Source organism: Podarcis tiliguerta (assembly GCF_965153285.1).
Source record: "Podarcis tiliguerta genome assembly, chromosome: 5".
NCBI lineage: Eukaryota > Metazoa > Chordata > Lepidosauria > Squamata > Lacertidae > Podarcis > Podarcis tiliguerta.
The window spans coordinates 46557446-46629534 of record NC_139538.1 but is presented as its reverse complement, the minus strand read 5'-3'; the positions used below and the strand labels follow the sequence as shown (position 1 = coordinate 46629534).

General features: G+C 43.4%; 1 protein-coding gene across 1 annotated transcript; it reads left to right on the top strand.

The window, feature by feature from the left end:
- Nucleotides 1-16407: 16407 nt before the first annotated feature.
- Nucleotides 16408-52228, top strand: XPNPEP1 (X-prolyl aminopeptidase 1). Its single transcript, XM_083441671.1, has 21 exons — nt 16408-16531; nt 19522-19621; nt 25247-25367; nt 28162-28225; nt 29921-30025; nt 32571-32663; nt 33473-33616; nt 33897-33992; nt 35518-35599; nt 36297-36507; nt 37868-37957; nt 38616-38666; nt 39528-39586; nt 41152-41229; nt 42710-42781; nt 45595-45655; nt 46343-46412; nt 47539-47712; nt 49056-49132; nt 50100-50198; nt 50904-52228. The coding sequence occupies exons 3-21, from the start codon at nt 25251-25253 to the stop codon at nt 51030-51032; spliced, it is 1872 nt and encodes a 623-aa protein (XP_083297797.1). The 5' UTR covers nt 16408-16531; nt 19522-19621; nt 25247-25250; the 3' UTR covers nt 51033-52228.
- Nucleotides 52229-72089: the final 19861 nt, after the last annotated feature.

Sequence of the window (72089 nt, the reverse complement as noted above, 5' to 3'; positions counted from 1 at the left end):
TCAATAGGAGTATAGCATCTAGATCAAGGGAAGTAATAGTGCCACTGTATTCTGCTCTGGTCAGACCTCACATGGAGTACTGTGTCCAGTTCTGGGCACCACAGTTCAAGAAGGACACTGACAAACTGGAACGTGTCCAGAGGAGGGCAACCAAAATGGTCAAAGGCCTGGAAATGATGCCTTATGAGGATCGGCTAAGGGAGCTGGGCATGTTTAGCCTGGAGAAGAGGAGGTTAAGGGGGGATATGATAGCCATGTTCAAATATATAAAAGGATGTCACATAGAGGAGGGAGAAAGGTTGTTTTCTGCTGCTCCAGAGAAGCGGACACGGAGCAATGGATCCAAACTACAAGAAAGAAGATTCCACCTAAACATTAGGAAGAACTTCCTGACAGTAAGAGCTGTTCGACAGTGGAATTTGCTGCCAAGGAGTGTGGTGGAGTCTCCTTCTTTGGAGGTCTTTAAGCAGAGGCTTGACAACCATATGTCAGGAGTGCTCTGATGGTGTTTCCTGCTTGGCAGGGGGTTGGACTCGATGGCCCTTGTGGTCTCTTCCAGCTCTATGATTCTATGATTCTAGTATCATATAGTTATGGATCCTTTATCCTCTACTTTGAAAACAATCTTGAATGAGTTGACATACAGAATGGCTTTTGAACTTTGACAGTTCCTCATAAACCCACAGTGGTGTGATAAGACCATGACAAGCACATACCTAGCAAGAGATCAGGGATCTTCTTCGATAATAAACCATCTTAAGCTCCATTTTGCTCTTACTCTGAATCATTTACATTTTCCACGTTCTTTCCCTTTCCCACTCCTTTGTGTGAACAGTTGCAAAAACAAAACAAAATCCACAGTAGGTCAACCCAATGGGAGTGTGTGGGGGCATCTTAACCTCAAAACATACAATTTTGATTCACAAGACCTGATTTTGCTTTGTATTTTGAACAGACGAAAATCCGCCTGTGTGCTACAATCTTATCCCAGAGGTTTTGTTTTGAGGGCTGGGGTTCAGAGCTCTAAGTATCCTGATATGGAGACATAGAACAGAAGCAGGTTCTGCAACTCCTTTCAACAGAATATACATACATACGTACATGCACTCCACTGTGGCAAGGTTCAATTTGCAGCTGGCAAAAGTCCACAATCAGTTTCCAAAGACGTGCTGATAAGCAACCGCACAGAGCAAGGGATTGCTTGTTTTTATTCACACAGTGTGCATTTTAAAAAGAGCTTGCAGGGCGGAATGGAGGGGTGGCACAATGGGACAAGGAGAAGGGTGTGTGTGATTCAGGTGATCAAATTCCATCACTTGCTCAGTGGGAGCATCTGCTTTCTATGTGGAGGGTTCTTGCATCTCCAGGAAAGGCTGGGAAACCTGGAAAAGCCTCTGACCGTCAGTAGAGTCAATGCTGAGCTGATGGACCAATGGCCTCACTCACTGCAAGGCAGCTCCCCATGGTCCATACTTCTGAACAAGTCACACTGCTTTTTCTTTTTTTTTAAGGTGGCTCAGTGCTATGTTTTGTGTGTCATGCACAAAAAGGAACTGAAGGCTAGTAAAATTGCCTGGCCTCTTTGAATGCAGCTCGAGCATGGTCACCTAGCAGTCTGGATAGAGGGCTCGAGTGTTTCCTTGAAAAACAATATAAAGCAACCAGATGCTGCCCCTCATGGGAAATAATGCTTCTGAGGCTTATCTGGAATGAGAAGAAAAGGAGTTGATCTAACTCCTTTTATTTTTTTAACAGAAGCCTATTAAAAAAGAGGACTGGAGATACTGAATATATCATTATTTCATTAGACATCCAAGTTTATGGATGGATGAAGGCAGATACAACTTGGAAGAATATAAGGTTTCTCTTTAATATAGGCTGTGCAGAGGAAAGAAAAGTAGGAAGAAATCTTGAAATTATTAATGGCATAGCAAACAGTTCCCTCCCCCACACCGCCCATTAACTTATTGTTTGGTTTCATGCATTGCATAGTAAAATCTCTTCCTTTGCAGTTTGGAACAAATGGAAAGAAACAGGAAGGTTATCTTGAAACCCTTCCCTTTTAACTTCGTATCTGTAATGGTACTCTGTAGTGAAAAGGGTTAGGGTATTGGGCTCAGTTAACTTATAGGAACATGGCAAGTTTATAATATATGAAAACCTAATCTAGGGCATGCCTATTGTTTCTTAATAAAAGGTTGTTTTAAAATAGGAAGAAAATATTTGGGTGTGCAAAATCTTCAAGCTTGATCGTATTGTAAGGTTGCTAGGCAACCAGGAAAAAAAATAACACCACAAAATACAAGTGCTGCCTGGGATTTTCACCCCCCCCTTTTTTTCTGTAGAAACGAGGAACAAGCCCTCCCCCATCTCTCTTTACCCTGGCCATTAAAAAAAAAGATACATATCTCAAGTGAACAATTTTTGTTCTAGGCTGTTTCCCCAGACCCACCCCAAACTGCTCAGCCCCACCTCGTGGACCTATAGAGAGAGCAGCAGCAAAGTATCTCCACTTCTCAGTGTCAAATTGGCACCCCTTCCTTATGCATCTATAGCAGGAATGGTGAACCTGTGAGTTTCTGGGTGCTGTAGAACTCCAACTGCCATCAGCCCAAGTCAGAATGGGCATAAGTCAGGACTGAGGAGTGATAGTCCAGGAACACCTGGAGGCCACAGTGTCCCCACTGCTGATCTACAGAAATCAAATAAGGTGAACAGCTCACTCTCTGATATTGAACATGCACTATCTAAAAGGAAATGATTTTATATATTTAATATTTAGGGTGTGTGTGTTATTAGATCAGTTGGGAAGAAGCACATGAACAGCCAATAGTTTGAAAAGTAAATGAGGGATAAAAATATTTCATCCTTTAATAGTCCAGTAGTTGTGGGGTGAAAACCCAAAATAAGGTTCCAAGGCATACAGATAAATCATAGGCCAAAAATAAGACCATTATTGTACCCACATCCTGACAGTCACAGGCATCTGGCTGGCCACTGTGAGAGCAGAATACCTTACCAGATAGGCCTTTGGTCTAACCCAGCAGGGCTCTTATGTTCTTGAATATGTCTCATTCACATGAATGTGCTTCCAAACAGAATTGTGTTTTGTGAAGCTGGGAAAATTACCCTTCACAATGGTTCACTCTAGCAGCAAGCAATGGGATTTGCTGGTGTTGGGTTGTTGTGAAACAGGTAAGTTAAGACTCTGGAAATTCATGACACGATCACATTTCAGAAGGAGTGTTATTGTTCAGTGCATAAACAGAGCTGGGTAGGGTACTTAAGGGGCCTGCCATCCACCCCCCAAAGCTTCACAAATGTTAATTTGCTGTGATGAATAAGCTCCAAACCTAACCAGTTAACACACCACTGAAAAAACTGTCTCCTCCCTGCAAATTGCCACATAAGTGTGCTCTCACATTTCACTTTCTGCAGTAGAAAATATTTTTTCCATGAAAAATAAGTTCACAGGCACTGGGCAGCTGACAGTCTTTCAGTCTAATTCTCCTCAAAGGGAAGTTGTGAGGATAATGTGAGGTAATGTACTCATGCTGCTTTGAGCTCCTTAGGTGGAAATACGGTAAATAAAGCTACAATCTTGCAAAGCAGTGGCTGCAAATGGGGAGAACTGCATATGCAGCTGAAGTGATGGTGGTGGTCTGGAGTTTTGGCAGATCAGAATAGATTTATTGCTAGCTCTGTTAAACTAGTGGAAAATCCTGCTTATCCCTAATTTATTTATACCATGTCTTTTACAATGGAATTCCAGCTGGTATACAAAGGGTTGTTTTCAGGCTAGAACAACCTTATGAGGTATATTAGGGTGAGAAACCATGATCTGCCAAAGGATAGCATGGTCCCATAGAATTCAATATGCTACAGACCATACACTGTGACCGGTACAGTGTAACCAAGTGTCATTTCATCCTCTTTTGTAATTGACAATCCTTGTTGCTTTAGTGGTCCTTGCAAGGAAGTGATATTTTGCTGGGACATAATTTAGAAAGGGCAAACAGGCTAGAGGCCTCAGGGGATGGAAGCTTAAGGTGGCATTCAACTACCATGTCTCAGAAGTGCAAGCATTTCCAGCTGCACAATGGGACTCCCCCCTCCCATTGCATGCACCCCAAACCTTCCCCATATCTGCTCCAGGTAGAATAGATTGAGGGGGTACACAGATGGGAGAATTTCTTTAGTGCGACATTGGATTCCACCCTTAGTGCAGTAGAGGCTGAATATGCACCATACTATTTCACTGAACAGGCAAGAACATCTAGAAAAAGACAAGTCCTGAAGCTGTTCCCAAAGGGCTTTCTAAAATCCCAGCTAGAACTCATAGGTCTGGCCTCAGCTGAGATACAATTCCACCTCAGTCTCACATTTGTTATATTACTGATTCACCTTACAGGTAGGATAACGAGACAATGTGTATGATGTTATTTGACACTCTAAAAGGACTCTTTAAATGCTAAGTATGTGAGCAAATAAAAAACCCTGGCAAACAGAAGGGGAAGAAATGGAGGCAGTGAGAGATTTTACTTTCTTGGGCTCCATGATCACTGCAGATGGTGACAGCAGTCACAAAATTAAAAGACGCCTGCTTCTTGGGAGAAAAGCAATGACAAACCTAGACAGCATCTTAAAAAGCAGAGACATCACCTTGCCAACAAAGGTCTGTATACCGTAGTTAAAGCCATTTCCCCCCAGTAGTGATGTATGGAAGTGAGAGCAGGACCATAAAGAAGGCTGATCACCAAAGAATTGATGCCTTTGAATTATGGTGCTGGAGGAGACTCTTGAGAGTCCCATGGACTGCAAGAAGATCAAACCTATCCATTCTTAAGGAAATCAGCCCTGAGTGCTCACTGGAAGGACAGATCCTGAAGCTGAGGCTCCAAGACTTTGGCCAACTCATGAGAAGAGAAGACTCCCTGGAAAAGACCCTGATGCTGGGAAAGATGGAGGGCACAAGGAGAAGGGGACGACAGAGGACGAGATGGTTGGACAGTGTTTTCGAAGCTACGAACATGTGTTTGACCAAACTGTGGGAGGCAGTGGAAGACAGGAATGCCTGGCGTGCTCTGGTCCATGGGGTCACGAAGCGTCGGACACGACTAAACGACAACAACAATTGTGAGCAATGACCCATGTTCACTTCCGTAATTCTCCCTGCAAGTTGTAGGCATTGTAATGAATGGTAAAAGGAGGCAGCAGTTTTAGAATGGAAAGAGGATGTAAATACTAGCCTGGAGGACAGTGGAAATATGTGGGATATAATGGGATATGATGGCAGACACATTGGGTTAGCTGTGAGAGAGGTCTGAAGACACATGACTGCAACCCATCTGCTGAAGTCTGGCCTTGGGCAGTTTCTGGATGGCAGACATGCAGGCAACCGAATGGAAGCTGTTCCGAGTTCTTTGTAAGAAGAGCTGTGCTCAGGTGTAATAAATAATTAAGACAGCATGACAAGGATCTGTGTGGAACACCAATTCTTTTTACCCTCTGGCCCAGCGCAGCCCTTAGTCTGGATTCTGTATATCTCTAGTGATATCACTGGTTGCATGTTTTCAGATCTCTCTTTGAAGTAATAAAAGGGCTATAAAAAAAGAAAAGGGAGTAGTGTCAAAGTCCATCTGGACAGATATATACAATAGACATATATAGCCTTGCTACATGATAAATCTTTAGTGATTTCTCTCCCTAGCACTTAAAAAAAATATTTGTGAATTCTCTCTCTCTCTTTCTCTCTGTTGACTTTGGAGGGTGGTGTTTGGAAACAGCCTGCATCAGATACAGAGATAGGGTTGGGATATATTCATATATATTTTTAAAAACATACGTTTGGAAATGTGGGAAATGAGATTTGGAATAGTGACGAAGGTGCAACATTTAGGAGTCATGATAAGGGGGTGTTTATTTCCTGCTATGGATAGGATAACAAAAGGGTAACATCCTCTGTCATATGACAGGCATTATTACCTTCTGATGTCATATCCTGTTTTTTTAAATAATATGATCCAAATGAAATGGAAAAAGTGCAGCTCCAGATTCCAAACCCATGTTGCAAAGGTGAGGAATCATGTCTTTCAATTACTGAACTAAAAAAATAAAAAATAAAAATGAGCCATCAGGCATAGTCAAGATCAAAATGCTCTAAGTAGCAATTTCCTGGTCTAAATATTTAAATATAATAGGTTTGATAAATTACATTATTAAATATTTTACATTATGCACAGAGGATGGCTTTTAGATTATTGAGGCTCCTACTAAACACCCCAAAATTAATATCAAATTATCCTTGGCTTCATTGCAAATCTCATCCCACACTCTGGTATTTAAAACATTAACCATACATTATTCAACTATAACCAAGAATAAGGTCACCAGGAAGAAAATTAATCTCAGCAAGCTTTCGAATAGTTCTCATTTACAGCTATACTAATCATTCATGGCAATTCTAAATTTTGCTTATTCTAAATAGGACTGTAGATTGAATGGGCTCTTCTGCTCATTTATTTATGTTCGTGCATCTACTGCTCCCAGTAGGTGCATTCCTTTAGTTAAAGCAGAAAAATAAGGAGGACAATCCAAAATCCAATTTAAATGGTGTGTGTACACCGTGTTATGTGATTGATTATGTGGAGCAGGTATAAATAAAAAATTGTTATTATTATTATTATTATTATTAGAGAAGGAAAGGAAGAAGGCAAATGGACAAAAGAGAATACTGAAACATTTGAGCTCTGTGGATCAAACCTGACAGATCCTAAGCTATTTACTTACAATACAGTGTTCTGGACTCCTCAAAAGCAAAGCAGCAAGCATAGTCAGTTGCAGGCTTCCTGATGGTCAGTGATGGATGATGGACCCCAATGGTAGGATGGTAGGAAGGAGACGACAGAACCTGATGTGAGAGTCTGGGACAAAGGCTTGTGTGCCATTGTTTTCTTTGAAGGACTCTCCCACCCACATTGGGTTGAGTGATACCTGGGTCCTTCTGACCCACCTTCTGAGTTCCTCTCATGTTTGGCAGGTAAAAGAGAACTGACTCCTTTCAGGGAGTGGAAGGTGAGTGGTAGACACCCTCCAGGATCAGAGGAAGATGGTGATGTTGATGTTAATTAATGCCTGGATTTTCCCTGAGTTTCTTGTGGGGGTTTGATGGGAATTATGTACTGACCTCACGTGAGAAAACTAGAGGACAGGTCTGGGCCTCTCTCAGGCTTCAGGGAGGGCAAGAATCACCTTGCTCAAGAAAATGGAGGCTCAAGAGACTGGACTTTGGTCAGAATATGAAACAGCAAAAAGGTTAGTTGTTCCAAGTTAATACCCAAGCTACACATACCTATGTTGGCTGGACCATTAGCTTATGTTTACTCAGTTACTAATACAGAGATAGAAGCAGATGGAGGGTGAAAAGTTGCCTTATCTGGAGCAGGGCAGGTGTATGGAAACTGGCAGGACTGCTGATGAAACCTAAACACACAAGGGGGAATTCTTGTATGCAAATGACTGGGGATTAGATTATGTGAAGACAGGAAAATTTGAGAAGTGAGAAAGGTACAGAAAGGAGCAATGAATGAGATGCCAATAATTACGAGTCCTGAGGAAGGGAGACTAAGGAGGTTCTTGAGTTTCACTGTGACCTGCAGGTGTGATGTTATGGCTGTATATGGGTTCCTGGCAGCAGTTTAGTTGATTAGATGGCTGGCTCTTCCAACACAAAGAGTTGGTTAGTGCTGCCTCTGTTTTCTGGGAAATACCCACAGGGTCAGGCCCTTAATAAGGCATCCATTCAGCCAAATTCCAAGGAACACCCTGCTGTGCTTTCTCATACAGTTCAAAGATCGAAAGAGCTTTCCTCATAAAAGGGGTAACCAACATGGTGCCCTCCAGATGTTTTGGACTACAACTCCCATGATTCCCGAGTATCAGCTGCACTGGCTGGGGCTGATGGTTCCACAGCATGTGGAGGGCACCACATTAACTACCTCCGCCTTGTAGGACACCATATTGGCTTGTGCTCCCTGCAAGATCCTGACTAATATGAGGAAAACAAGAAATGTGACTGAAAAGGATAGGGAGAGAAGACAAGGGAAAGGAAGCTGGAGAAGTCTTGCTCCTACAGGAACCCACAGGGCTGGAGTAGGCTTGAAGAAGAGAGAAGTGGGGACAAACTCAGCTCCTATTGCAGATATAGGTCAACTAGAACCAAATTGTGCATATTTTTTTAAAAAATGTTTCCAGTAAAAACCATTGCCTGATATGCTGGTTCGAATGAACAGGGGACACACAGGTCACAAGAGGGAGCAATATCAATTTACTGCTTTCAACTGCTCTGACCAGAGGAGAACTATCCAAACAGCTTTATTTCTAAGTATTTGATGCACTAGGGACATTCCAGTTTTCTTCTAAGCAACAAACAGTGCAGACATTTAAAAGAAACGTCAATTTTAGGGTGTGTATGCCATAAAGGCTGGCTACAATCCAGTAATCATTTATAAGCTTCAATAAAATCTAACATCTGATTTGACCAGCTGTCCTGAACATTTCCCTAAACCATGGAGATCCAGAATTCCTTTCACTGAATCAAGGTCATGAGCAACATGTCAGAAGAATAAGAAGAGGGGTAATAATGATGAGCCACAAAGGAAGAAGAAGAAGAAGAAGAAGAAGAAGAAGAAGAAGAGGAGGAGGAGGAAGAAGGGAGGGTCAGCTACATTTATTTTAAGTGACAGTCTTAATGCAATGTTGATATAAAAGGCGGAACTCCACATTAACTTGCATATGCAAGTAACAAAAGCCAGATGGCTGCAATTCCAGGAAAAAGCAGATTTAGGAGGGGGATTTAGGCTGCAATCCTATACCCACTGGAGAGGTGTGTGTTTTTGGGCTGCAGCACTACACACATGGAACTCAGTGGGAATTTTTAGTAGGCAGAAATAGGATTGTATTGTTAAGAGAGGAGAAATAGTAAAAGAATGTGATGCTTTGCCTCCCTTGCCTCCCTCTTATCAACTCCCTTCATCTCCAAATGCATTCGTGACATCTTTGTTTTTTGTGCTGTGTATTTCTTTGGTGTGAATTTTTTTTACGAAGCATTGATTGTGGTTTTGTGCTGAATTTTCTTTTTTTCTTTTCAGCTGCCTGTCTTGAGCAATGTTTTATTGGAAAGGCAGGGTGTGTGTGTATTCTTAACAACTAAGTACTATACGTAAGAAGTACATTGTAGTTAAGCCCTGCTGTAACTGTAGGGCCTTGGGCTGCAATACTCACCTCACTTACCTACTGAATTCACGTCACAACAGCCATGGTTAGGCTTGTGCTGGAAATCTGTAGTGTATCCTAATAAATCTGACAACAGTGGTCTGCAAGGTGTTTTATGTATGGTGGGTCACAGGGAAAAGCTAAAACTAGCCAGAAAGAGGTGGTGTTTGACACGTACCTCTTCCTTGCCATCCAACACTGAAAGAGCAGAAGAGGACCTCCCCATACATTCTCAGCTTCCTGATTTGACCACCATGAAAACTGATCTGGAGGATCCATTGAGGAGAAACTTGAACTCCCTTCTCTATCCCCTAGAATTTGAGAACCGGAGGTTTAACAGGAACTGTTGCGTCCTCCTTGCCTGGCCACTGCCACCTGTTGTGCTCTTGGACCTGATTCGCGAGAGGAAGACTTCCATGCATGGGAAACCACTCCTGTTTATCGAGGGGAAAACAGAATTTCCACAGGCATCATAGAGGGGCTGCTGCTATTCTAGACAGCCAGGATATGCATGGACAGAACTATATAACTGCATTAATAAGAACAGTAACTTGAACTTGAGCTTTAGCTTGCTTTTCCTTCCTTCCTCCTCTTCCTTTTCCACAAGTCTTTTATCTGTTTTAGATTATGGACTTGAGGGAACTGCCTTAGAACTGATATCCATAAGCTACCCAAAGAGCCTTTTTGGCTAAAGGGCGACATCTAAATGCCTTAAATAAATAACAGCCAATAGGCAATTATGGAAATCTCACTTCCTGCAAGTGTCTTACCATGCCAATTGCCCTTTACTGCTGTGTGGGAGAGGGATTAAAACTAAGGTCCTTCCCTTCACAAATAGCAATGGGAGCCACGGCTCCTTTTATTACCGAAGGAAGGAGAGAAAACAGAATGTTTCCTCCAGGAACAGAAAGCTGTCCTATCCACCTCTCCCATCTGCTACAAAGAACTCAGACCCACAGCTCCCACTTGTGCAAATCCAGCTTGTGACCTTCCAAGTGTAACTGTAGACTTGCGTAAATAGCATTTCTGTTTAGATGAGCAGTTAGATTTCTGAATCCAAATGTTTGAGATGTCCGTGAGACCATTAGATACATTGCGGTCTGCATTATTTATAGTAATGTATAAGATATTTCCATATTTGTTTGGGTTCCCTGCCCCCCATCCGGAGAACATGAACTCATAACATGGTTCACTGGCTGTTCCAAGGAAATGGGCTTGAATAGTGTTATTTGCTGCACAGAAGTGCTGTACATTGAGAAAATGAATCATGTTGAAAGTTGCTTACAGGTGTTGTAAGTAGCCTTTTGTATCCATATCTATTTCACTTTGTTTTTATTGTGAATTCTGTTAAACAAAGTTGTAGAACAGGGATAGTTGGTGTTGGGACACCAGCTCTCATCAGCCCCAATCTAGCCAATGGTCAGGGATTATGGGAGTTACAGTCCAATGGTGACTAGAGGACCACAGGTTCCCCATCCTGCATCTAGAGACTGGATGAGAAGTAGTGCCAAGACCAAAGTTAAGAATGCAAGGTTGTAGCCAACTCTGACTCAGAGTACACCCATTGAAATTAATGGCTTTGGCTCACTTAGATTTATTTATTTCAATGGATCATCTCTGAGTAAATGTTGGTTGATTACAACAAAGTGTAAGAAGTACTAATCTAATGTCTTCAGTAAGACTCCTTCCTCAGTTGTTTCTTGTGGTTTTGTGCATTTTAACTATGTCATTTAAGATGATTTCATTTGTTTCCACTAGATAAAAATTCTGCATCTCTCCGGGTGTTTCTAGGCTGTCACTATTTCGCAGGAGGTAGTCATGCATGTAGGGGAAATTTAGGTTTGTGCCCTTAAAGTGGATTAGTTGTACCAGGGCAAAAGAATACTTTAATCCACAATTTTTTAAGGCAATGAAACAAAACATCCAACTCATTGCAGTTACGAAAGTGATGAGGAAATGCACTGAAAACTGTGGGGCAAATGAATGAGCAACATGAAGATGTATAAGCAACTCAGGGTCAATGTTGTATAATCACCTTTCAAACAAACCAGAATGAATGTTCAAATAAGGCTGGAGATAATCTTACCTCTGCATATGTTTTGGGTAAACAAGTCAAGATGAATGGTCAGTAAACAGGTTATTTGGAGTAGCCCTTAAACTGGATTTGGGATTTCTTCCTTACTGTGGAACTACCACAGTTTCCAGATCTGGTGTTTCATAAGCAAAAAGCTGTATTGCTCATGGAACGGGGATCATATTCCTCACTCCCAACTGTTTGTGAGCAAGTATTACTTACTTCCTGCTTAAGCGTAGTGAAGTTTTACCTTCTTCTTGCCTGGGAGTTTGAGTGATCAGAAAGCATGATGTCCTGACACTATCATGCAATGTGCTGGTTTGTCTTTTCTTTCCAATTCTGCCTGTAGAGGACCAAAATCTGGTTATTCATTTTAGACTTACTGGGTCCATTTTGACTTCACTATGTCCTGTTTCCTGACTGGACTAGATTTAGCAGTCCAGAGAACAGGGGCAGGGATGTCTGATTTCTGGGGTGGCCACATGTTCTACTTTACAAAGGAATATTCTCTCTTTGAAGGTGTTTTCTACTTGAAGGGCTGTCTGGTCCAAGTCCAATAAAGAACTACAAAAGAGCAGGGGCTTTGAAGTTGCCCATCAACAGCTAGCATCTGAAGAGCAGGTTGAACAGGTACACAGATCACCTGCCTTACTGTGTTGAGATGAATTGCATTTCCATTTAAATTACAGTAATTATTTCCATATTTGCATATATACATACAAATTAGAATAAGCAACTTTATATAAAACTGCATATATAATGTCCTGGTCTTGTGGTGATGCATTTTATTGAAACTGAGCCCCTGTCTTTAACCTTTGTTAAGCAGCTCCAATATTAACACTATCCATCAAATCCACTGAAATTATTAACAATGAAATTGTTACTAACTAATAAGGTAACAAATATTCTCATATTTTGCAGCCCCAAACAATTCCTTCACAGTATTTGTGAAAAGCACAGTTCATAAATGTATGTAACTTCATTAATAATATTTAGCTGTGACTTCAGGTTAAGTCAATTTTTAAAACAAAAACACAAAAACCAAATGAACCACCCCCTAGGCATCAATAGATCAAACTTTACAATCATAGTACCATAAAATTCTCTTGCACTTGCTGCTCACTTGATGGATGAAGGGAAATTCCTCCCAGATTTAGCCTGTTAGCAATAAAACCAAGCAGATGATCTGCTGTGCCTTCCCTTGGCAGTTATAAACTGGGGGCTGCTGCAAGCCACATGATTATATTACTCTACAAGCCATGCTGCAAGTCCTGTGGGTAACCCCAGACTGCAGCAAACACGCTCTAACCTGGAAGCAATTATCAAAAAATCCTGCACCACAAATCCTTTTACCTTCAGTCATAGCAGTTCCCTTTGCAATCCTATAGCAGTGGTCATCTGTAACAAACTCCCTTTTTTAAAGGGGGCTAAGCAAAAAGCCACCTGTGAAAATGTGCTCGAGGCTAAATAAACTGGCAAGCTCTTATACTTGAGGGAACAATCAGAGGAAATATATCAAATTTTGCAGTAATTACGCCTGTCATTTTGAGGCTATATGGATTTGGATGGGAGGAGAGGACTGAAACTGAAAACTGGTATCTGCTGAGATGCAATGAAAACAGTGTATCCAATGTAGCACTAAGTTGAAGTCACTTAGCAGGACGTATTCTGCTGCCAATTTTTTTTACTCCAGCAGAATGTTGTTAAGCAAGATAATGCACAAGCAGGTTCCTGGTAGCTTTGTTATAGATGAGATGGCGCAACCTGCTGCACACAGTTCTGCCTGCGCAACTGTTGCATTGGATATCTCTGTAGAGTAAAATTTAAACTTCCCAGTCTGCTAGTGCACTAGGGGGCAAGGAATGCTGGATACATACCTATGGCTTCTATACTTTTATTAGAAAAATAAAATGACAATATTTGAATGAACAACAACATGTAAACATTAGATCAGGCAGCATTATAGGTCCTTGTGGGGCATCAATACTAGGAGCAAGATCATGTCCCTGGAAGTCTTGCAAGTTGTTGCAGGAGAGGGCCTGTAAATTACAAAATGAGAGGGATGTTTCAGGCTACTTTATCCTACCCACTGCCTTTGGGTCTTATAAGAAGCTGTTGCAGGAGAGAGACATAATAGGAGGGGTGTTTCTGGGTTCAGGTTGAAACTGTCAAGCTCCCTTGTTATTTGTTGCTACTTCCATCCTGTTAATATAATCTTTTTATAGTTATGGTGCTGAAAATTGATTTTTTCATGTTTTTTCATATTTGCTATTATGTTGCTATTTTGTCCTGTTTTGGAATTGTTTTTGCAATAGTTGCTTTAGACATGTATCTTTGTTTTCTTTGTTGTTGCTTTGAGCAGGAATCATTTTGTGGAAAGGCAACATACAAATAAAATTGATGCTGGTGGAGAGGAAGAATCTGCAAACCTTTGATTCTCATCAAAGGCAAACCAGGTCTAAGTTGCTTACTTGATTTTGAACTAGCAGCATGGCCTGCTTCCTGCTTTGCACTGGCCCACAAATATGTCCATTTGCTGCAAATTATGAGGAGCCGACACATGGGGAAACACACAGAGGAGCTGTGATTGGTTTTGGCTTCCTTAGGCCTATTTGGATATTTATAAACCAGGCAATGCCAATCATGGGGGTGGGGGGAGTAGAGTAGTGTTCAGTGGCCCCTCTGCACTGTGTGTGTGTGGGAATCCCACCTCTACAAATTCAAAGAAGCAATCAGGTCTATTTTTCATTTGCTTCAGACCAACACAGCCACAACTGTAGCTTACAAAAATGATGGGTAACAAAACATCACTATGTGCAGGCTGCAACATTAATCCTACACGTTTGCTCAGAAACAAGTTTCATCCAGTTCTTTAAGGGTTTAGTCTTATCTTCTTCTTGTTTGGCAATCACTCGTAGCTGAGTAAGATTGTCTTCCATGAGCACAGTCTTAACAGTGAATCCGTAAGTGACTGTGGAGGCCAGTTCTGGATTCACACATCCTTCCACAGTGGGGACATAGGTTTCCGGGTGGGAGTTGATCACAGTGAGGGTTTGCCAAACGTGTCTTCCTCTTAGCTCGTTTCTCCTTTTCGCCCTGAGTCTGTGCTTCTTCAAAGTTCATGACACCTTTGGTAAAGACTGTTCTCCAGTTGGAGCACTTGCAGGCCAGTGTTTCCCAGTTATCAGTACTTATGTTACATTTTTTTAAGATTTGCCTTGAGAGCATCTGTCAACCTCTTTTGTTGTCCACCGGTATTTCGCTTTCCATTCTTGAGTTGGAAATAGAGTAGTTGCTTTGGAAAATGATAATCAGGCATCTGAACAACATGACCAGTCCAACGAAGTTGATGTTGGAAGAATCATTGCTTTGACACTGGTGATCTTTGTTTCTTCCAGTACACTGGCATTAGTTTGCCTGTCTTCCCAAGTGATGTGTATTTTCCCCCGGATAAACACCGTTGATGAAATCTTTCAAGGAGTTGGAGATGGCATTTATAAGTGGTCCATGTTTCACAAGCATACAGTAAAGTTGGTAGTATGATAGCTTGATAAACAAGCATTTTGGTTTCCCTGCAAATGTCCTGGTTCTCAAACACGCTGCATTTCAGTCAGGAGAAAGCTGCACTCGCAGAGTTCAAGCAATGCTGGATTTCGGCATCAGTGTCTTATATATATAAGTGTAGGACGGCAGCCTTAGGTTATAAAGTAATGATAAGTTTTTTTTAAAAAAAAAGTTTGTGGATTGATAGGACACTGATTTGAACTGCTTGGTGAGGGATAAATGCAATCTTTATAAGGGACAGAAATTCAAATGAACTGATTGCATTGCTTTGCATTGCAATAAACAGTCCAATTCTGAGCAGCCCATTTCTTTCTCTTCCCATTTGCCTGGTACATATAAGCTTTAGTGAATATAAGCCACTGCTTCAGAAATGCCCTGGGCCTTATCTTTTGTTCTAGCGCGGCAGGCAGAAATTACAACTTTACAGATAATCATGGGTAAACTTCACCACTCAAATATCTGCCTATTACATGTGTGGCCTTGCCAAGGGGGAAAGGGTTTCTACCATAACAAAAGCACAGTTCATTTTTGCATGGAAATAAATGAGCCCAACATCTCTCTCGCCCCCTTCCTTTTTAAATATATAAAACTTGAATATAATTCTCCAATTCATTTTGAAGTTGTATACCTCATATCCCAGTCTATTGTTGTTTCAACTTTTCAAAAGTCTTAAATTATTATTTTTCTTATTTTATTGTCAGGGTAGCTCACCTGGCACCTTCATTACTTATCATTAGGCGCAAGCTGAAAACATTCTTCCCCCAAACCTTGGGCTAATGAAACAATCAATGGCCTCTAAAACTGTATGTGTTTGTGGGGGCAGTGATTGTCTGCTAGATACTTTTGTGTATTTTTGTGCTTTTACAGTGCAAATCTCCCTGCATTCCTCAGATGAGGAGCGGTGTATTATATCATGGGCGTAGCCAAGGGGGGAGCAGCTGCCCCCCAAAATCAATAAAAATACATAGCAAACGGAGGTTCTGCGCCCCCCCTAACAAAAGGCCTAATAAAAATCCTGGCTACGGCCATGTATTACATATAGTAATAAACAGTGCTTTTTTCTGGGGGTACGCATACCCCTAAACATTTTGTGAATCTTTGTACTTTTGTCCATTTACTGTACTGTATTTGTTTCCCCCGACTTGAAATATAAAACGGTGATTTTCTTGAGTCAAAATGAGAGTGTCCCTAAATTAAAAAAGCGCTGGTAATAAATAACTAAAATTATCCATTTATAACAAAATTGTATTTATCTTTTTTTTTTTAAGCAGCTTTGAGGGGTGTTAAATATCAAGCGGTGTGTTAGATCTTATGAAATGGCTAAAATAATTTCCCCGGGCGACTTTTCTTTCCTTCTGCCTCGCACACCAGCTAATAACTGAACAAGCTCAGAATGCCAGAGCCGAGGGAAGTCCACTTCCTGCTTGCCTTCCCTCCTGCGGGCGGCGAGCATGAATGGGAGCCGCCGCCGCCGCGACGTCACTGGCGCGGAAGCGGAGGTTGCTCCGCCCCTTCCCTTTCCCCGGCCTCGGTGGCTCACGGGGCTTGGAGACGTCAGATTTGCATGGCAGCCTCCCGGAAGCGCTGAAGTGAGGGAGGCAAAACAGTAGAGGCGGCCAGGTGAGCGATCCGAAGGGCCAGGATGGCCGCTGGGTACAAACGGGGTGGCGCGCCCGGGAGGAGGGCAGGGGAAAAGAAGGGACGCGGAAACGGCAGCTTGATGCATTGCAGGGGACCTCTGGGAAACAGAGGACCCGGCTTTCCAGCAATCTGAAATAAACTAATAAAATAAAGCATTTCAGGCTGTGAAGAAAATGGCTAGGCTTTAATTTCCCCCTGATCTCTGCGCAAAGCCCAAACGAAGAGTCTTGTGGCATCTTAAAAGAGCAGCACGTTTTCGCTTCTTTGGAGCACAGCTCATTTCGTCAGATGCAGACCAGACTTATTAAGTGTGTGCATGCATATGTATGAGTGTGGCGTGGTGTGCATCTGTCGGATCCAGTGTATTTTCATTGAGAAGGAAATCCCCATAGTATTCCATAGTAAATATGCAATAGGACCCCAGCCTTCAACGGATATACGCTGCATGGGACTTCCTGGGGAACCCCCCCCCCCATGTTGCTGTGTGTGCTTTCACTTATTAGGAATTATTTTTTAAAGCAGCTGATTGAGCCAGAAGGAAAATATGAGCTCTCACTCTTAAAAGCAATTGTTTTATTAATGAAAGTGAAACTGAATTTGAGTATGACTGATGGGCCAGATGAGAAGCTTTCTTTTCTTTTACAATAATGAGCAACAAGAAAGAAAAAAAAAGAAGCTCTTCTGTCAGGGTTATAATGCAAGATTTCAGGTGTGTATGCATCTGAGAAGCAAACAGAATTTTAGACATACTGACCACATACTGTATTCTAGCATTGGTTTAGTATTCCTTAACAAGTCTTCTAACAAGAAAAAACAACACTTGGCTTGTATGAAGTCAGCACTTCTAAACTAAGGGTGCCAGGTACTTCACAGAGTTCCCCGAAGTAGTGAAGATGCAAAAGGCAGGTTGTTCAGTGAAAAGCTATATGCCTCAAGCTAAAATCCTGTGAACACCTGCCTGTTGAAACATATTGAACTTAGTGGGATTTATTAATGAAGAAACATGTATGGTTGGACTGTAATTTGCTTATGTAGGCCAGAACGTATCTTAATGGCAGAATTCCCTAATGTACAGTCCTGGGGACCCATTTCCCGAATGCCCATGTAGCAGCCATAGTAACAGTTTCATAAATAAGCTATTTTATATACTCTGCATATTTTGTGGAGAACTTATTTTCCCAGGGGCTACTTAAAGACCCTCAGTGCACCCTGAAGGAAGGTGGAAGAGGAGAAGCTATGAACAGAGAGTTCATTTCACCATCTCCTGAAGATGTCACCAGAAAAAAAACCCTGCTTTTTGTGGTGTGTGTGTCTTTTGAACCTGATTTCTGTTACAATGGTACCTGAGGTTACATCCGCTTCAGGTTACAGACTCCGCTAACCCAGAAATAGTGCTTCAGGTTAAGATCTTTGCTTCAAGATGAGAACAGAAATCATGCTCCGGCAGTGCGGTGGCAGCAGGAGGCCCCATTAGCTAAAATGGTGCTTCAGGTTAAAAACAGTTTCAGGTTAAGTACGGACCTCCGGAATGAATTAAGTACTTAACCTGAGGTACCACTGTATTACTCATTTATAGGCCTCCCTTCCACCCCATTTAGTATGTTACATTTCATTGCGGGTATACAAAGGCAGTAGATAGGTAGATAAATAAATAAAATACAGATAGTGGGTAGGGCTATTTTTAGCTACTATTTATTCTATTCGATTGGTTAGAATAGTAGAATTGTAGAATTGTAGAGTTGGAAGATCATCTAGTCCGACCCCACCCACAAGGCAGGAAACCCCTAACAATTAAGAATATAAATAATCAAACCAAAATCTTGATTATTTTGGTTTGATTAGTTATATTCTTGTTGAAAACAGCTTTGATGGTTTTTAATAAAAAAGCAGGGTACACAAATTAAACAGGCGCACTGCTATTTTAGCTTAGTTAGCCTTAGTTAGTTAGTACTCCTGCCTGCCCCCAACAGCTCACATGTGTGCACACAACTACATTGTACTTTGTCCTCCTTGCAAGTGTTGCCATCCCCCGTTATGTTTTCTAATCTGTAGCCGTTCCAGAATTAAAGTCTAAACTGATTACATATGGCCTGGACCTTGCTGACATTTATCACAATTTGGATCCTTCCACCAACCTATCAGTCTGAAAGCACGTCAAAGTGCAAGTAGATAAATAGGTACCGCTCTGGTGGGAAGGTAAACGGCGTTTTCGTGCGCTGCTCTGGTTCGCCAGAAGCGGCTTAGTCATGCTGGCCACATGACCCAGAAGATGTACGCCGGCTCCCTCGGCCAGTAAAGCGAGATGAGCGCTGCAACCCCAGAGTCGGCCATGACTGGACCTAATGGTCACGGGTCCCTTTACCTTTTTATCAAGCAGTTCAGAGCAACATAAATGGAACCATCTTGTGTATCTTCATAGCAGCCCTGTGAGGAAGGGGCGTCCCTCTTGGGAGTTCTACCTCCCTCAGAAGTTTGGGTGTGTGTGTGTGTGATGGCCTGGGAGGGGGCATCCTCTGTGGCAGCCCCTAAATTGTGGAATTCCTTTCCCACAGAGGTGTGCCTGGCTTCTTCGCTATACAACTTTCATTTCTTTACCCTGGCCTTTGACCCCTGACTTGTGGGATTAAAGGGCCCACCCTAATCCTCTGGTTGTAATCTGTTTTGAGTTTCAAATTGTAAATTGTGGTAACCCCCCCTGGAGCCTGCTGGAGTTTAATGATGAAGATTATGATAAAAATCATCAAGTTTCACACGACCTTGAGCCAGCTGACTGGTTTGAGCCCAGATCTAAATGCAGCCCTCTCCCCTCCACTATGGCACAATGCTTTCTGTTCTGGTGTTGTGACCTGCAACTAGAACAATCCTATCGCTGCAAGGATCGCTGCTTGAGATTAACCACTGTGGGAAGGGAAGGGTTATTGTGGCAAAAAGTCTCTGTACCTTTGAAGTTTTGCCCTTTGCTTTGTCAGGCACTGCTGAGTCAATGAAGAGCAAGGAAGGAGCTGAATAGTGTTTGTGCTGTCCAAAGCTGGGGAACCCAGGATTCCAAGGAAGGACTAACCAGGCCAGGTATTTTTTTTGGGGGGGGGCATGTATAGACTGTGGTTCTGTCCTTTAAACTGAGGCGGTATTTTACACTGATGAGAAAATGTTTAATTCCAGCTTTGTTTGTCTTTGAATACCACAGGGGCAGATGATAGCAGGGAAAGAATTAAAACTTACTCCTTGCCTATAATTTAGTGTTGTCAAAGTGATGGAGGTAAATGGCACCATTGGGAATCTAGTGAAATTGGATAAATGACCACCCAAGGAAAATGGAAGGGAGGAGAAAAAGAGCAGCCCCCCCCTTTTGTTTTGCTAGAGTAGGACTGTGCCAAAGATCTTATGGACACACAGTTTGAAGGTCTGGTCTTCTCAAGTCAGGAATGAGGCACACAACACAGATAAAATGAGAATGAACAAGTTTCTTTTTTAAAACCAAACCAAAATGTACTTAGCTCTCCATGGAAAAAGTAAAATTGTTACTGCTTGGTTCTCTAGCGGTTTCTTTATTTAGAAAAAAAGAGAGCAAAACAGCTTAATATTGTGAGATACATTCCCTTGAGTTCTGAAGGACTTGTTTCCTTAAGACTGATTTCTTTGAGAGGGAAGCTAATATAGGGAAACATAAGTGAAGACTTGTGGAGCTGGGCAGATCTAAAGTGAGAGAGTGATTTGCAGGCTGTGAGGAACCCTGTGAGGAATCTTAACTGTTTTAGAAATATAAACCTTCTAGTCCTCATTGCTGTGGTTTTTGTTTGATTGTTTTTTTTAACTGTGGTATTAAGGGGGTTTTTTTGGCAGTAGAATTTTGTCTTGGCAATAAGGATATAAGGAGCTGGTTTAGGACAGTATGAATAATACAGTATTGGCTAGACAGGCCACCAGAGGCTTTTCAGGAAGTTCTGAGACAGTGACCTGTCTCATAAAGATATTTTACAGACAAGTGGGCTAGAGACTCAGGAATAAACTAAATGTGTGACATGACACACACTGTTAAAAGCAGCTGGGGCGGGGGTGGGAAGAGGAAAGCATTGGATTGGGAAAACAGTGCTGGCGAGGCAGGGGATTTTCCTGATCAGAACTGCCTCATCAAAAGCTATTTGCCCTGTGGGAGACAACGTACACACTCTCCTGGCAATATTTTCATTACAGTGTTGGAGCGACAGTTTGCTCTTTCTTAATTATTATTAGCTTTTGCACCACAGCTTTTCAAGGGACAGAAGTTTAGATTGGAAAAGATATATGTGTCTTTGGGGGGAGGGTTAACCCCTTCCCCTAGCCCTGCTTTCTGTCCGTTTCAACCCCCCCCCATGCATCAACCGTATTTTTCGCACCATAACACTCACCTTTTTCCTCCTAGAAAGTAAGAGGAAATGTCTATGCGTGTTATGGAGCGAATGCCTACGGATGGCGGGGGGATCTGCTGCAGTTGTGAGCAGAGGATCCATGGTTCTCCTTCCTTCCCTCCTCCGTGGCTCGCTTTGAAACAGCAAAGCGGGAGAAGAGCCGCTGAGTGGGGAGGAGAGAGGGACAGAGAGCCTGCTTCCTTAAAGGAGCAAAGCGGGAGAGGAGAGGAGCCGCTTACAAGAGTCCGGAGCTGTTTTTTCAGCGAGCTGGGGAGGAGGGAGAGAATCAGAGCCTTTAAAGGAGCAAAGCGGGAGAGGAGAGGAGCCTTCTCCTCTTATACCCCTCTTCTGCATTATTAACAGCATCCTTCTCCACCCACCCCATGCGTGTTCCTTGTTCCTTGAGTGCTTTTCCTTCCCTCCCCACTTAAAATGTGGTTACAAAGCACGGATCCACATGGATCCTCAGGATTTTTGCACTGGGTCACCCCAAATTCACCATCAGATCACATAGCATGTCCATGGCTACAGCTTGCACCAAAAAAATCACGCACCCACTGTTGCCTGGGGCCGCAGTGGTGCACAAACGTGGTTACAAAGCATGGATTCACATGTATCCTCAGGACTTTTGCATTGGGCTACCCCAAACTCACCATCAGATCACATGTCTGTGGCCACAGCATGAACCACAAAAACCATACATCCACTGTTTCATTTAGAATATTTTTTTTTCTTGTTTTCCTCCTCTAAAAACTATGTGCATGTTATGGTCAGGTCCGTGTTATGGTGCGAAAAATACGGAACTTTTACCTTTGGGAAAAACACAGGAGATCTGATTACAGGTCTCCCAATGTCACATGCAGTTTGGCTCTCAAAAGCGAACCACACTGGAGAAATGCTTGTGACATTTTTGAAGCTTTGCAACTGTGAATGCATTAGCACAGGAACTGGGTCCAGCCTCATGGTACTTACACTTGATTTTTAATGGGATACCTTTCCTCCCCAAAGCAGATGTGCTTTAAAAAATACCCACAAAAGTGGGCTAATGAGAGCAAATTTGTTACTTGTGTGCACTCCTGAACTATTTTTTTTTAAAAAGCTACTGTCATGCATTACAGTTGTTTCAGTTGTCAAGTTGTTTCAGACCTTGCTGTGTCAAGATCACAGTTTTGGAGTATGTCATTGCCTTTTGATCCCAAATCCTCATTTCTGGTTGGACAATTGAAGTTAAATGCCTTGGTCTGATTTTTGCTTCACAATTTCACTTCAGTCACATTTATTGGCCACGTGCCGTACTCTTGCTGAGGGTTAGTTAGCATGCAGCAAGCATACCCCATTTTTAATACTGGGCTTTGGCTGCTGAAGGCCCTTTCTATTTTAGTGGCTAATCAATGGCCATGGAAGATGGTGGCCTGGTGACATGCAGGCAAGGCCATCTGTTATTGAATTTCTATCGACAGAGGAGGCCGGTCCATTAGGGCAAATGAGACACTGCCTCATCCAACAGTGTCCTCAGCAGTCCCACTTGCTTGCCTTCCTTATTACAAGCAGTCCTCAAAAAGCATATTGTCCTCACCACAAAAAGAATATTGTGCAGTTGGAAAGAGTTAAGGAAAGGCATCCAAAATGATCAAGCGACTCTCCTGTGGGGAAAGGATGCGGCCTTTGTGACTACAGTGTGGTGTAGTGGTTAAGAGTGGTAGACTCGTAATCTGGTGAACTGGGTTCGCGTCTCCGCTCCTCCACATGCAGCTGCTGGGTGACCTTGCGCCAGTCACACTTCTTGAAGTCTCTCAGCCCCTCTCACCTCACAGAGTGTTTGTTGTGGGGGAGGAAGGGAAAGGAGAATGTTAGCCGCTTTGAGACTCCTTAGGGTAGTGATAAAGTAGGATATCAAATCCAAACTCTTCTTTTTCTACTACTTAGTTTAGAGAAAAGGCAGAGAGGAGGAGACATGATAGATGTTCATACATTTATACACGGCGCAGAGGAAGTGGATAGAGAAAAGTTTCCCTCCCTCTCTCACAACGCTAGAACTTGCTGACATCCAATGAGGCCGAATGTTGGAAGGTTCAGGACAGATAAAAGAAAGCACTTTGCACAGTGCATAGTTAACCTTTGCAACTCACTCTCCCCTCAGAGGCAGTGATGGCTTCCAACTCAGATAGCTTTAAAAGAGGACTGGACAGATTCATGGAGGATAGGGCTACCAATGGCTGCTAGGCCATGATGGCTATGCTCTGGTTGGAAACTGTAGGAGGGCAGAGTGCTCTTGTGCTCAGATCCTGCCTGTTGGCATCTGGGCGGCTACTGTGAGTATAGGAGGCTGGACTAGATGGACCATTGGCCTGATCCAGCAGGCTGTTCTTATGCCAGCCCCTCCCCCTCAATTGGCCTTTGTAGAACTCAGCAGGGGAAAATTGGGGGGCAAAACTAGAATTAGTTGGCTCTACTCGCCAACTGATGGCCTCTCTGTTTTCTGTCCTACGGATCCCGATGGGCACCAGCCATTGTCGTCAATCAGCAATGGCTTCATGTCCTCATGCCAAGGCAAGCTGCAAGTTCCAATAGAATCCTCATGGAGGGATTCAGTAAATTGGTGATATGGTAGTGGGCTACAGTGTGGTTGATCTTATTCCAAAAGAGCTCCAGTTTCTTTAAGTGGTGTAAAGAAAAACAAATTTCCACTGGCACAGTTCCCCCCCGCCCCCATCACAATGTTGGAATAAAAAACAAACCTGCACTCACTGAAAATTGTTCCGCAGAACAGCTCTTCCAAAGATAGAATCTTGGTCCCTTTTGGAAAATGGTAACCCACCCTGACCAGATGGTATGTTCCTAATTAGAAGTATGGTCTTGTAGCTTCTGTGTTGTGCTGAATGAATATTAGTGACTCAGTAGCTGCTGATTCAGGGCCAATTCCAGTGTGAAGTTGCTTATTGTATATGCCAGTTTCCCCTTTCCCCCGTTTCAGATGTTAATTGACATATCTGAATGAGCATCCACTGTTCTTTGTGAGTGCCAAATTAAGAATGTAGATGTGAGCCCAGGTTAATCTGCAGATGGACCTGCATGATTTTGTATAGCAAATATTCCACCAGCACTGGAATAGTCCAAAATAACCCCAGTCTTCTGGGTAATGGAGTCATTTGGGAATGCACAAATGGTGCCAAAAAGGGTTGTAATCCTGAATTGTAATCTGGGATAGAGATGATCAACGTGTGCTGCTTTCTGGGATAACCGACCCAAGACTGTTTTGGCATTAAGTGGCATATAAATAAATGATAATGATAACTAGAAAGAAAGGGTTTTACACCTGCCAGATCATCTATGATGAGAGACAGGGTATGAATTTTATAAAAATTAATAAAAATATAGACATATCTTCCAGTAAGACGGCAGCTCTGGGTGATCTGTGATCTGTGACACATGAATTGCCCAAAAAATATTTTTATGCTCGTCTTATCTAAATACACTTCCCCAACAAGCCATGTTTCCTATTTCTCTATTTATTTTGTTTATATCTTGCCTTTCCTCCACTGAACCACAGGGCAGTGCACATGTTTCCTCCCTTCCCATTTTATCATCGCAACAATCCTGTAAAGGAGGTTCAGTTGAGAGATAGTGGCTGATCAAAGGTTCATGGCTAGTCTGGGATTTGAACTGCCAGTTCCCCACATCGTAGCCCAAGATACTAACCACTACACCACACTTACTTTGATTTTGGGAAGGAGACATGGAAAGTTGCAAGGGTAGGGATGCCAGATCCAAACTTGGAAAAATGAAACGTTTTCTTACCCTTGGGAAACGTGTTGCTGAGAAAGGAGGGATTGTGGAACCTACTGACTGTCCTTGGCAGTAAATTATAATACGATGGCACATAGGAAGCAGTGAGAAGCTCTAGGAACATTCCCCACAACTGAGAGCAGCAGCAGCTTGTGAATTGCTTCCTTCCTGTTCGATGTCCTTGCCCTTCTCACATGCCTCAGAGCATCTGTTGTGCTTCGTTTCCTAAAGTTTCCCATACACAGTACTTCCTCCAATCTGCCACTCATGAGGCATCCACTGCCAAGAGATTCATCATTACAAATGCAAGGTCCTGGAAGTTGGCCGAGTGTGGTTGGGGTCAAACTGTACTACAGTAAAGTTGCCTGTGGGAGAAGAAGGGGGGGGGAGGAGAAAGAGAGTTCACTTGCAGGTTCTGGTTGGAAACCATGGAGTTTCTTTTACATATTTGAAATATTTAGGTATGAAATCCACAGGACTCTCAGACTTTTTTTAAAAAAATATATATAATTCCAAATAGGAATATGGCTCCCAAGAAGACTACAGAGCTGCTTCATCTGCTTCGACAAGCAATGAGAAACTCCAAATATGTTCCAGAACCGATCCAAGCCTACATTGTACCCTCCGGAGATGCACACCAGGTATGGGATTCAGCAGAATTGTCTTCTGTCGGTAGAATTCTTCCCTCCCCCGTGCTCCAAGAGCTTTAGCCAAGAGCTAAAGATTAAGTTTCTTTAGCCCAGCGTGTTTAATATGTAGAGGTATCCCTATTCTATGCCACCATATCCTAAACCTATATCAAGGTGATGCACACTGTGAAAAGGTCCAGTGTTCTATTCTCACAGTGGGAATGTTTAGGGGAGCCCACAAATAGGCCGGGAACACAGTAAGATTCCTGTCCCCCAGCAGCTAGCACTATCCATTTATTAATCACCTTCTGAACAGCCGTCTCAAGGCAATTTACATATGAGATTATTAAACACAAAGTCAGCAAATACATTTAAAACAAGACTGAAACCCTAGGAAAGCAGACACTCCTGGTTAAGACCCATTTCTTTGACTGGGAACAAAAAATATCTTCTGTTGTTTCCGGAAGGTGCAGGTAGTGGGGCAAAAGGGGGGCAGCCACGTGGAAAGCCCTGCTCCGGGATTAATGGCTACTCCATTGTCCACGTTTTATGCTGTATGCAGAGAACAGTGCCTCCAGCTGCCAGTGCGCAGTGTTCTTCATCTAATAAAGCAAGCAAACCAAACACGCACACAGCTATTCTGCTCTCAAGTTGCCGCAGGCAAGGGGGTTTTATTTTTATTTTTTTGCAGCTGCTACAGGTGCTTCTTTTCCTGCCTGAGCCTGCTTCTCTGTAGCTCTGGTTACACTTGTGAGACTTTTAATATGTTCCTGTGGATCTTGGAATATGACCTGCAAGATTCTTTATTTCTTTGTGTCGCTTTAGGGAATGCAGTAATGCAAAGACCTCGCATTATGCTTTTCCTGCTGGGCAAGTTTATCAGGTTTGTTCTTTTCTGTTCAGAGAGCTGAATGGACAGGAAAAAACCCACCCCTCCGTATTTTGTATCCACTTGATTTGCTGCATACCATGACTTCAGCAAAACCATGTCCCCCCATTTACATGGTTTAAAGCCTTGATTCTCAGGACACAAGTACATGCATGCTGAAGTAGACAGAGTGACCAAGGAGTCCTGGGTTCAAAACCCCACTTGGTCACAAAACTCACTCGAAAGTTCTACATTGGCTCCCAGTACGTTTACGAGCACAATTCAAAGTGTTGGTGCTGACCTTTAAAGCCCTAAACGGCCTTGGTCCAGTATACCTGAAGGAGCGTCTCCACCCCCATCATTTTACCTGGACACTGAGATCCAGCTCTGAAGGCCTTCTGGCGGTTCCCTCACTGCGAGAAGCCAAGTTACAGGGAACCAGGCACAGGGCCTTCTTGGTAGTGGCACCGGCCCTGTGGAACGCCCTCCCACCAGATGTCAAAGAGAAGAACAGCTATCAGACTTTTAGAAGACATTTGAAGGCAGCCCTGTTTAGGGAAACTTTTAATGTTTAACAAACCACTGTATTTTAATACTTTGTTGGAAGCTGCCCAGAGTGGCTGGGGAAACCCAGCCAGATGGGTGGGGTATAAATAATAAATTATTATTATTATTATTATTATTATATTCATTGCGAGATCTCACAATCTATTAGTCTACCCTACCTCGCAGAGTTGTTGGGAGGATAAAAGGGTGGGACTGGCAATGCACGGCTCCCTAAAACTTCTTAAAGGAAAGGTGGGATAAAAACGTAATAATGAATTAAGGGGTGGGGGGAGAAGAAGAATGAACTGCCTGACTGATTTTCTACCAGTGTTCCTCAGCAAGGCTTCAAGTGGGGGTGGTGGGGGTGGTAGGGCTACCTACCATTTCACAGCATCAAAGTTATCTTACGCAAAGTAAGCATATATACTTAATTTCATAAATTATTTGTGGGGCTGGATGGAACCTGACGGTGGTTAGCCGTACTAGCCTCGGTTGAAGGGTACCTGGCTAGGTTGAAGCATGAGTAGCGTTGATAAAAATATCACTGTAAATCATGATTCAGGCCAACAAGAAAATGGAAGATAGGAAGAGTATGAAGGATGCATTCCTTAGGTTGCCTCAGTTTGCAAACCGCTGTTTGCATGGAGCCGGTATTGTGACTGCACTTGGTCTGTGAACATCAGAGCTGAAAAGCTACCTTTCTCATAGTTTTAGAAAAAGTAGATTCTGCCTTAGCAAATTAAGTTCTGAATTGCATGGGGTACATGCCGGCAGTGGAGACTTCTAGGCTTCTTTGCTTTGAGCTTATAATCAAGGCCAGAGCAGCTTGTTGTCAGTGGTTGAAATTCTTAACGAGGAGATTTTAGGCAGACACCCATTTTTGAGCACTTCTCATAAAATCCAGTTAGAGGATGCCAGTAAAATAAAGCAAAGGTTACAGATTTGAGGCATATCGTCTATTACAGCTTCCAGGATCAGAAGAAATTGGGGGCGTTTCTTCCGCTTGTGTTGCCACATCAAAGGCCTGACTTGTTTGGCTGGACAGTGGTGTGGTCAAGAGTGAAATAAACATGAGCGCTGGGAGAAATGTCGGAGGAAAAAGTACTGCAGATCTGAAGTAAACAAATGAAGAATAAACATGGAGGTTTAAATGTCTCAGCGGAATAATTACATGAAGGCAGCCTTCTCCAGCCTGGTGCCCACCAAATGTCTGGGATTCTCACCAGCTGTGCAGAGGAAGAGCTTGTTCATATTTTTCAGTATTTCATTGCATCTGGAAGAGCACCTGATAGCTAATTCATGGAGCTTGTTCTGCTGCTCTTGGTGCCTCTCTCTGCTGTTGTGCATCATTAGGCTCACTTTCCCCTTTTTCTTTTCACTATTCATTTCTAGAGTGAGTACAGTGCGCCTTGTGATTGCCGAAGACAGTTCATCTGCGGGTTTGATGGCTCAGCAGGTATGTTCCCAGAACTGTGCTTGACCCCGTCACATTTGACAGTTCTTCAGCTTTGAATGCCAAGCTCCTCCTCTGAGGTTCACGGGCCAGAACATGAATCTCTCCAACTTCTTCTAAAGCTAAAGTGCTGTATGGTTGTTGCTGTTATTTTACATCCAGTCTGGATATGGCTGTTTAATAATCTCCGTGTAATTTGCAAAATGTCTTGATACATCCACCCACCCGCCGCTTAAGACAGTCTCTAAGTGGTTTACAAAATGCATTCAAGATGTATAGATAACCCAACATTGAAACTGCAAAACTACAATATAATACAATGCAATAAAACAATAGCATTCCTAAAAACGTCAACATAGCAGCTCATTTTGAAACACCATTAGAGACAGCTCCATTCTCTCTTCTTCCTTCCTCTTGCCAAAGCACATCCTGACTCACGATATACAACACACATAAACAACACTTGCGGGGTGAATCGGGAGCAGTGAGAGGTGTGGCATAGAGATATGGGGGTGTGGTCTGAGGAGGGTTCCCAGAGCAAGACAGGGACACAGGCTTTATGTTCTCTACCCCTGGTGTTTAGGATTGCAGCCTTGATCATAGTGGCATTTGTCATATAAATTAAAAATGAAATGGGGAAGGTGATGTCAGCGTCTGTTTCCTGATGCTTTTATATACTAGAGAGGAGTAGGGACTGGTCCAAACCTGGCTGCTGTTGTGTGTAACTTTTTGAAGTTAGTCTCTACCATGCAGCAGAAACCGTTCTCTCCACCACATTTAAGGCAGACTTGGTATATATTCCATATTACCTACTCTTGGCAGATAAGTCTATAGCAGTGTGGCTGCTGAACTTTGGTATGTGCGTAGGGGTGGGGTGGAGAGAGTTGGCTCAGCTCACTTCTGGAAAAACTGTTGTGCTTTGCAGTTTGCGTGCTGGGCTGAAAGAAAAACACGAAGGAAAAGTTTGACTTGTCCCTTCCCCTTTCAGCATCGACACCAGCTGGAATGGTGACGTAATACCCGTGTAGTAATGAGCTTTTGCCGACCCCCAGATAACCCTTCAATAAAGTGAAAAATCCTGTTAACTGTTTCATACAGTGATCGCAGCTTGCCTTTCTTTTTCCCTCTGCGAAGCCAGTGGAAACAGATTTGCTTGTAGTTTGGCAGATTGGGGGATTAAGCGGTAAACAGTGTTGGTTAGCCAAGTTCAATCTTCTTAAAAAACATTTTTTCCCTGCATCTGAAATCGCTGGGCATTGAAATTCGGCTAATGGGCGGGAAAAGCCTTGTTTATCTTTCATAGGGACAGTGTGTTCTGTTTAGCAGCATGTCCTGTGGTAACACGCATTAAACTGCAGCTATGAGACCTAGGTTTCATTGCAAGCATTGCAAGCATTGTCAAGCCAGCCATTCTGTGGGGTTTTGTTTACCCCTTACTGTAAAACAGCCAAGTCCAGGTGTCAGCAGCCTAACTATGGTTTATGTCCCAGGAAGTGAGTGTTTTAGCTCAGGCCTTCTCAAGGTAAACTCTACTGTTCTGGCCTGAATTTCAGATGCTTCGGAACAAACTTAATTCAAGTTCGATCGTTTTATTTCCCTGCATTTATTCAACTGGCACCACTGGCCATGTGTGTGTGTGTGTGTGTGTGTGTGTGTGTGCAATATATGACCACCTCTCCCTTCTTCACTCTTTCACAGGAACCGCCATAATAACAGCGCAAGATGCTGCCATGTGGACCGACGGACGCTACTTTCTCCAAGCTGCTGAGCAAATGGATACCAACTGGACACTCATGATGATGGGTGTGTGAGAGCCCAAACTAGTGCTTTGCTTTAGGTCTCCTCCACGGTTCCTTTAGTTGTGCTTCTTAACCCATTAACGCTCCCTTGTTCCTGTTGTTACATGGAGAAAAGAACATTTTCTTGAACATGTTACAGGAGCAGGGCCTCTTGCTTTCCCTTCCTAGTATATCTGCCCAAAGTCAGCGGTTATTTGCAGGCAGAAAGCAAGCAAATCCTAGTTGTTAGGCTGTACCCTTCACCAAGTATGAGTGTTCTCTGGAAAATACAATGGCATTTCTTGTGTGAAGGGTATAAAAGCGAGTTGCAGCTTCCTGTACCAACCCTATGATAAGCATATAATGGAGTTTGCTTGAATGCAGCCTGAGTGATTGACAGCTGCTGAGCAAAGGCGATAAAGGTGATGTGACCTTGCCCCATAGTGACCTCTTCATTTTGTGTTAGGTCTGATTACTTCCAGGCTCACTTGAAGGTGCAGCTGAGGGCCTGTGAATTGTGCACCCAGCTTTCCAAATGCCACAGTAAAGAGCCATACTGTGCTTGCAGAAGTCTGCATTTAATATCTGGACATGTAACTCAAAATTAAGAAAACTTTTGTAATTTTTTTTTGCATAATTCTAGCTATGGAAATTGTACTGAATTGCTGTTATTTATATGGGCATGTAGGGGGAAGATTGAGGAACAGAAACCATGTGTGTGTGAGAGGCTTGACATTAAAATATTGCAACGTTCAGGGTACCCTGAACCACAGAGATGGTTTCAGCTTCCCAAATGGAGGCACTAAGACAAGGCATCAGAATTTCTGACTAGTCCAGCATTCCTCATTCTCTTCCTTGTGCTGACCCCCCCCGTCACCATTGGGCTTCCTGAACACACCAGTTCCTCCTTCCTCGCTGAACTTGCTGCCAGTACTTGCAACTTGTTGTTCCTCGGCCCATCCCTTGGTTGCTTAGCAACTGCAGTGCTTTCTGACCTTAGTGAGAATAAAGGCTGCTGAGGGAAGGGAGATGGGAGAAGGAAAGAGCTCGCATGGGCACCACTTCTCTTTTCAGTGGTACTCAAATCAGTGGAGGCAGGCAGGGAAAGGAAGGGTGCTCTGTTAGGCTACCTCCCAGGTGCTTTGCTCTTGGGGCTAGCAGTAGCTATAGCTGAAAGGAACCATGCTTCAGTGTGAGGAGTGCATGGTTTGCTTGCAGAAGGCTTCAGGTTCAAGGGTATCGGTTGGCAGAAATGGAAAAGTTCTGACATCTCCTAGTTGGAGTAGGCAAGACTGGTCCATCTAGCCCAGGGTTCTGACTCCCTTGTTCTCTGAAGCTGATTGCTCATATCATTTCCCAAGGCAAATAGTAGGGAACAAACTGAGTTATTAAATAACTGAGTTATTAAAGGGGCAAGCTGAGGCTCCAATACTTTGGCCACCTCATGAGAAGAGAAGACTCACTGGAAAAGACCCTGATGTTGGGAAAGATGGAAGGCACAAGGAGAAGGGGACGACAGAGGACGAGATGGTTAGACAGTGTTCTCGAAGCTACAAACATGAATCTGACCAAACTGCGGGTGGCAGTGGAAGACAGGAGTGCCTGGCGTGCTCTGGTCCATGGGGTCACGAAGAGTCGGACACGACTGAACGACTAAACAACAACAACAACATTCTGGGCCACACTGCACTGTATCACAGTGCTCCAAGCCCCAAGTCACTAATTTTGCTGGGTATCTGCAGTGTTTTTAGGTGTATGGAAAGGAATCCATAAATGGGGTTTCTTTTGGGAGTAGAGGGCTTCTGTGATAAAGGTTGGTGAGGGGTCATGGTTTTGGAGTATCTGTTCCTAGGGATTTACACATGGTTTGTTCCCCCCAAATACTATTGGGTATTCCGGGCATGGGGAAGTGGACCTGACCTGTGTACTGGGTCCTTATCTCCCTTGCAGGGCAAGTTTGACAGGGGAGAGGGCACTTAGCCACCTGTCGGTAACCTGTGTTGCAATTATGTGCGCAGCACTTTGAAGTCCTGGCAATTAGTCGACCGCTGCAACTTCAAAGAGTCTTGCACAGCTCTGTGCAATCACAGCTCATCAGCCGATTGGCAAGGCTTTCAAAAAGCCACGGGTGGGGCTCTATTGCCGTGTTTCCCAACTGGGTGCCATATGGCTCCCTGGGGGGTCCAGGATATTCCAAGGGGGCCACAGGTGAAAATCACGTAAATGTGGAGCCGCAGAATGAGGTTATGGGGCCACAGAGGGTAGTGAGAAGTGAAGAAAAGAAATTGTTTTTTAGCCTTTAGCTGCCCAAGAGGGGTGTGGCTTGGCCAAAATTGCATTGCGGCCAAATAGGGAGGCCTGGTGGGCTGGAAGTTCCCCACCACTGGTGCTAATTCCATCTCTTGCACTGCAGCCTTACTTGGGGTTTGGGTATGCATTTCTGCACTTAAATTTGGTTATAAACCACTGCGTTGAGGTTTACTGCTCCCTGTCTTGTGATCAAGGTCTCCATGCTTGTGTTCCTTTTCTTTAAACTTTGCAATCTCTCTTGAATTCTTTCTTGCCTTCAGGTCTGAAGAACACTCCCGCGCAGGAGGACTGGCTTGTGAGTGTTCTCCCCGAGGCTTCCAAAGTTGGAGTAGATCCTTTCATCATTCCAGCAGGTTAGTTTGCCCTCAAATGCCTTCTGATTTGTGTAAATGGTTAGATTCTCCTGACCTGTGCTGCTTCAACTCACAGCATCAAGGGGCTGGCTCTAACCAGGGTAGTTGAACTTGTCTTTAAACCCTTTCTCTGCAACAAGGTAGTTGGGGGTTGGGAGGCTGATGTTTTTCCAAGGAAGCAGTGAGATATCCTGATTATTCAAGAAGGAGGTGGATTAGTTGCCCTATCTAGTTTCAGCTGCAAATGAATCTAGCAAACGTTTCAGTTGGGAATTTGAAGAAGGTCACAGGAATCTGTTCCCCTCAAATCTGGTTAATGGCAATATTTTTACTACTTTCCCTCTACAATCCCACAGTGGTTTGTAAGCTAACCATTCATCTCCAGTTTCTTCTTCAAAGCCATAAGGCGTAAAAACTTTTGTTTCTTTAAAAATGGAGAGCGATAAATTGTCAGAAATGTGATACGTTTCTGGTCCAAAGTTTTCTGATGAAAGTCTAGGGTTTAGTTGACCCTAACAGGAGAAGTTCTCGTTCCCTAATTCTCGTTGTAATGTACAGAACATACACACACAATTTTGTTCAGTTTTTTTAATTGATTTTATATTTCATGAATGCAAATGGTGAGGTTCTTAATAAAATACTTTTTAAGAAATGCAGTGGAAAAACGATTCTGTTACCAACCCATGTGTTTAGATGTGTACTGTATCCCCACCTTTCTGTTTACACAATGTCGCTTCACAGGGAAAGCTAGCATGCTGGGGATCTCAACAACAGCATCCTTCTTACGTCACTCTTTCTGTCATCCTCAGATCAATGGAAGAGGATGTCCAAAGTTCTGAATAGTGTTGGCCATACTCTTGTGCCTGTCAAGGACAACCTAATTGATGTCATATGGACAGATCGACCACCACGGCCTTGCAAACCCTTGATGACTCTAGGCTTGAACTACACAGGTTAGCGGGATCCCAGTCACGTCCGTAAGAATGTTGTTGATAATGAAATGACAATCTCGACAGGCTCCCCGTTGAATTGCATATCGGGCAGAGGTACTGTGTATGTGGAAAGGATGAGGAAAGTCCGGCCGCAACCATCATTTAATATCCCTAAAAGCATCTGAGATGAATTGGGCATTGCACATAAACGGCACCTGTGTGTAGATAAAAGAACGGCTTTGTTACATTAACCCTAGAGAATTTGGCCGGATTAAGTTCTCGCTTTCATTGCATGATGCAGGGATCAGCTGGAAGGACAAGATCACAGCCCTGCGGGGGAAAATGGCTGAGAGGAAGGCTCCGTGGTTTGTGGTGACTGCCTTGGATGAAGTGGCTTGTGAGTACAAGTATCCTGTTTCCTTTAGCATTGTTCAATTCCATGTTCGTTATCTACTCAGAAATCTCTACGCAGCTGGAAATGAAAAACCCTGCAGCATCCCCAGGGGTCAGTAGGACTGTGGGCCAGTTTGGACAATAGAAGTCTGTCCCGGTGTCATCTTTGGAATGTAGAGATTTCAGTTGCTGGCTGTTCACTGGTCAATGGCAAGGAACCTTGTGCCATTTCCAGGAAGGCTGCTGGGCTCAATATTACTAATTACTGCGAATGGTTGGAAAAACCACCTTGTGCTGCCCTTGTGGGTAGCTGCTGCCTGCTTACAGTCTGCTACCACTTAGTTCCCAAATACCCACCAAGCACAGCTGAGGAGCAGCCAGGAGCACAGTAAAGTGCAAAACAGGAGGTGGCATGTTTGCCTGTTGGGAGGCAATGGGGCCTGAAGGATAACGCGTTGGATTTGATCTGGGGAAACTGCTCAGTAGGCTGTGGGCTTGTCTAGTGGCCTGCTTTCTGCAGGGCTTTACTGCGCGAGTGAGTTCACAGTGGCAAACATGTTTGCACACCCTCACCAAGCAGAGTTGAACTCCCTGCCCATCATCAGAATGACTGCCGGGGCTGGTGGTGTAGCAAAATGCTTGTGATCTCCTCTCTGGGAGCCTGGCTTGGCTTAGTGTGATATGTGAGACCGGTCTCAGTCTCTAGAGACAGATGTGAGTAATTCCTGGGTTTTACATTTTCAATAATGAGCAGTGAGCCGCTGAACCATTGGATGTTCTTTTGTTTTCGTTTATAATCCCAGGTGTAACCCGCAACCTGCACAGCACCTTGATTACGTTCCTTATCTCTTCCTGCACTTGGTCACAAGACTGAAACCAGTGCAGACTTTCTGGTTTTAATACCAGCCATGTTCCCTCTCCACCATCCCACTTCTCCTGCTTTGCTTCCCTCATCCTCCAGCCTGATAAAGCGATCTGGAGACCTTGAAAGTTTGCTCACTATTTTGTGGGTGGTCCTAATAAATACAGGGTCCCGCTGTGGATTTTCTACTTTTTCCTTATGGTCCAACTTGGCTTCCTTTGTACTTTGTTTGTCTTATTTTCTTGTTACCAAAAGATCTTCCTTGTGCGTAGTCTGGACTTCTAATGCCATCTTGTGGCAAAAGCCCCTTATTGTTCATTTAAGTGGTTGTGTTGCATTTCACTATGGATGGTGCTCCCCACTTAAAAAAACGAAAGTACAGTGATACCTTGGGTTACATACGTTTCAGGTTACATACGCTTCAGGTTACAGACTCCGCTAACCCAGAAATAGTACCTCGGGTTAAGAACTTTGCTTCAGGATGAGAACAGAAATCGCACGGCGGCAGCAGGAGGCCCCATTAGCTAAAGTGGTGCTTCAGGTTAAGAACAGTTTCAGGTTAAGAACGGAGCTCCGGAACGAATTAAGTACTTAACCCGAGGTACCACTGTAATGTTGAATTTTAACCAGGTTTGTGACACCGTCTTCTCCGTCCTTATTTTTTTAGGGCTCTTTAATCTCAGAGGCTCAGATGTTGAGTACAACCCGGTCTTTTTTGCTTACGCCATCATAGGAGCCAGTACAATCAGGTAATGGAAGTGGAGGCTTTCTCGTTTATTTTGCTCACATTTACCCTGATGGTCAACATGTGTATATATTTTCCTTTAAGAAACTGATTGGCTGAGTGGGCAAAGACAGCAGGTCTTTAAAAGCAATAGGCTGTAGCCTCTGAAGGGGAAGGAATGGCAGTGGTGCTCGCCTAGGGGTGGAACTGCACTCACTGGGAAAGAAATAGGCAGCAGTGAAGTCTGGGGAACTTTGAGTAAGCAGCAGCCCCACAAGGCAGCTGTACCTGCAGAGACATTACTGTCCATCTAGATCTCCCCTGACCTCGGTGCCACCTCACTCTGCTCCTTCCTATGGTAGCACTACCATATGTTTTTCACCTATAAGAAAGTCTGTGCCCAGATTACCAGTACCCTGCTACTGAGACCTGGAGAGCCAGCCAGCGTGGTGTAGTGGTTAGAGTGTTGGACTAAGGCCTGGGAGACCGGGGTTCAAATCCCCACTTGGCCATGAAGGGTGACCTTGGGCCAGTCACTCAGGATTGTTGTGGGGATTGAATGAGGAGGCGGAGAACCATGTGCGGCACCTTGATCTCTTTGGCAAAAAGGTGAGATGCAAATGCAATAAACAAAACGTTGTTCAGTCATTCACTCTTTATTTGATTGTGTGTCCCGCAAGGCTCAGGCTGCTTTTCTCTCTCTCTCCAATATATTCCTCTAGGTTGTTCATTGATGGCGATCGCATGTCCGATCCAGGCGTGAGAGAGCATCTGTTGCTGGACTCTGCTCAGGACCCTGAGTTCAGCATCCAAGTTCTGCCGTACGACTCCATCCTGACCGTTCTGAAGTCCATCTGTGACACCCTTTCTCCCCACGAGAAAGTTTGGCTCAGCGACAAAGCCAGCTATGCCCTGACCCAGGCCATCCCCAAGGTCCGTAGGCTTTGGCAAGGCAGCAAATTCCTCTCACCCGCCCCCCCCCAGCTCAGGTCTGCCGCTATGTACTTCCACTCGGGGCGGATGCTTCCAAGCTTCCTTCCGTGTGGGGCTGTTGCAGGCCTCTTGTCCTCTGCTGCAACGTGGCTTTGAAACCCAAGCCAAGCTCTCCATGGGTTGCTTACAACCCCTGTGGCAGGAGGAAATGACTAACTCATTAAAAGAATTTATCTGAAAGAGTGTCAGATTAGAATAAGGCAGGGATTTTGGGGGGAAAAAATTGGCCATGCAGCAAAAAAAACTACTTTTGTGGATTGGGCTGGAAAACATTCTAGTAGAGAGGAATAAAGAGGTTTTGTTCTCATCGTTTTGTTGGGGGACGACAACACAGAAGCCTCTTCCGACTTTCTGTGGGGAGGCTGTGACAAGACGCACCGTGAGATTTACTGTTATCCCATGTGAGGCATTTTTCTTCTTCACCTGTATGTAGAACATGAATATACAAACCTCCATTAGCTAGAGCAGTGGTAGCTCTTGTGGTGCCTTCAGATGGCGTTGGACTCCAACTCCCCTCATCCCTGGCCATTGGCCATGGTGGTGGGGGCTCATGGGAGTTGGAGTCCAACCACACGTATAAGGCACTCCACTGGCTACCCTGGGCTGCAGGAGCATGCCTTCTGTTTGAAATGGGCTCTCCTTTTTCTTTTTCTTTTTGCTTTCTGTGCTGTGTTACATACCTAACACAGAGTGCAAGAAGATTCTAAGGTACTTTTAGTTCAGTGTCACATGTATATGGCAGTGTTTTGGCACAGTCCGCAATGTTCTTTGAGACCAGACTTCGCTCTGCTTCCTGCTCAGCTCATAAAGTGGCTTGCACAGAGCTGGAGACTTTTCAGAGAGAACTATATGCAGAGGTGTGTCCGCTTCATGGAAACATAGAATTGTAGAGGGACCTCACAGATCATGTAGTCCAGCCCCCTGCAATGCAGGAATCCTATCTAAATACGTAGATCCATGGAATTGTAGACTTCAGATGGACCATCTACTGAACGGCTTAGAACTGTCCGAGCAGAATCGAGGGGAAATGACTGGAAAAGGTGCAGGAAAGGGCATGCAAAATGATCTGGTGGTCCCTTGTAAGGAAAGGCTACACTTTGCCTTTCATGCAGACAGAAGATGATAAAGGATGCTCTTGGCTTGCATGCACCCTTTCTGTCTGGTCCCTGAGGCTTGGAAGGACACGAAGATGTAGCTAGCCCACTTCAGCTTAGTCTTAGTGGCCAGACAACTCCAGGGCCAGCAGGCAGTTTGGGCTCCTTGCCAAATTGTATCTTTTCTTTTTTCTTTTTGGTCTTAGGCTCACCGCTACCTCACCCCCTACACTCCCATATGCATTGCAAAAGCTGTGAAGAATGCAGCGGAGTCAGAAGGCATGAGGAGAGCTCACGTAAGTGATCTGCCCAGTTTAGTGGCTCTTTTCTGTTTCAGAGCTGCAAATTATTAATTCTACCGAACTCTGCAATAGTTTTTGCAGAGTGAAGTGCAGAAGTTTCTGCTTGGAAGTAGAAATGTCATCTTTTTGCTACTGCCTACTAATAATATAATATAATATAATATAATATAATATAATATAATATAATGGGACGCAGGTGGCGCTGTGGGTTAAACCACAGAGCCTAGGACTTGCCGATCAGAAGGTTGGTGGTTCGAATCCCTGCAACGGGGTGAGCTCCCATTGCTCGGTCCCTGCTCCTGCCAACCTAGCAGTTCGAAAGCACGTCACGTGCAAGTAGATAAATAGGTACCGCTCTGGCGGGAAGGTGAACGGTGTTTCCGTGCGCTGCTCTGGTTCGCCTGAAGCGGCTTAGTCATGCTGGCCACATGACCCGGAAGCTGTACGCCGGCTCCCTCGGCCAATAAAGCGAGATGAGCGCTGCAACTTCAGAGTTGTCCGCGACTGGACCTAATGGTCAGGGGTCCCTTTACCTTTTACTAATATATTTCTTCCATTAAAATGTTTGGGGCCAATTTTGCAGTGGGTTATTCCATACAGGTGTGTTTCATTAATCCGTTTACCTTGTTTTTTCTTTTCCTTTTATTAACAGATTAAGGATGCTGTGGCCTTGTGTGAGTTATTTAACTGGCTGGAGAAGGAGGTATAGTTTTAAAGATTTTTACTGAGAGAAGACTGTTACTGTATACTAGAAGATTGCATGAATATAAGCTTTAGTATTGCTCATGGTAACTACTGATTACTATTGCCTAGAGGGACGGAAAAGCCACTGAGACTTTTAGGGGCTGTGAGGGCTGTTCATATTTCCACCTTGAGAGGAAATGATGACTTTTGGAGACTGTTTTTGCTTGCCTTGTGTGATCAAAAGAGGAACGGTGTACAGGAGAAAAATCATGGCAGAGATTGCCATAGTGGAATGTTACTGGAAAGCATCAAATTCTCTTCTGTTTTTTTATATGCTATATTAGTTTTCTCACAATGGCCATGTTCAGATATCACACTAAACTATGGTGCTTAGCACTACGTAAATGGGCCTGTGTGAGCATTGGATTCAAACACTTCCACCTCACTTTGCTTTTCCAGTGCAGCCACATGCAGGGTATCAGAAGATTTTGCTGCTGTTTGCCACCAATCACAGCTTAGTGGAATGTCCAAACTCAAACAAACTGTGTCTAGTCTTAACCATGGTTTATTGAAAGAAGTCAACTTAGGAAATCAAACTATAAAGCTGGTTTCAATATAGCATAGTTAAGATTAGCCACACTTTTAAGTTTTCCAATGTAACACTAATATTCAATAGCTGTAGTCTGCTGACGAGAAAGTACTGTTGGTTTAGCCACTGCTAATGTCGTTGAGCCCTGATATTGATGCCCAAGGATAGCATGGAGGGATGGGGAGTCAACAGTGGCCTCTAAGGGAAAGAGAGGGTGACTGGGCAAGATCCCATGAAAGCTACAACATGCTGTGTTTCCATTGTTGACCAGGCTGCCATCTTTTCTGTTAGGTTCCCAAAGGGAATATTACTGAAATAACAGCAGCAGACAAAGCAGAGGAGTTCCGTAGGTAAGAAGAAAGACAGATGTGGGCAGTTTCTGGGTCATTATAGTCACTGAAGTTTTATATAGACTTTGGGGAAAACAGGGTCCATTTGTTTTATTGGGAGGCTGCGGAAAGAAGGGGTCCGACTTCCAAGGCAGGCAGTTTAAAGAAGAGCAAACCTTCAGGAGCATAAGAGCATTGGAAGAGCCTGCTGGCTCAACCTCACAGTGACTAGCTAGGTAACTTTGAGGAAAGCCACAAGCAGGACCTGAGCATAAGACACTCTCTTCTCCCTCAAGTTTCAGCACCTGGCATTCACAGGTGTGGCTGACTCCTGGAGGGAGAGCATAGCCATCATGGCTAGGAGCCATGGATAGACTGATCCTTCATTAATTTGCCCAACCTTCTTGTAAAGCCATCCAAGATGGTGGATGCTACTGCCTCCTGTGGGAGGGAGTTTAACTATGTGCTGCATGAAGAAGTACAGTGGTACCTTGGGTTACATATGCTTCAGGTTACATATGCTTCAGGTTACAGACTCTGCTAACCCAAAAATAGTACCTTGGGTTAAGAACTTTGCTTCAGGATGAGAACAGAAATCGTGTGACAGCAGTGCAGCAGCAGCAGGAGGCCCCATTAGCTAAAGTGATGCTTCAGGTTAAGAACAGTTTCAGGTTAAGAATGGACCTCCGGAACGAATTAAGTTCTTAACCCGAGGTACCACTGTACTTTCATTTGCCTGTCCTGAATCTTCCAACATTTGGCTTGATTGGATATCCACAAATTGTTTCGAGAGAGGGTCCATGTCCTGCATAATTTCATGATCAAACTGGTGCCTTGTCTTCTCCTTGTTTGTCTTGCCTGGTTTCATACCTCTGTCTTAAACAAGCTCAGAACAAGATTGTGCTGTTCTTGGCCTTCAGGCTTATTCATCACATAGAATACTGTGCATGTCATTTTGGGCAACCCTGTATGTAAGACCAGATTAGCAGACTTGGCTAGGGAGTCTGCTGTTCATGATGTGGGGAAAGTACACTAACTCAGTATGTTTCAGTACTCCAGCTGATACTTTTTTGGATGAACTAAGAAGAGAGTATAGAGCAAGCTCTGGTTTGAGATCATCACTAGTCCAGTTCCCAACCTTCTTTTTTTGGGTGGTAAAATAGGACACATCTTTATAACACGTCTTCACACCATTGGTCCATCTACCGCCATATTGTCTATACAGAACTGCAGGGCGTCTCCAAGTTTTTAGAGGGCATTCCCAACCTTACCTGCAGATGCTGGGATTGAACCTGGGACCTCCTGCATGAAGAGCATATGCTCTACCACTGAGCTACAGCCCTTCCCCATACTTTAGGTTTGATGTTCATTGTCTTGCTAGAACAACTTGAGCAGGTTTTGGCCCAAATGGTTAATCGAGACAAACTGCAGGAAGACTCACCAGGCTGCTCATGAATGATGAAATCTCAATGAAGGGCAATGGCAGAAGATGAAAACCTTTGTTCTCATCCTTTGAGAGGCAGGATGTCTCCTTTCTGTAGAAGTTCCAAATGTACCTTTGCTCATTAAATTTCTCTTTTTTCCAGCCAGCAAGAGAACTTTGTCGATTTGAGCTTTGCTACAATTTCAAGTACAGGCCCAAACGGTGCTATTATTCACTACAAGTAAGTAAGAGCAACAGAGTCCTTGCACTGGACACTTCACTACATAGCTGGAAGAACCTAGAGCACCATCAAGTTAGTGTATCACTGTTTAGTTTAGATTAGGAAATGTTCGCTACTGTTAACCTTCAAGTTGGCTTCTATGACCAAATCTTTTCTCCAGGATCCCATTGCACTTGGTGTGGTCCCCATGCTAAAGGTAAAGGTACCCCTGCCCGTATGGGCCAGTCTTGACAGACTCTAGGGTTGTGCGCCCATCTCACTCAAGAGGCCGGGGGCCAGCGCTGTCCGAAGACACTTCCGGGTCACGTGGCCAGCGTGACAAGCTGCATCTGGCGAGCCAGAGCCGCACACGGAAACGCTATTTACCTTCCCGCTAGTAAGCGGTCCCTATTTATCTACTTGCACCCGAGAGTGCTTTCGAACTGCTAGGTTGGCAGGCGCTGGGACCGAACAGCGGGAGCGCACCCCACCGCGGGGATTCGAACCGCCGACCTTTCGATCGGCAAGCCCTAGGCGCTGAGGCTTTAACCCACAGCGCCACCCGCGTCCCCATGCTACCTGAGCATTAACGGAACTTCAGGGAATCACGTCAGTTGGTGTTATTTTCTGTCTAGTGATATAAAGAGAGTTTGTGGTTGAAGCAGCAGAACAATGTATCTTGTTCCGTAACCATCTACTGTGGATGTCCAAATTGTTTTCAGGCGGTTGGCTTCATGAAGATCGGTTGTCCCTGTTTGGCTAGCTTTCTGTTTTTTTCAAAGTTACTAATGAGAGAGTTTGAGGGGTGGAGGGCTGAGGTTATTTGCTGCTGCAGAATGCAGAGACTAGAGGATTTTCGTTTGTCCTTCTTTGCAAGTTTCTCAGGGATTGCATGATGTTGAGGCTGGAAGCGGTTTTTTAAAAAAAGAAAAGATCTTGACATCCACTGATTAAGTGAAAAATTTAACCTTGTCCCAAAGTGCAGCTTTCAGTGCAAAAACTGATAACTCTGCAGAATTTAGCACAACCCTAGTTGAAATAGTGGTTGAATGAAGTGCAAATACCTTACTTTATCTATATAAAAAAATTGAAGTGTTGGAATATTTCTTAGTGGCTCATAGACCTGTCTCCTGTCAGCTGTAGAATTTTCAATAGAGAATCATGTGATCAACAAGTAGGTGTAGATAACAAGCTCTTCCAGCCTTCTGATCGTCATTGTGAATGTGCACCAAATATTGTGATGCTATACAGCCTCCTATATAATTTAGAATAGTAAACACATGCTGTACAATGCTGAAGATGCCCTCAGACACATGATGCTGACCTAAATGGGCAGCTGATTTGATCCAACAATCCATGAAAATGTACTAAGGACAAATACACTCGGCCCAGAATTCAAAATTTAATTGTATAATTGAAGGAAGAACTTGTAATTCAGTCTGTTTTCACTCGCTGGTTTCAATGAAAAGGTGAGACAAATCATTTTTCTTTTCTTGAATAGGCCTACACCTGAGACAAATAGGACTTTATCCATGAATGAAATCTACCTCCTGGATTCTGGGGCTCAGTACAGGTAAATGAAGCTTATAGGCTACTTCACTTTGGTGAACTTACACTAAATCAAATCCCACCTCAGATATAGATTTGGTATGGAAAAAGACACAGCCTTATACTATACTTGTTTAAGATAAACACCATGGAGAAAATATGAGTCATAGCAATATTATTCTGGCAAGTTGGGGGCTGTGCAGTTGCTTTTTGCTTTGAAATAGTGCTATTTCACATTCAGTATCATTTTTTATTTAAGCTTAGAGTGAGTGGCTTGCTTCAGGCAACCTAGTGTGCTTGCAGAGGTGAGATTCAAAAGCTGGGGACTTACAGAAACGCATAATTTCTTAGCCACAGCAGCATTAAGATGAAAACTATTTTGTTCAGCAAGGAATGGAGCGGAGCTGATCTGTGGATGGAAATTGCTTCTTTAGAACTGGGATGGGGAGCTTGTGGCCCTCGAGATGTTGTTGGACTACAACTCCCATTATCCTTGACCATTGGCCATGCCGGCTGATGGGAACTGGAGTCCCATAGCACCTGAAGGGTCACAGGTTTTCCCTTCCTGGCTTTAGAGGCTTGGCATTTTTGTTTTTTTGAAATTTTAATGGCCCCCTGAATGGGAACTGTGTGGATAAAACTTGTACAATGAGAGCCTTCTTCTCAGGCAGCCTAATTATCGACTTCCTCGGTGCCACATTGTGAAGCAGTCACTTGAATATAATGAGTTATGCATCCATGACATTCCCTAGGCTGTGGGACAGCAGGGCTGAACTGGCTGATGTTGCAAAGTTAACTCGAGAGTTTTTAAAGTCATGTGCTAGGGCAGAGTGCCTGGAGAGAGACTTTGCACAAATCCTGCCTCCCCCGGGGGAAGTTCTCAGGGTCCTGATTAAGTCCTGTTAATGTCAACAGAGGTTGTGGAAGAGAAGTTATGAATGGATTGTGCTCTTTATTTTCAAAAGTATGGATAATTTGGGAATTCTCAGAGAGATACAGATCCCTTGACTTTTTTTCAGCACGGTACATATAGTTAAATTAGATGCTTGAGCAAAGCTCCATGACCTGTAGGACCATAGAGATGAAGGAGGCTTCCTTAGTCAGTGATCCCAACCCATTAGATAGAATTTCTTGATGAACTTGAAAACCTACTTTGCACCAGGACAGTCTAATGAAATTAAGTGTGCATTGCAGTTTCTGAACTCTTTCAGACTCTTAAGGATTTTCCACTGTACCTGCCTTTTTCTTTTCTTCCCCATTTTTTTTAAAGTGTCGCTTAACACCCAGCCTGCAGAAGAGGTTCTGGAGAACTTGAAATATTTGCTCACCCCTCTGGACAGGGTAGAGGAGTTATGCAGGGGTCCTGATAGCTTCCAACCCCCATGGATCAATAGAAATCCTGCTTGACTGGCTTTGAATACTTCCCCAAGCGCTGCTCACATGTTCTCCAACTCACTTTCCCTAGTGCTGTCCTTGGAAGGTTGATTTTTGTTCCTTCGTGCTTCACGCACAGAGCTGCAGGATGCACATTTTGCCCTGATTTTTACTGGTTTGGCAGGGTTTATTTCCCCTGTTTTTGTTGGTTTGATGTAAGGAAGTGTGTCCTGCTTTTCTCATCCTCTGAAACATGCCCCACAGTACCAAATTATGTATCATTTATGAAACACAGCATCTCAGAGCCTTGAGTTGCATCCAGTGACTTCAGTTTGTACGCTGGCAGAGCTAGCCGGGGGGAGGGGGGAGGGAGCAGAGGTCGTTTAGTACAATCTCTTGTGCTGGAGCCAAATCCTTTGTCCCTCAGCTTTCCGAACAGCTTGCCCTGTGCAGAGACAACAATGCAGATGGTTATCCAGATTGGAATGTTCCATAAGCAGAGAGCAGGAGGAACCAACGGACACCAGCGCCGGGATAGCTGGAGGGATAACAGAATAGATTTGTTGGAAGAGAGTTCATTTCCTCTGAGCTACAGTTACAGATTCCGCTTGACATCTCTCCAGTGGCCTTGCAGTCTGTGAAAGCTTACTTGAGCATGCATTAACTAGAGAAAAGTTGGGATAGGGCTGGAGCCAGCTTCTAGAAACAGCATAACTAAATAGATTATACTTTGAGGTGTGGCAGAAGACACCTGGATGTCCATTGGCTAGCTGATACCTTATCTCGGGAGGACGGAAGAAACCATCTGCTTTGGGGCTCTCTAATTGGGAAATCTCTTGCTAGCAGGTTTGGAAGGTCACAGCTGCCACGACCAATTACCCGTCTTGTTATTCCACCCTCTGTAGGCATACCTTGTCCTTCCCCTGCCCAGTGAACTTCTGCCCGTTGATTGCTATTTCTGCACTTTAGATTCCAGTAAGAAGGACAAGGCCCACAGAATATCTTTCTGTGTGAGCTGATTGGTGGGCAATGGTCTCCTGGCGTTTCCATGAGGAAATCTTGACCTGTTTCATAGCCTATTTCGATGCGACTCAGCAAGACCAGTAATGGCCATTCTTGTTATAGCTGAGCCTTACCCACTGCAGAACACTTGGAAGAAGCTCACAAAATTTTGCACTAGGCTGGCTATAGCTTAAAGTATATTCTTGACTTTTCCGGGAAGTGCCATAGCTCAGTGTCAGAGCATCTGCTTTGCCTGCTGAAGATCCCAGCTTCCGTCCCCAGGATATCCAGGCAAGACAGCGAGAGACCCCTGCCTGAAACCCTCGGGAGTTGTTGCCAGTCAGGGTAGACATCACTGAACTAGATGGACCAATGCTCAGATTCGGTATAACGCAACAGCCTATGCCTCCACCTTTCTCTTTCGATAGTTAGAATATGTTTTTCTCTTTCTCTTTTTGGAAGGGATGGAACTACAGATGTGACAAGGACAATGCATTTTGGCACCCCAACAGCTTATGAAAAGGTATGCAAGAATTCGGGTTTCATCGTTGATTCTCCCCAAACAGGTTGCCTTAGGCAATTTTAGATACAATAAGCACTGTAGGTTTGTTTGTGTGCAGATTTCACTTACTACAAGGACCGTGAGATGATCAAGTAGCTCTGCTTGACACCAACCCCCCCCCCCCGAAAGTCAAGGGTGGCCTTATTGTCCCTGGGCACCTGCAGCAACTCTCCCTCTTTATGGGTCCTGGTTTCATCCCTCCCCCCCCCCCTTTGTATCTAGCAATTGGGAACCTTTTGGATATTCAGTTTTGTGGCATTATTTTTTCATAATCAAAACCACCTGAATATTTATAGAAGCAGCGTTTTCTCCAAAGCGGGTGGGGTGGGGCAGACGTTCTGGATGCCAATGTGTACAAGACCCAATTAAAACACCTGGGGTGTAGTCCATATGTAAGCTGAACATCTAAGCTCTGACCACTGCTAGAAATTGCCCTTTATTTCACCCCTCCCTCCCTGTACACATACACATCTTAGGGAGATGAGATATACACTGGTCGCTTTTACTATCAAACTGAGCTGCTGCTTCAAATATATTGGCAGACCCCAGTCCAGAATTCTTTATGCACTTGTTCTAGGTTGCAAGTGACTCGTGGGCCAGGCCTTCCAATGCCTTCTGTTTTGTTCATCGTCTTCCCTTTCCTTCCAGGAGTGTTTTACCTATGTGCTGAAGGGTCACATAGCTGTCAGCGCAGCCATATTCCCCAATGGGACCAAAGGTTGGTCAGTTTCCTTTTCCTCTTCCTCAGCTGCAGTGGCACTCGGAATCAGATTTGCATTTTCTCTGTTATCTAGTCATCAGGCCTTCATGAGGGAAGGGTTTAACGATGTGGAACTACATCCCTGTATAAAAGTAACTTAGGATGAATAGAATTGCCACGGACCCAGATAAAGTATATATACAATCTAAAGAAACTTAAAACTAAAATTGAATATTTCCCTAGCAAATCACAACAATTCCCCTTTAAAAATGGGGTTCCTGTTTTAACATGTTAAGTAAAATAAAATTGAAACCTGAAATTTAAGCCTGAATAAAATTATATGGAACCTGAATGAAAGAGTGTTAAGAAACTTAGGAACATAGGAAGCCATCTTCTTTCTATGGAGTCAGACCATTGGTCCATTCAGTTCAGTACTGTCTGCACTGACTGGCTGGCAGCTGTCTAGGATTCCAGGCAGAATTTTCTCTCAGCCCCGCCTGAGGATATGGGGGGTGGGGGTGGCCTTGGGACACAATGTCAATACTCAAGCCCTGAGCTATGGCCTCTTTCCCCTCAATTTACAATTCTGAATCTCTCAGGCAAGACACAACATTATCCCTTAAAAAAAATGAATAAATTATGCAGATAAAAGGGGTATCTGCATTGTTCCCTCAGCATAGTACACAGAAGGAAAGGACACGATTATCTACACATCACACAATGGTCAATTGCTTTATCCGAGAAACTAACTAAGAGAGTACATGCCCCAATGATGCGACTGATACAGATGATTTTGCTGAAATACGGCATCCCTTTATAAAGTATCCAACTGAACTCTCTGATGACTAGCATCCACTATATATGCATATAGATTTATGGGGAAATTTGTTGTATGAATTAGTTTTTGTTCTGGGTGAGTGGGAAACCAATTGTTTGGATAATATTATGGTCATGCTTAAATCCTGTTTCCAAAGGTGGTTTTTTTTTTTAAAAAAATCATAGTATATAAAGGACAGTATAAAATTGTATGCACATCTTTTTCAACCTGCAAGTTCAGGATATGACTGTCAGAAATAAGGCTGCTTGCTTTCTGCTCAGCTTGTTAATATATTGTGGACCTGCAACTTCCTTTTGTGTCTTGTAGGTCACCTCCTGGACTCCTTTGCACGCTCTGCACTGTGGGACCAAGGCTTAGATTACCTGCATGGCACAGGACATGGAGTTGGGGCTTTCCTAAATGTCCATGAAGGTCCATGTGGCATTAGCTACAAAACCTTTGCAGATGAACCTCTGGAAGCCGGGATGATTGTTTCTGATGGTAATTAATTTGTTCCCATTGACTCATGACTCTTGTTACATGAACTAGTGTCTTCTGCCTCTTTGGCTTTTAATATAAGAATTTCACGTGATCCTCTTGGCTCTCTAGGTTGTTGTTTCTGGGAAAGAATGGGAGGGTGGCACCTCTCCAGTCCTTAAATATCAACAATGATTATATTAATACATAGCATTTATATAGTGCTTGCAAGTGTCCAAATATATTTGAATCACGGACTCATAGAATTGTAGAGTTGGAAGGGACCAAAAGATGCATGTGGCCCAACCTCTTGCAATGCAGGAATTATTTGCCCAACATGGGGCTCAAACTCATGTCCCTCAGATCAAGAGTCTCATGCTGTACTGACTGAGCTACCGGTTTGCATGCATTGATCTCAATAACCCTTACATTCCTGTATGGTAGCTCAGTATTATCATCATATCAGGAGCAGCTTGCCCAGTGGGGCATCAAACAGGCTTTTAACACCTCCTAGCCACCCCCCTCCTGGTAAGCACCAGTAACTCCATGATGAAATGAGAAAGAAACAGTTAAACAAACAAGAAATTAGACCCGCTTTGAGGAGGAAGGAAGTCTATTAGAATAGAATAACAATTGAAAATTGAAAATAGGGTAACATAAGTCCGTGTGTAAGAGCTTTCAGATTTATGGTTATTTGTTTGTCATTTGTTTTGTGTTTTATTTTTAGTTTGTTTCTTAAGTATCATGTTTTTATGTGTTGTAATAAAAAGTTAATAAAAAGCATAATAAAATAAAGTAAAGTAAAGTAACTCCATCTCCAGGAAGCTGCTGCTCTGAACTACTCTTGCATCATTTTATAGATGAGAGCCTGAGAAATGGTGCCTGAGCTCACCTAGCAGTGAGTGAGATTTGAGGCAGGGTTGTCCCTTAGCTGTTATGGCAGCAGTTTGTCAGCCCAGGATGTATGCATTAAGGTCTGATTTTACTGGCACAAGCATTCAGAAGATTTGGTGCACATTATCTCTTGTCTGCCATGTGAATTTTGTGGGGTTTTCAGGCAATATTGCTGTTCAATGGCTTTGGTTCTGCTCCTGTATAAAAAAATCATCCATCCTGGTTTCCTTTATTATGGTGCTGGTATTTTCACCCCCAAGTGCTGCCTCACCAATGCAGCCTCTGTGACCAAGCCATAGAAGAAGCCTTTACTGCCTTTCTCTACGAAAGGTGTATATTTGTCTTTGGGTGTGATATGGAATCTTCAGGTTGCTTGAACAGAAAAGCTGGGCCTTACTCCCAAGGTTGTTAGGGGGTTTGCCCTTTGGGGAAAATTTTTCTAACAGTGTTCCTGGCTAACTTTGTCTCTGCAGAGCCTGGTTATTATGAGGCTGATGCTTTTGGGATCCGAATAGAAAACGTTGTCATTGTCGTTCCTGTTAAAACCAAGGTGAGAAGTTCCTTTGCATGTCTGAGAGGAGCGATGCCTCCTTACTGTGACTTGTGAGCACAATGTCTTTCCAATGGGGAGTGAACCTGCCTTCCAAATGTCATTGGCCATCATGGTCCATCGTCCTTTACAACTGGCCATGCTGGCTGGGCTGATGGCAGTTGGAGTCCTCCTGCATCTCAAGGGCTACAGGTTCCCCACCAATGATTTCAAAGCCACAGCTTTTCCATCTTTGCACTGCTTGGTTGTTTCTGCCGTCCTGGAAGCTGAAACATAACTTTGGAAAGTATCCTTAATCTTCTATTAACTTTCTTAGTTGCTGATGAAAGGGAGTTTTTATGTAGGAATGAGAAACGTAGGAGAACATTGGGTTGAAACATGGTATTTGGCACAAGATGGCCAACCTTCACATTAGGACCTTCAGTGGTGTTCAAACTTTTTTCAAAGAGGGCCAGATTTGATGAACTGAAGGGCTGAGAGGGCCAACCAAAGGACCAACCTTTTTTTAGGATTGAAGTTGTTGAGGTTTTTTTAAGGATTTTACCCAGGAAATAAACTGCCACAGGGGCCAGATTAAACCAACCGGTGGGCCGGATCATGCCCCCAAAACAGACTTTAGACATGCATTAGGTTACTTGACTGAAAACATTTTTATAAAGGTGGTGTGAACAAATCTAAATTCAGTTTTATGCACCAGGGACAGTTCTCCAGAGGGATGGATGACATGTCTGGATTTGCTTAGTTGAACTCTCTCAGAATATACCCTCAGAATATACTCTCTCAGAATATACCCTCAGAATATACTCTCTCAGAATATGCCACCGTTCTCCAGTTTTCTGTCATCTCATGAGAGTTGGAGGACACCAGAATGGGGAAGGCTGCATTATGGGAAATCTGTGATGGTGAGAGGGGCACTTTTACTCAGCTAGAAGCTTTCTCCAATGACTAGGATATTTTATCTCCGTAGTATAACTTCAGCAACAGAGGGAGTTTGACGTTTGAGCCTTTGACCCTGGTTCCCATTCAAACCAAAATGATAGACGTTGATTTGCTAACTCCAAAAGAGGTAAGGAAAATAATAACTGTGTTGTACAACTTGAGACTTTTACTGTGAGGACTTGAAATGCTTGGTTTTCTTCCCCCTCATTTCCAGACAGACCAGGTCTTGATGAAAACCGCCATCTTAGTACTTAGCTGTCTTAGTTTTTACAGCCAAACCTGTCGTGGTCTATTGCCAAACTTGACAGGATGATAATACAAGTGGCACCGTGGTTATTTTGGGGATAGAAGGTGGGGAGAGGAACTCCCAGATTTGCAAATATTTCAGAAACTGAGTGAAATTCCGGGGCATTTTGCCATTGAGGTTGTTCTGTAGTGATGCATTCATATGTATCTTATACTTGCCATGAAATCAAGAGCTGAAATTTAAAGACAAAACAGAAACATGCTTGCTGGTACTCTTCCTGCCCAGCTTTTCTCTGCGCATCATGGTAGAGGGCATGGCTAGCTGCCTGGAACACTGAACCTTCCACGCTGCAGCATTTTGTTGCGGGTTCAGCTTGCCCTCACAATTGCCGTTGACCTCCAACCCTCCAAAAGTAATGCACAAGGGACTATTGTATTCAGCTGCACTTCCCCATAGACATCAGTACACAAAGGGCTGCTCTTCTCACTTCAACTATTTGAGCTTTTTAGACATATATAGTCCCTTTCCCCCTTGCAAGTAGCATTCACAGTGGCTGAAGATCAAGGTGCTCTCCTTTCTTTTTAGTGCGACTGGGTGAACGAGTACCACAGAAAATGCCGAGAGGTGGTCGGGGCAGAGCTCGAGCGACAAGGACGGCAAGAAGCTCTCCGGTGGCTCATTAGGGAAACGGAGCCCATCTCCAAGATGCACTAACAGCAGCGCACATCCTCTTTGTGTGTCTATGTGCGTTTCTGCGAGAAAGTCATTCCTTTTCACAATTGCAAGTGCAGTATTGGTTCGGCTTTACAATAATATACCATGCCTGGGGAGGGAGAGTGAAGTGGGGGGAATGTGAAAACCTTTTCATATCGATCAGGAGAGAACTTGGTGCTGGGGCTGGGTGGGAGTGGATTTTTTTTGGGGTGGGGAGGGGATTTCTTTCCTCATGATTCTTTTATTATTATTTTCTTGATAATGAGCAAAAATAAAGTGGGAGCTATGGAGTCTGTATCTTACGGAGAAGATAGGTCAGTGGAGAAGAACAGGAGGTCACTGAAAACTTGCTGAATCACTGGATTCTATTGTTTATGCAACCGCCAAGCTTGTGCAGCTGACTGAAAACTACCTGGGAAGTGTGCAACGTGATGCAAGTTACTGGTTGCGATGTCCTGCCAAAGCGCTGCAGAGAACAGGGCTATGCATCAGGTGGAGATGCGTAGTAAAACGGGTCTCCTGTAGGGGCCTGAGAACAGGTGTTCCCAAGGACCCTGTACTGAAAACTTCCAAAGCCTTGCTTTTCTGCATTTTGCACCTCTCAGAAATGCAGCTCGGAGCAAGTTCACATGTACACAGTGACTGCAGCATCGTGTTATCTCTTGGCTGCTGTGAAGTGCCCCCCCCCCCCCAGCTCAGTCCTGTGCATGTCTACTCTGAAGAAAGTTCCACTGTGCTCAGTGGGTCTTACTTCCAGGTAAATGCACAAAGATTTGCTGCCACAGAAGAGAATGTCCAGATAGTCCTGGCTTACCTTGAGCAAAATTATTTTTCAATGGATGCGGTTGTGTGTCATTGAGCAATAAGTGATGGGGAACGGTCCCTTCTTCTACAAACCAACCCCGACTTGCAGCGTCTGTAAGTTGCTTCTTGTGATGAAAATCGTTTTGGACACCTGCAGTGTTTAAGCATGCAGTATAATGCAATGGTAGCCACTTGGGTTTTTGTTTCCCCCCAGCTCTGAGGGTGTGGGCTCCTGGGTGTGACCATTAAGCAAACAATAAGTGTTGAGGATGGAGAATGTTGAAAAGCAGCCTTGATTGTTTTGAGTGAACCTTTTACACGGCTAGGAACATGTCTTTGCTCTACCCACAGTCAAAATCTGGAAGTGCCAATAAACATCATATACTTCTTTACTGCTGTGTCCAATTTCACAGATTTCTAAAATACCACAAATACACCCCAAATTTCTGCAATGGGAGCACGCTGTGGACTCTTAGGCATTTTTTCTTAATTTAATGCAGTCTGATTGAACAATGTGAGAAGCTTTGGAGGTGGGAGTAAGGGCTTTAGTCTTCCTTAGGATCAGAGATCTGAATGTGGACTGTCTACTCTTTCACTCACGGATTAGAGTGGACACGTAAAAGTTAGATCTAGTTTGTTTATTTGTTAACATTGTTAACTCACCATTCTCCAAAGAGCTCTGGGGGTTCTGTCAAGTCCATCCTTCAGTCCAAAGATATAAACCAGGTAGCTCTTAATATTTCTGCAAAAAAAGTGTTTCAACTGGGAAGTTGGTGCTGAATTGCTCTTGCCTTGGGCCACTGAACAAATATTCAACATCAAAACTCTACTCCATTCCAGCAATGGGGAGTGCCAGGACAGAGCACACCCACACCCACCCACAGGTAAACGGGGGGAACAACTTGCTGCAAAATATTTTTGCATACACAGTTCTTTTCCTTCCATTTTATCTTCACAACAACACTTGAGAGGTTGGATAGGCTGAGAGAGGAGGACAGGTCCAAGGTCATCCAACCAAATAGGGTCATTGCTGTATGGGGATTTGAACTCGGGCCTCCCTCATCCTATTTAGACATTTTAACCACTGTATCACCTGGGGTCTCTTTGTACTCCAGACCATGCACTTTCTATATTATTGAGCCCGGTCTGAATCTTTAACAGGAGGAATTGCTGCATGGGCACTAAATAATGAAACGATGCTCCTAAAATAATGGCATTCCAGACAAACACTCTTCAAGCAAATCTTTGTTAAGTCTCAGTGTCATTAATTAAAAATGGAACAGGCTCTCGCAGTCCTTAAGAAGTTAACAGTGACCTGTCTTTTGCTGTATTTCTTCTGCTTTCTGTTCATGCAAATCCTCTTAATTGTCCCTCACGGTGGCAATTTGCTAGTGTGGTTGCCATAGTCAGGCCCATATTGGTTCCTACTAATATTAAAACACGTCGCTCTCTGAGGCAGGAGTTTGATGGAATTAGACTGGGTTTTGCAATACGAACGCAAAGGTGCCACACGATTAAAAGAATCCTTATTAAGAAGTGCTCAGTCATTTTGTGCGAAGAAACAGGCACATCAGGATGAGACAAGACACTCAAAGGCAAATAGGCCTAGTATAAATTTGCAGCACTCTCAAGTGCTGAGGTGAAGATAAAAAAGCACTTTTTTTGGAGGGGGGGAACATGAAGAACGTCCATTCAGTAGCGGAATCAAACCAAGGGTACTATTGAAGAGAGGGCAAAATCTGCCTTCCAGTACTGGGATAACCATGGGATGGGGGCAGGATTTCCCCCCTACCTTAAGATGTCCTCTCCTGCACTTCCTCTACTTCCCCCCACAGATTAGTGTCATTTGCTTCCATATAGGAGATGTGAACTCTCCCCCTACAGTGACCTAGTGGAAGGAAGTGGCTGCTGTGGTTTCCATTGCAGTGATATCAGACATTGCAGCCTCTTTATGCTGCAGAGACTAATGGGAGCCATTCGTGTGTATAGGAGAAGCAAAGGGTTCAAGGACAAGAAGAACCTCACTAGATCCTGACCCAGAGACCCATCTAGTCCACCATTCTGTTCCCACAGTGGTCAACCAGGTGTTAATAGGCAGTCTACAAGTTGGACATGAGCATTATACCACTGTCTTGTTTATGTTCCCCAGATACAGATTAAGAAGCACACTGCCACTGATGATAGAGGTGATCTCATGACTGATGGCCATGGCTAGTTTCCTTTTCCCTCAGCCATCTTAAGTTGGTGGTGATCACTAGGCCTTGAAGCAGCATATTCTAGTGTTTTAATGATGTGCTGCTGTGTTATTTTTTTTTGTCTGCCCTGAATCTTAAGAGCATTCAGCTTCACTTGCATGACCTCAGTTTCTAGTAATGCAAGAGAGGGAGAAAACTGCCACAATTCTACTTTTTTATATAAGCAGAGACTTTTAGGGAGGCTTTTGGGTCTAGCTGAAGTTACGGTAGCAATAAGAAAAGCACATAATAAGAACTTCACAGGCTATGAAAGGCACCGTGTTGGCATTTTAATTAGCTTGCCTTTTTAATGCTTGTGTACTAGCTTGGAAGAATTTTAATACAACAATTAAAGCCGGGGCCTATCTCCTCGCTGTTCTGTGTCCTTGGGGGATTTCCAGTGGAAGCTTCTCAGACTGGGGGGAGGGGGGGAACCCACTTTGCTTTTCTCATTAATTTTTTTCAAAATGTGGGTTGCTGCAACAGATGCATACTGATATAAGAAGATGGTGGAGTGGGGAGAAGTTCTGAGAAAAGGAACTTTCTCTGCCATTTTTTTATATGGATTCATACTCGAAAGGAAATCAGTGCCATGAACAATATTGACTTATATATGTTTTAACTACAAGAATGAGTGTGCCGTGCATAACCTTAGCTCAGAAAAAATTCTAATTCTTAATCTTTAGGGATGCACCTGTCCAATCAGAAAGAACCTTCTAGAACCTTCTGTAATTATTATTTAAAAGATGGCCAGTTGAATATCAGATTTAAGACTAACTCATATTGGCCCAAGTTCCCAAAAGCTGGGAAACTGGAAACTAAGGCTGATGCCTTGTGCTCATATGACACAAATATGTAATATGTTCAGATCTTCTGGTCAATAATCAATAATCTGGCTGCTGCATTCTTTACCAGCTGTAGTTTCCGAGCTGTCTTCAAAGGCAGCCCCAGGTATATAACGCATTAGTGCAATCTAACCTAGATGCATTTGAAGATGCTTTGCAATTTTCTAATACCCCCCCCCCTTTCTCATAGAGGCCCCTTTCTTTAGTGGGCCTCAGAAGGACAGTATATTCAGAACTGAAATTTTGATTTAAAACCTTGTTTAGGCTAAAGAGTTTCTGCTGCATTTGAGATTTGAATAAATAATCCATTCAGCAGTCAGAAAGACCTGGCATTTGTTCGGCACGCCTAAGGTATCTTTGCATGGCTTAGAATAGTTGATCCAGCAGGCGAGCGAGCAAGTCTATCCAGGCATTTGGGCTAAGTGCAAAGTTGAATGAAGCATCCTCTTGTATCTTATTAATATTTAGGATCTTCTATCAATGATTCATTTCTCCAGGGTGTTTTTTCCTCATCTCAGTGCCATCAGCTTAACTTGCATAACTTCCCTGGGTACTGAGATAAGAACTTTACTTCTTGCATCTGCCAAGGCTTTTTCTGAGAGAACTTCCACAGACATGTCACATATTGTCTGATGTCAGGGAACGAAGGATCAAGGAGAGAAATGTAGAAGAAGCTTCACCACTGGGATTTCACAAAGTAAAAGTAAATCTACTTTTTAGAGTCATTCCTAATCCTGATGAACAACAAATTTCAAAGATGAATAATAATAAGCCTGTTTTTTTTTTAAAAAAACAAGTATACCTAATAATCAAGGTACAAAAAACTATAGAGTTAGTTCTATGAGGCCAAGAGGATCTTTCAGCACCATTTTAAGCATGTTTACAGTAAGGTCCACTGAGTTCAATGTGTCTGACTCCCATATGCATGGGATCACAGCCCTAGTCTTGTTTTCATTAAACAATAAAACTTCACTGCACTGCAAACTGCTTTTGAAATGGAAAGGGGTTTCCAAAACAGTTTGTGTTATGGCAGGGGTCACAAATGTGGTGCCAGGGAGGTGCCAAGGTGCTCACCAATACATCCTATGGCCCTTGCAAAAGGTCTCAATGAATATCCGAACTCAGTTCCTGTTTGCATTGGTTTAACTACGTTAAACCACAGCCCCTTGAACATGCTCACATTTCATTGGATGCCAGGATCAGACACCCATATTTAATTCCATTCAGCAACAGAGGAGAAATGCAAAGAGTTTTCAAGCAGATTGCACACAAAGAAACAGGAGGGAACGTGATTTCCATTTCCCCACCAAAAACTGATAAAAGTATGCCCTTGTGGGAGAACCACTGCTCTCATCTTTCTGGAATTTGGCAGGCTTTATTGCCTCAGAACAGGGAAATGTGTCTGGAATTTTCATGTACTTGTGGCAAAAATTTAAAAACTCATCAAAAAGTTTCTCTGCACAATAATCCCATGGGTGAATTATCACCTGAAATTTGGCAGGCTCAAGCCATTCCGGAGGGACTCTTAACTGCAAATTCCAGCCACTTCTGTAAAAAAAAGAGCCATATTTATTTTTCCTATCATTGTCAATGGGGAAAAATAGAGTTTCTGATTAAACAGGTCAAATTTGGGTCCTGGATAACAAACTGAATCAGAATGACATATGCAAATCTAAAACCTTATCAGGCTGTGTATTACAGTCACAAGGCAAATTTTGTGAGTGCTGCTAACTGCTTGTTTCTATTAACATCCAAATTATGCAGATTGATTAACCTATATGATTGACTAATATTTCTTAAATTGGGGGATAGCCTAATGTTTAGAGGATATGCACTGCTCTTCTGAGACGTGCCAGACTTTTCTGATGTCCACACAATAAACCCTGGCTTTACAGCTGTGATCCTAAAGCCACTTACAGGCTAGTAAGTCACACAGTAATCAGCAAGATTAATTTCTGAGAAAACATGGTTAGGACTACACTGTTTGAGTTCCAAGCAGCTCCTTCCACTAGGAAGAACATTGGCCTGTCCCTGACCAAGCTATTAGGTCTCTTTTTCCACTGGCAGCAGATTCAACCCTCCATTGTGGACAAAATTGATAAAGGGAGGGGAAATCTTTTGGCTCTGGTTTTTAAGTGTTGCACTCCTGTTGACAAGGCTGTGTGTTTCATTGCTGGTGTTAAAAGTGGCTGCGTTGGCATTCAGAAGCAATTGGCTCGGCAACAATAGTCAGGAAAGCTGTTCTGTATTGCTTTCAATAAGGACTCCATTATACCTCAGAGGTCTGACATGAGGGAGCTATTTTCCACCACATTGTTTGTTTGTTTGTTTTTGTTGCAAAAATACCCTCTCCTGCTGATATAGCAGCCATTCCACACTTTAAGAATTTATAGCACTGGCTTTCCTTAGGAGTTTATTCTCATTGATCATCAAGAGTCCTAATACTGCACTTTCTAAGGAAGGGAAGAAATAAAACAACTTCCTTTGATCAAGTATTCTACTATATACGGAATCGAGAACAGATGCTCTGAGTATTGTCAGTGAGCCAAAACAAGAAAATATCAATTACTGGGACGTGTATCATCAAATGCATGGTCATGTTGCATCTAGTGTCTAGAGTCCTGTCTGAGGACAGCAGCTGCAGCCAAACTAGGCAGGGGACAGGCTAAATGTGAGTACAAACGAAAGTCAAGTCAAAGTGGCCACTGGTAAGGCACTCTGTACAGGAGTGATGGGAGACTTGCAGGCCTCCAAATCTTACTGGATTCCAACTTCCACCGGCATGGCCCCAAATATCTGCATGGCCACATGTTCCCCCTCCCTGCTGTACATAAAGTAGAGGTTAGGGTAGCAGTCTAAAAAAGTACTTGTGGTTACCAATGTCTAAGCACCTCACACACTCATGATAACAGCACATTGCTACATATCTGGCCAAATGAAGTCTACAAGCGTGTTAAGGAACAGGCAGTTTCACTGTTTTGCAATCAAGGGCCCAATACCTCTCAACGGATTTCTGGCTAGAAAATGTGTGCAGACCAGGTTGTGCTAGAAGCTGTAGCACTTCCATATTCCATTCAGCTATGAGACACCCTGGGGTGTCTATATGCCAAACTTGTATTGCTGCTCACATGCATTCATTTGGAAGAACTAATCTCTTTCCCGTTGCAACTGCTAAAGCGAATATGAACCCCACCCCCACATTCATCCCTATGTATGCACTGAGGGCTTATCTGCACTTCCTCTTGTTCTGCTACTTTCCCCTGGGGAAAACTGCTCTTTAGTGCTTAATAGGATCAAATGGCAATTCAGTTTTTCTCTGGACTCCCATTTGTTTTTATCTATTGCTAAAGAGCAGATTTTCCCTTGGAAAGGAGCAGGGCAGAATAAAAAACTGCCCAGACCCGTGCTTTCTATGCATGGTGTGGAGGAGCCCTGAAAAGAGTAGAAAAGTATACCTTTGCAAAACAGTGAATGCAGTCCATTAAAGAGTATTAAGAGGAGTAAACAAGCTTGCGTTAGGTGATCTTAAGTGTGTGCCTTGAGTCCTAAGGGGAAAATAACAATGACATGTCCCTATGGGGGTGACAGGGATAGTTTATAGTAGATTTTCTCTGACAGGAAAGTGAAATGTGTGGTCACCTGCGTGTCTCTGACTATCAACATCACAATATGTGGAAGCTTGTTACGCGTCTTCAGCAAGAACAGAGTAAGTGGTGGTGATTTGCTGCTTGCACATGCCAAGCTGGTCATCTACAGGGGAGTTTAATCCCCACAGGAACACTCACTCCCAAATGGAAACATGGGAGCCAGCCTTATTTCTTGCAAGCCACCTGAGACCCTGCTCACCAAGCAGAACTCTTAAATTTTCAAACAACAATGTCGGCAAGTGTAAATCTAATGGCTCACTAAATCTAATGCCAACGCCTCACTCCCAGAAGCAGGGCGTGGATGCTGTTAAAAGCAAGTCGGAAGCCTGATGCAGTTTTAATGCAAAGGAAGTGTATCAAATAGCAGCTTGTTTTTTATTTTTAATGTTCCAGTTCTTTCCTTCCCTTTCTTTCTCTCCCCAGTGTAGAATGAGAGGAAGAAATAAACAGGCCCTGAATGCAACCAAATCAACAAGGCAGCTAGCAGACCCTGCGTGTATATTTTATTTATATATACAATGACTAGTGACCTCATAGACAATAAAATGGAAAACCCATCTCCAGCGAAGTGTTTTTGACCTTTTTCTCGGTGTGAGAGAGCGCGAGAAAGCGAGAAAGATTTTAATGACGGAAGTGAAGAAACTGTATAATATGTCCTAAAGACAAAGAATATGCAGTGAAAGCTGTCATAAAAGGTGTAAAGCCTAATGAAAGAATTACGTCTCCTTGGACATTCAATAGATATACTGCATCTAACTCCCCACCGTGGAGGCACCTGAAAATTAGGGCCACCCTGATCCACCCTGTCATCTCCAGATCAGAGGGATTCAGTAGGTCTCTCCTTCTCATGGTTTCTCCTTTTTCTTGCTCATGCCTTCCTCTCATTCCTTCCTGGTGCCCTGTTGAGATGACCCAGGCCTACTCAACAAGTAATGATCCAGGGTTGTTTCAACCCAACCGAACTGAGGCGCAGATCCTGGTCTGATCCTTGGCCTAATTTGGATTAGGATTCAATGTGGTGTACCACCCTGCTGAAAACCCATTGAGCATCAAGAAGATGATAAACCATCAAATGCCATGACAGTCTTATCTTGGATCCCAAATGCCTTGCAAGTCAAACGTTTTGGCTCCCAAACGTCGCAAACCCAGAAGTGACTGCTCCGGTTTACGAACGTTCTTTGGAACCCAAACGTCAGACGTGGCTTCCAATCAGAAGTCGCGCCTTGGTTTCCGAACATCTTGGAAGTTGAATGGACGTCTGGAATGGAGTCCGTTCGACTTCCGAGGTACCACTGTAGTTTTAAATAAAATACTCTTGTTTCAAAAGTCACATCAAAATGTACGTCAGTCATATGAAAAGCCTGAGCTAACATACATCCTGTGACTAAATGGGAGAGTTTCAAGAGTATGGCAACTGAGATCCATCTTTTGATTAATTATCCACGCTACAATGGTTGTTTGCACTTTCCTCTTTTGCTTGTTAGCAAATAAGACAGTAGTTACTATTCATTGCTTGATTAATATTTTACACAGCATGCACAAAATATCAATCAACTGCCATTAGACAGTGTAGCTTGATTTCCAAGTGTATGCCCATACATACATCTAACCCATTATTGTCAGTGAAATCAAATATTCAAGTTACACGTGTTACATTAAGCAAAGGGGTAAATAGGTTTCAACTCTCTCTTTAAAGTTATAATGAGTCCCACCACACACACAGACATAGGCAAACACTGTGTACCACATACATAAGCCTCAGATGCTCAACAGCCATCTCAGTGGAGTAAGCAAAGTGAACCTTCTGACATTTCATAGTCCTGCTTGCATATCCTTTCTAAGGTTGCAAGTCTGTTTACACTTACCTGAGAGTCGGCACCACTGAGCACAGTGGGACTTCCAAGTAACCATATACATTGTGCTCTTGGCCACCTCCAACGTAAGCATCACGTTAACAGTGTGAGGGGACGTTGTGCTGTATTTACCTCTCAAAGTGTTTAATCTTCGCCCCATGAGCAGATCAGGCCAGAAGCTGCTTTCCGGCATGTATTCAATTCATTCTGTTTTTCTTTCACACCACAAGGGGTCCTTCTTCTACCAGAGACTTGCTTGTTCCATCCCATCAGTATTCCACGGGAGTCTTTTTAACTGTGGCCTTTGTGTATGCTGCTTGAAGATATAAGGGATGTGTTTTATTTATTTATTTCAGTTTATATCCTCGCTCCCTCTGCCCATAGGCTCAAGGTGGCTAGCATTTTCACGGGACTCGCCATGTTGCACAAATCTCATGTAAATATTTTCCTCTCCTTTCAGATTTCCCTGCCCTCCTTTGAATGTCAAGGGTGTATATTTTCCCAGATAGATTTTAAAATATTTTAAAGATCAGACATGCAAAATAAATGCTTGCCCTGATTAGTACTCCACTCATATGAGTTTCCCTCCTTGCTCAGCTGAGTTTTTTGGTTTAAAACATGCCGAAGCTGGGCTTTATGCTTCTCACTGTGGCCCAAACTATACCTCATATAAGAGGGTCTATGATCAGATTCCATGACATTTGACTGCACCCTGAAATAAGGTATAGCCCAAAATTCACCTGCAGCAGCTGTTCTGGGATAGGGCAAGCTTCACCCTTCTTGCTATGCTATTTCCCCATATTAATTTATTAGTCCACCTAACGAAGAAGAAAAATACAAGTATCAGAGTTGCCAATGAATCAATCCCATATCACACTGTCTACACCCAAGTAATGAACAGACTTGTCAAAACAGTGTTGCAAGTGTGTCTTGTGCTATGACCGGAACTCAAGAATCAAGACTTTTAGCACATGCCAACTACAGTTCTCTGTCAGTGTTGGGACTTTGTGAGGAAGTACTCAGGAATTGTATATAATAGGATTACTGTGTATAGGACAAGCATGTCCACAAGGGCCAAAGAGGCCAATGCGACCAATGCTTAATAATATGGAGGGTGCAGAAAGGTGGGAGTTGGAGATAAGGCAGGTGGAACAGGACAGAGAGGTTTGCAGGGTTGGAGTAGGCTGGTATGCCAGATAGCAGCTCCCTGTCTAGGCAAAAGCAAAGAACAGAGCTGAAAGCTAAGGTCACCAGGGACCTCTGGTAAGGTTGTGGGTGAAGCAAAACAGAATGCAACTTATTCCTGATTCCTTCAAGTAGCTTGAATGATACTTGAGAAATGTTTCTGGTAGGAAAATGAGAAAGGTCATTTGCTGGAGAGACCATTTCTTCCTAATGCATAGGTATAAGGGTTGATTTATGAGCCAAAAAGCAAGAGAAAATTAGGAGTGTCTATGGGTATGTCTGGGACGCAGGTGGCGTTATGGGTTAAACCACAGAGCCTAGGGCTTGCTGATCAGAAGGTTGGCTGTTCAAATCCCTGCGATGGGGTGATCTCCCATTGCTCGGTCCCTGCTCCTGCCAACCTAGCAGTTTGAAAGCACGTCAAAGTACAAGTAAATAGGTACCCCTCCAGCAGGAAGGTTAACGGCGTTTCTGTGCGCTGCTCTGGTTTGCCAGAAGCAGCTTAGTCATGCTGGTCACATGACCCGGAAGCTGTACGCCAGCTCCCTCGGCCAGTAAAGCAAGATGAGTGCCACAACCCAAGAGTTGTCTGCAACTGGACCTAATAGTCAGGGATCCCTTTACCTATGGATATGTCCAGACAATCTGTTTATTGAGCATTCATCCTGATTCACTTGTACAAAAAGCTTACATGCAGGTTAGATTATGAACAGTGGTCACCTAACTTTTGTTCAGAGTAGATCTATTGAAGTTAATGGACCCAACGTAGCCGTGTTCATTAATTGAAATAGTTTACTCTGGGTAAACCTAGTCTCAATGGCCCAACATAACATTTGCCAAAGAGCCGATTGGTAATACTCTGTTGATTGCAAACATATAGATGGCTTTTGCTCACTATGACAAAAAGCAATTTTTTCTTTCTCCTTGCGGCGGAGCTATATCAGCAGCAGATGGCCTAAATGCTGCTGAATTTATCCAGTGCTCTCTCCCCCATACTTAGGAGGGCACTGAAGGCCATTTTCCAGCCTTGCCTTTACTCACTCATGTCTTAAGATGTGAAGCACCTTCAGAAGATGAAGAAGAGGCTTTGTAGGCTTCCCATCGGCAACTGATTAGCCACTATGAGAACAGGATGTTAGACTAGATGGGCCTTTGGCCTGATCCAGCAGGGCTTTCCTTATGTTTTTATGCGCTTTCTCACTAAGAGAAAAATAAAACCACCATCAGCATTGTCTCCTGGAGTCTTCTCTCCAGCTCTTCCCTTCAATCTTTCACATGCAGACAACTTGCTCCAAATCCCTTTATTCTCTCCAGTGGTGTAGTGGGAAATTATGAAACGCAGGAGCTCATCATGACAGGTCCCAGCAGCAGGGGCATTACTTGATCTTTTGGAACAAATCTGGAAAAAAAAAGCACATGCTGATTTATATGCGCCACTGGCTCTGGGCAAATGAATATGTGGGTGGGCCTCATCAGGAGTGCATCTGGCCACACTGTAAAGGGAAGAAGAAGGGTCAGGAGATGCAGGATTTGGCACAAAGGACCCCAGGCAAAGCAATGACCTTGTCCTGCAGCAATGAACCCAACAATGCAGGCAGGTGTGTGGATCCACTGATATATACCACAAAGCAGCTGTACAAAGTATAATGCCCAATAATACCATGTTAGGATCAGCATGACTGCAATACGTAGCATAAGTGCCATTGAACTCAATAGTGCTCACTTCTGACTGCATAAGTTCAGCTTGAAGGAAACATACTGAGCTTCAACAAAAGATCTTCAGTCAGCTGAAATGCAACCTTTAGCTTTCCATTTGAAATTGCAAAGAATCTCAAGAAAGAAGGGTTATCGTTTAAACTGATAGGATGAAGTAGGAACCCCACCAAAAAGAGAGAGAAAGTATCCAACCTCTGCTTGAATAATTCTCTCCTTTTCTAACTTCCTCTATGCAAGTCTGTCAGAAAAGGAAAGCCTCCCCAGCACCTCATTCACTTGCTGGAGGAAGGAAGGACTATCAAATTTCCCTGGCACTCCAGCAGAAGACATCATTACACCAGCTCTGGTAAAAGTCCTTGGACAGGGCTGGCCTGTGATGTTTTCATGCTTCAGGCACAACAGAAAATATGGCTCCCCTCCGTCTCTGCTTCCATGTCCAGAAGTTACTGCCCACTGCAGTCATGGACTCATGGCCACCTCCTCTGCACCTGGCCATGGCAGTAGCTACCTCCTCCTGTGCCTGGTCCCTTTCTGTGCTGCCACCCACTGCTATGTACACAGCCATGGGTGAAGGAGGTGGGCCCAATGGCAAGTGGGCGGACACAAAGAAAGCTGGATCAGCCGCCTGAGGCAACTGCTTGCTTCATGGGTGGGCTGGCCCTGGCCCTGGAGCTATACTTTTCCATGCTCCTTCTTCCACTACACCACTGAATCTTCCAGCTCCTCCAAGATGGAAAACAAAGGCATGACCTTAAAAATGGGCCATCTGTATAAAGAGGAGATGTCCACAAATGCCTGATAACCTGCTTGCCTGCCTTTTCCCTTTAACACTGTGTCACAGAACAGCTGCCCCTGTGGAGTAAATGCTATGAACCCCTTTCTCTCCAGCTATGAAATGTATACTGATATCTATCTATCTATCTAGCATCTATCATCTATCTATCTATCTATCATCTATCTATCTATCTATCTATCCATCTATCTATCTAGCATCTATCTATCTAGCATCTATCTATCTATCTATCTATCTATCTATCTATCTATCTATCTCTATAAGAATGACTGTATAGAAACATGCATAGCCATGTTCTTACCTGGCACATTTTCCTGAGCACCAAGAATTCCAGGACAACTTTACTGGGTCAGTTTATTTTTTTTATTTTTTGGGGATTGAGAGATATACATGTTGAGCATGTATTTTGTGGGTGCAAAAGCACTTCAACACTTTGAAATATCACAAACAATTTACGCTGGTAGGAATCTTCTTGGAAACTATTCAGGTGGTTTCCAGAAATAAACTGCTTTCTTCTCTAGATACCTCAGGCTACATCTCACCTTCAAACGCCCACACTAAGGTGCCCATCTAAATGGCCACTGGTGAGCTAATGAATTGAATGACCTGTAAGCATCCTTCATTGTAATAATAATAATAATAATAATAATAATAATAATAATAATAATTTATTATTTATAGCCCACCCATCTGGCTGGGTTTCCCCAGCCACTATGGGCTGCTTCCAACTGAATATTAAAAACAATACAGCATCAAACATTAAAAACTTCCCTATTATTATTAGCCGCTCCCTGCCAAAGCTGTCTGAAGGTCTTGAAAAACAGGACAACATTGATGATGATTGCGATGATGAATATTAATGAAGTTTTGATAGCATATTCTTTCCTCTTTCTTGAGAAAAGGTAAGTGTATGTGTAACAGCTGGTGTCATTTCAGTAGGAAGAACGAAGTTTGAGACTGGCTAGATTTAACCTGAATAAATTTAGCCTATCCCTACATTTGATAGATCTTATCAAGTTAATTGTTTGCTGATGTTTCTGTAACAAATCTCTTGCTAAATGAGGTTCCTGTGAAAGTGCTTTAATCAAAGATAGCACTGAAAACACACACACACACACACACACACACACACACACACACACACAGCTACCATAATAATTCTTTTCTGTCTCTCTTTAAAGCAGGAGCAAAGATAAAATTCACCACTCATTTCATCACTTTGCTTTAAACTCAGTGCTTGCCCCTACAACACTGCACACAATGGCAGCCAAATATATTTCAAAATCTGCTGGCTTGCTCAGCAGGAGGCTGCATTCAAACATTCCCACCAGCTGTGGGGCAGGCTGCTTCATCTCAAAAGACATGGCTGCTTCTATTTTTCAGAGCTCCACGTACACCCTTCCCTCCTCCCTCTGTTAGGGTCCTGTGTATGCACATGCTCTTGCTAACTTAAAAACACCCTTGTTCCCACCGCAGTGTGTATGTGCCAGTGATGATTAGAAATTTATCCAAACGGCTTGGTGTAAAGAAACCCTGAGATGTTTACCTGGTGAAGGTAACAATAAATTACTAGATGGAAAAGAAAGGCAATAGCGCAAGCAAGCTGGCATCTTGTCCAAGAAACTGCATGCCCAAGTACTTCTTATAAAACTGGATTTATAAACATGAAAGTGTGAGAATGAGACTGAATTTGAAGATTATTTCCCCAGCAACTTCAAACTTCTAAGTCAATGGAAATGTTTTTCATTTACGTTAGCAAATTTTGGAGCAGAGCCTTGCCATTTCTGCAAAATGTATCAGCATTTTGACTTTATCTTCACTGCCACTTGCCTTGCCAAGTATAGTCTGCAGACGTGTTTCCCCTCCCCAATATGATTACATCTGAATCTTATACCAGCAGCTTATACTGGGTTTCCATGTGTTTCACTGATGTGATGAAAAGAGGAGGAGTTTGGATTTGATATCCCGCTTTATCACTAACCGAAGGAGTCTCAAAGCAGCTAACATTCTCCTTTCCCTTCCTCCCCCCAAAACAAACACTCTGTGAGGTGAGAGACTTCAGAGAAGTGTGACTAGCCCAAGGTCACCCAGCAGCTGCATGTGGAGGAGCAGGGAAGTGAACCCAGTTCACCAGATTACGAGTCTACCGCTCTTAACCACTATGCCACACTGGTTAACCAGAAACAAAGGAGAATCTAAATCTCGAATAGCTGTGCCTGTAAAGGGAATTTTGGCAAGTGCAGCTTTTCTCAGTTGTCCTTCAGAATCTGATCTGCTAAAACTCCTTCTCCACATGATATTAAGCATGGAAAGAGTCAATCACGCCCCCCCCGACAATTAAGCATAATATGAGGCATTCTCGCCAGAAGTGTGTACATTCAACACACCAGTGACTCCAGTAAACAACATTTGCAAGTTTCAGAAACATGCAAAGCCTTTTTGAACAGAGGTGACAGTGAGACAGAAGTGCAAGAGAACCACTGTTACATTATGTTTGACCCTCTTAGACTATACCTGTGCTAAAAGTTTGTCGTACCTATTTAAACGATCATGGCGACCCTCAAAGATTGCTGCAACTTGGTGAAGTTGTATATGAAATCCCTTGCTACAATTTCCAGAGTTCCCTGGGGAAAGTGAACATAAGTTGAATTCTGAAGGATCAGTCCAATGGTCTATGTATTGCAGCATCCTCTTTCTTACAGCGGCCAACCAGATGTCTAGAGAAAGCCTGAAAACAAAGATATTGTTAGTGGGTAGCCCAGGGAGCTCAACTCCTTCTTTTGTGCCAAGCTCTCTTGCACCATTCCCTCTCAATAAAAAAAAGAAAAAGAAAAAGAAACATTTCTTTTCTTTTCTTTCTTTTTTTTTTTTTAGAAAACCTTGCTTACAGATGTATAGATGACTCTAGGGAAATTAAAATGGTGGCTCACCATGTTAATTTCCCTAGAGCCATCTTTGCATAAGCACATCTCTAGCCATGCCCACAAGCAGGTTATGAGGGTAACAATCCTCTCCTCCTATTATTCATCAGCAGCGAATATTCAGAGGTAATATCCTCATCCTGGAGGTAATAGATACCTATCATGACCAGTGACGGCTGGTAGCCCCTGGACCTGGTGGGGCAGCTTATAGCCAAGAAGGTCATGTAGGTGGAGCCTATAAGGTCACATGGGTGGGACCAGGGAAGTCACATAGTTGAGGCCATGTTGTTCTGGTTTTCTTCCCATCCTCCTTCTTTGTAAAGGTGTGGACACCAAAACGTTGCAGTTGCGCAAGTGCTTTGTGCTTAACTAAACTGAAAAGTGTCTAACCTGGTTTTTGATGGGGTCCCTACTGTCACAATTTCTAGTGTGGATTAATGTCACAATAACCACTCATTACTTAGAAGCAAGCCCTGCTTAATTCCATGAGAATGGCTCCAAGGTAGGACCAGAGGCTGAACTGATTAGTCTTCAGAACTGACAGCAAGATTCTTGTTAAACTTTCAGCCCTACAGAAAAAGATTACAGCCCCCATGTTATTCCTTTCTTTGCCTTTGTTCCATAATGCAGATAGATATTAAATGGATTAGGATGCAGGAGACAAGGGTTAAAATCAGCACTCATCTGTGAAGCCCCCTGGCTCACCTTGGGCTATTCACTGTCAGCCTATGTTTCAGGTTATGAGGCTAAGATGTGGAAGAGGGGAATCATGAATGCCATGAAAGGAAACCTGGCTTGCATGCTTTAATTGGTTCAACAGAATAGCTGGTCATGGGAAGGGTTTGGAAGTTTCAAAATCTTGGAAGGTCTATGCCCCACTTTGTCCAACAGAGGAGCCTCCACTGATTATGGCCAGTCAAGCCACTGATAACCTTGTTCTCTGTGAATTTGCCTTTGAAGCCATTTAAGCAGGCGAATGACTACTAACAAGCAATGGAAGTGTCTGGTATAAATATCCCATTAACAATTCCCATCTATCTTCAGCTTAAAGAAAAAGGAACCCTCCCATTCTTTAAATACAGCCACCCGAGGGCCTAGAGAATTGTCTTATCCATATGGTATGAAAATCACAGCATCCTGAATCCCATATGGTAATAGCAACTACATTGTTCATGCCTTAAAAGCTGTTATCTCTTAGCATGGTGATAGTTTGTCAAGGCAAATTTCCACAGCTCTGTACATGGGGAATATGTAAAACATCATGAACCTGCTCACATGACGATTAAGCACTCCTGCTTTATTCTAGTGTTAGTTCCAACTAAAATATAGAAGATAGAGCTACCACCAGACTGATAGATAATTAATTAATTAATTAATTAATTATCTATCTAATTCATACATACATACATACCCTGGCCATCTGGCTGGGTTTCCCCAGCCACTCTGGGCGGCTTCCAACAGAATATTAAAATACAATAATCTATTAAACACGAAAAGCTTCCCTAAACAGGGCTGGCTTCAGATGTCTTCTAAAAGTCTGGTAGTTGTTTTCCTCTTTGACATCTGGTGTGAGAACATTCCACAGGGTGGGTGCCACTACCGAGAAGGCCTTCTACCTGGTTCCCTATAACTTGGCTTCTCGCAGTAAGGGAACCGCCAGAAGGCCCTTGGCACTGGACCTCAGTGTCCGGGCAGAATGATGGGGGTGGAGACGCCCCTTCAGTTTAATTTTCTTTTGAACCTTTTGGCCAATTAGAGCCTGAGGGCTGGACTTAGGACCAGACAATGGAGAAGTTAGTTCTGAAGCTAGCCCTGCCATGTGGTATATTAATTCTAAAAGGTATGTGACATTTCTTAATTACTACCACCTTGGCCTATCCTGACTGTAATAAAGGCAAAAAGAACTCTGTAATCCCAGAAGAAAGAATGAAAACAATATCAATGCACAGATGAACTTCAAGCCCTGACTTACATCTTATAAGACCTCAAACTTCAAAATTCAGTTGTATCCTGGAAATTGCATCCTACAATTGCATTGTATCCTGCTTGCACACTGCTGGTTCTGAGTCAGGAAGAAGGGACCCTCTCTTTAGCTTTTGCAACTGTAGGTAAATTGCTTTCTTAAATTTGAGAACCATGTGTTCCAAAAACATCTAGATCATCCTTATGAATCAATATGCTGAGAGGCAACCAAGAATCTTGAGGAGGCCTGTCAATCCTACGGTGTGGTTCTGCTACAATGTCTGGTCTTGGCTCTGGTGCTTTCCTTTGGTCACCACTTGGGTGACAATTATGGGTTTTTATATCTCAGAAAACCTTTGGTGTTGCCTTGGCAAATGTACAAGCAGGAGGGAAGCCCACTGGAGCATCTTCAGTGGCCAGAGGATTGGAGAAGATCAGCCTGCATCCCAATATCAAAGAAGGGCAGTGCCAAAGAATGCTCCAACTACGCCACAACTGGGCTCATTTCACATGCTAGCAAGGTTATGCTTAAAATTCCATGGTCCATGGGGTCACGAAGAGTTGGATTCGATTAATGACTAAACAACAACAATTCAACATAAGAAGAACCTGCTGGAACAGGCCAGTTGCCCATCTAGTTCTGCGTCCTATTCTCACTGTGGCCAAGCAGATGCTTATGGGAGGCCTACAAGCAGGACCTGAGCTCTCTTCTCTCCTGCAGTTTCATGCAACTGGTTTTCAGAAGCCTATTGCCTTATTGATCTGAAAGGGAACATCCTGTAATCAGAAGAATGATGAATCTAAGGTAGCTCTCTGGGTGCTGTTGCTTCTTCCTGGGATGTAACCAGTCCAGCATGGTTATCTGACTCAGTTTTGAATTGATAGGTAGGTAGCTTTGGTATCAAAATGCACTGAACAAAAGTGGGTTCACCATCACGTGTGACAAATTCTACATGCTCATTTTGTCCAGAAGTGGGTCCCATATTACGAGTCCTAAATATAATGGGTGAACAAACCATAAAATGACTCACACAACGCTGAACTCTTTAAAAACAACAACAACTATAACCCCCTCAAACCCTTCATGTTGAAATCTTTAAAAAAGAAGGTATGCTCTCCTCACTCAGATTGCCTTCTAGCTGTGTTTTGAACTATTTCCATCAGCTACAAAACACGTTAAAGTTTGATTTGTCGACACAGCTTGAACTTCCCATCAGCATTTTACATCACTGAAAATTGCAGTCTGTCGGAGGATTGGCTGCTATGACACTTTGTGCATCTGCTTAAAAAACACAAGCAATTGAGGCAAGAATAACCTCAAATCCCCCCCCCCCCAGTATGTTAAAGCTTCACAACAAGGTCTCTTTCGAGTTTGCCATAAATATGTATGATTCAGGCAACCTAGAACAGCAATCTTGGTATAATGATGACGGAGGCTAAGAAGACTTTTGTGGGATGACCCTGGAGCCTCTGCTACCTTCACTAAGGTGGGCCACTTTTTTTAAAAAAAAAGAAGGAAGAGGAGAAAGAAGCCTTATTTTTAACTTACAGTGTGCATAAGAAAGGATATTTGAGTTTTAAGCATGTTAAACGAAAGTAGAAGTTGGGTGTATTATGGATGCATGCTCTATATTATTTTATTGATATTATCGTTATGAATTTGTGATGGCCTTCACCTAGAACAATAAACTTATTGGCTGATCGAGAAGAAGTTGGGTTTTTCCCCATGGAGTCCAGGGCTGGATCTAAATGCATTGTAAACTTTGTATGAGAAACCGGGTTAGCAAAAATGAAACTCCACAGCGCCATCTGGTGTCAGTGTTATAATGCACATACAATGCATATAAAGCGCTTTTGCTTTGCCGATATAGCTGAGTCCCGGTTAACACAAACTAATGAGCGTATTGGGGATCTGAGTGGAGTGAATTGGTGCAGAATGTGGCACAAGATGAATTGTGCAATAACTTCACCTTGCATCCAACTCACAACCCAATGCACAACACATAGCTGCTGCAAAACTGCTGAAAGGAACCATTCCATCAGTTGAAATCCTAAGACCACACAAGGCTAGAATACCTTAATATGCACCAGCAGGACTTCCTTTTCGAAGCTTCCTTCTCCCTAGATGTTTGCTCTGTCCACTGCTCTGCCTGTACGCACAGTTATGGGGGTAGCAATTTTTTGTGGGAAACACATGAGGAGAAAGGGTTATGTCTCCTTCTCAGATTTCAGCATCAGATGCCTCCTTTTCTAAGACACATGGATCATGTAAAAATCAATCATGGGACTATATGCAATGCATAGCTCCACCTCAAGTAATTTCAAACCTTTATAAGTCAATGTTTCTCAAATTCAGAAACCACCAGAAGGCTAAGACAGATTCATAGGGGAATTAGTAGCCTATCGGAGATGGGTTGTGGTCATAAGAGGAAATGAAAGGAAAGATTTTTTCTTCTGGGTCAGAAGTTGCTGGAACGGGAATCAATTGGTGCATTTCAGATAAAGACAATTTCTGTGGACTGATGCCCTTATAAAAATGATTGGGAATGGCTACATTAGGGGAACAAGTTCTGTAGAGTAATCAATCCTTTCTGCTATGTACTTATACCTCACATCCTATGAGAATCACTTCTATAAATAGAAATATCATTCAAGAGCAGCAATATTCTGCTGGCATTTACCTACCATCCTGGCCCCACTGAGCAGACCTGTACAATAATCTGCTTATCTTTTCCAAGTGTACCATGTGCCATTTGCTTCCCCCAGAAAAGAGTGTCAGGAAATGGAAGTTGTTGCAAATCAGGAAAGGAAGCTATGGAAGACTCTGCCTGGGAAACTGGTTTTATACCTACTCTGAAAGTGAATTAATGGCTTGACCATGTGAATGAACTGATTTATGTCTTCTTCTCTAGGAACCTAAGTTTCAGTCAGATCTGTGGCAAAACGCCACATGCAGCTGAAAAACAGGCATGACAAATGCCTCATGAAGTTTCACCGAAAGGGAAATTTCACTCCAAAGACTCAAACCACAGCACGTGAGCTGAAAGTAATAAGTTTTTGAAGAAAACAGGGGAAATTCTGCTAGTTCTACTTAAGT

What these genes read in the sequence shown, in the direction of transcription:
- XPNPEP1 (XM_083441671.1), top strand. Translation starts at nt 25,251, where the DNA reads ATGGCTCCCAAGAAGACTACAGAGCTGCTTCATCTGCTTCGACAAGCA. An exon ending in TGACCCAGGCCATCCCCAAG is followed by an intron (nt 36,508 to 37,867) that starts GTCCGTAGGCTT and finishes TTTTGGTCTTAG; the next exon opens with GCTCACCGCTACCTCACCCC. An exon ending in TCGTTCCTGTTAAAACCAAG is followed by an intron (nt 49,133 to 50,099) that starts GTGAGAAGTTCC and finishes TTATCTCCGTAG; the next exon opens with TATAACTTCAGCAACAGAGG.